Source organism: Bombina bombina, chromosome 12 (genome assembly GCF_027579735.1).
Source record: "Bombina bombina isolate aBomBom1 chromosome 12, aBomBom1.pri, whole genome shotgun sequence".
NCBI lineage: Eukaryota > Metazoa > Chordata > Amphibia > Anura > Bombinatoridae > Bombina > Bombina bombina.
The window spans coordinates 130,122,664-130,194,752 of NC_069510.1; the positions used below are offsets into that span (position 1 = coordinate 130,122,664).

A 72,089-nucleotide genomic window follows, 5' to 3' on the forward strand; every position below is an offset into this window, starting at 1 on the left:
TTTCCAGTTGGGGAGCCGTTTGGGGTGCCAAGAAGGCACAAGGTCTGTGGACTCAGGAGGAGTCCCTTCCGATCAATCTTTTGGAACTACGGGCAATCTTCAATGCCTTGAAGGCTTGGCCCCTTCTGGGTTCGTCCCAGTTTATCAGATTCCAATCAGACAACATAATCTCTGTTGCCTACATCAACCATCAAGGGGGAACAAGAAGTTCCTTAGCGATGAGAGAAGTATCTCAGATACTAGAGTGGGCAGAAACTCACAGATGTACACTTTCAGCGATTCACATTCTGGGTGTGGACAACTGGGAAGCAGACTTCCTCAGCAGGCAATCCTTTGCCCCAGGGGAATGGTCTCTCCACCCGAGGTATTTGCAGAGATATGCAGCGAGTGGGGGATACCGGACATAGATCTCATGGCGTCCCGCCTTAAAACCAAGCTGCCCAGGTCAGGTACGGGTCGAGATTGAGGGATCCTCGGGCAGAATTGATAGATGCCCTATCAGTACCATGGAGGTTCAAACTCGTATATCTTTTTCCTCTATTACCACTTCTCCCTCGTGTGGTGGCTTGCATCAAGCAGTAGCGAGCATCAGTGATTCTGATTGCTCAATCGTGGCCGCGAAGGACGTGGTTTGTGGATCTGGTGGGGATGTCCTCATCTCCTCAGCGGAGGTTACCTTGTCGCAGAGATCTGCTGATACAGGGTCCTTTTGTTCATCAAAATCTAGATTCTCTGAGGCTGACTTAATGGAGATTAAACACTTATTCTTAACGAAAAGAGGTTTTTCTGAGAGTGTTATCAACACTCTGGTTCAAGCTCGTAAGCCAGTTACTTGTCGTATCTACCATAAAGTGGGGAGGACTTACTTGTACTGGTGTGAAGAGCATGGCTTTTCCTGGCATAAGGTTAAAGGGACACTGAACCCAAATTTTTTCTTTTGTGATTCATGCAATTTTAAGCAACTTTCTAATTTACTTCTATTATCAAATTGTATTCATTCTCTTGGTATCTTTATTTGAAAAGCAAGAATGTAAGTTTAGATGCCGGCCCATTTTTGGTGAACAACCTGGGTTGTTGTTGCTGATTGGTGGATAAATTCACCCACTAATAAAAAAGTGCTGTCCAGGATCTGAACCGAAAATTGTCTGGCTCCTTAGCTTAGATGCCTTTTTTCAAATAAAGATAGCAAGAGAACGAAGAAAAATTAATAATAGGAGTAAATTAGAAAGTTGCTTAAAATTGCAAACTCTATCTGAATCATTAAAGAAAAAATTTTGGTTCAGTGTCCCATTAAGGTTGCCAGAATTGTATCTTTTCTCCAGGATGGACTGGAGAAGGGCTTATCTGCTAGTTCCTTGAAGGGACAGATATCGGCCCTGTCGGTGTTACGGTGCAGTCCTTTGTTAAGACTCTGACTAGGATCAGACCGGTGTTTAGATCTGGGGCTCCGCCTTGGAGCCTCAATCTTGTTCTTAGTGTTTTGCAGCAGACTCCGTTTGAGCCTATGCATACTGTTGACATTAAATTGTTATCTTGGAAGGTTCTTTTTTGCTGGCTATTGCCTCTGCGCGCAGAGTTTCTGAGATTTCTGCTTTACAATGTGACTCCCCTTATCTTGTTTTCCATGCTGATAAGGTGGTTTTACATACTAAATTAGGGTTCCTTCCTAAGGTGGTGTCAGACCGTAACATTTAAAGGGCAAGTCAACCTAAAAATTATTATTACATATTTAGATAATGTATTTAACGATGTTGACAGCAAACTGTAAGCCAATTAGTCTCTAAATATAGTTTGCAAGTAAAACCACTTACTATTTCACCTCGGGCTGTTTTGAAATGGCAGTCTGACCCCTCCTGTCCTGACGTCACCTTCCAGCTTCCACTGAGTGTTCCAAGTCGATCCTGTGCGTTCCTCTATTTCGCGCATGTGCAATGCGCTGGTTTTGTAAAGGGGGCATTTGGAATCAGGAAGAAAACAAACTGCTCCGTACCATAGCGGTTGTTCTATGTGGCGCACCAGTGTCCCACAGCAGTTGGAGTGGTAATCAAAGTCATCAGAAGTACAACGGTCACACAGCAGTTTTTACAACTCCAACTGCTCTGGGACCGCTGTGCTTCTGATGACTTTAATTACCACATTGTTGCTGACAGCCGCATAGGTTATTGGAACTGTAACTGAGGATAGTGCAAATAAAGATCCTGGATTTGTCTCAGGTCGTGCCAAAGCTACATTGTATTTCCCAGGGGATTAGATCAATTGGTGGGTAATAGTAGCAGCAGGAAATCTGAATATCCGTAGTAAGCGTGCATGGTAATAATGAGGGATCTTTATTTACACTATCTTCAGTTACACTTCCTGTTCTAATAACCTATGCGGATGTTAGCAGCAATGTGGTAATTGAAGTCATCAGAAGCACAGCGGTCCCGCAGCAGTGTAACTGAGGATAGTGTAAATAAAGATCCTGGATTTGTCTCAGGTTCTGCCAAAGCTCATGGTGCATCAGACACCATCATGTGTTAACGAGACACAGCTGCTGGTGGGGAGAGGGTTAACGGCACTAATTCCTCATGCACGCTTGCTACCGATATTCAGATTTCCTTCTGCCACTATCACCAACCAATTGTTCTACTCCCCCGGGCAATACAATGTAGCTTTGGCACGACCTGAGACAAATCCAGGATCTTTATTTATCCTATCCTCAGTTACAGTTCCAATAACCTATGTGGCTGTCGGCAGCAATGTGGTAATTGAAGTCATCAGAAGCACAACAGTCCCACAGCAGTTGGAGTTGTAAAAACTGCTGTAGGACCAATGTACTTCTGATGACGTCAATTACCACTCCAACTGCTGTGGGATACTGAGCGGTTTGTTTTCTTCTTGACTCCAAATGCCCCCTTGACAAAACCGGCGCATTGTGCATGCGCAAAACAGAGGAATGCACAGGATCGACTTGGAATACTCAGTGGAAGCTGGAGGGTGACGGTAGGAGACAAGGGGTCAGGCAGCTATTTCAAAATGATCTGAGGTGAAACTGTATGTGGTTTTACTTGCAATAATAATAATAATTTAATTTTTAATGAGCGGCTCCGTTTTTTTTTTTTTATATATTCTTCTGGCACCTTTATACCCTGATGTTTCTCCTACTTTTCCTTGTTCCCTCAGCAGAATGACTGGGGGATAGGGGAAGTGGGAGGGATATTTAAGCCTTTGGCTGCAGTGACTTTGCCTCCTCCTGATGGCTAGGTGGTGTATTTCCCAACAGTAAGGAATGAAGTTGTGGACTCTCCCGTCCAGGAAGGAAAGGAATTTATCTGGTAAGCATAAATTATGTTTTTACAGTTAGCTCTTTTGATGCCCTAATCCACATATATGTTTCCCTTTTATTACACACGTTACTGTTTTATGTTTTTAATGTCTTGTATTGGAATCGGTTGTTAGCTCATAGCTACAAAAGATTCTGCCACGTTCAGAGGAAAAAAAGAGTATAGTTGCTTATTTAAAATGTATACATCTCCTTACCTCTCAGGCACACAGAAAAGACATTGTACCTCAGAGCTATAAAACCATTCAGGAGCTACTAGAATTAGACCATATGAACATCCTTTCAGGCTAAGAATTAAAGGTTTGTGTGAATGAGGTAAGCATTTAGAATATCGTTATATGCTTATTTATAGTCGTACCTTTGGTTAAGGAATACATTGACTAGATCTGTTTTTGTGTGTGCTGACAATACGATGTACGTTTCATAAAGAATTTTATTGTTGCACTGAACAGAGATGTTTACAGATAGACGTGCACAAATACCACAGGGTACAAAGCGGACAACGCTATTCCGTATTGATCTTGCAGCGGTTGACTTTGTAAGCTAGGTGTGAGGATACTAAAAATGAGCAGCTAACGCACAGCATTTTCTCCAACAGCTTAATCAGCCCTCAAAATCCATACTTTCCTGAGATCTTCTGATTGTTCTTGGCAATCTCTGGCCTCATTGAGGGGGCGAAGGGGGGGATGAGAAGATAGACACTTGGTATAATTATATTAACCCTTTCTCTCTGGATATACATGCGAGGTCAAGACTTGTCATTTCGCATCTTCAGCACACGATTTTAAAAAGTCTTTTGCAGCTCATTGACTCTCTCAAGGGTATACGTCTGAGATGTGAGAGGGTAAAGTACCTCTTAATACAAAGGGAGTCTCTTCTGCCAGTTCTTTAATCTCCTTGCAGATTATGAATGTGGGATGCGGTGTGTTCAATAAAACGGATTCTTGCAACTAGTCTAGAAAAAAAAATCGTTCATTCTATTACAGTTCAAGCAGACATGATATATTCAAACCAAAAATATCAGGCATGTCCAAAAACATTTTTGTATTATTTGAATAATAAATTACAAATTTAAGCTAAATTTGTCAAATATTTGTTCATTACTTAAGATTCAATTTTGTTCATTAAAGGCACAGCAAGCCCAATACCAAAAGAAGCCTGCAACTTGTGAATGAAACTGCCGAATGCACACCTATTTAATGTGCCTTTAAATCGACAGTCTACACCAGAATGTTTGTTGTTTAAAAAGATAGATAATCCCTTTGTTACCCATTCCCCAGTTTTGCATAACCAACACAGTTATAATAATACACGTTTTACCTTATTTCAGTTCTTTTGACAGACTTGCATTTTAGCCAATCAGTGCTCACTCCTAGGTCACTTCACATGCATGAGCTCTATGTTATCTATATGAAACGCATGAACAAATGCCCTCTAGTGGTCAAAATGCATTTAGATTAGAGGCTGTCTTCAAGGTCTAAGAAATTAGCATATGAACCTTCTAGGTTTAGCTTTCAACTAAGAATACCAAGAGAACAAAGCAAAATTGGTGATAAAAGTAAATTGGGAAGTTGTTTAAAATTACTTGCCCTATTTAAATCATGAAAGTTTTTTTTGGACTTGACTGTCCCTTTAATTAACAAAATTGGTTTAAGTAATGAACAAATATCTGACAAATTTAGTTTAAATATGTTATTTATTATTAATAGGACATTTGAATGGAGAAGTTATTTGCTCTAATTCTTTAGAACCTTGTTTGTGAACCTGTGGGGCATGTATCCCTGGGAGTTACTTGGAGCATTGTTAACACCATACTCCAGCAATTGTCCTTTCATTATTTTCTGCCGTAATGCAGCTAATGTTAAAGGGACAGTCTACACCAGAATTTTTATTGTTTTAAAAGATAATCCCTTTATTACCCATTTCCCAGTTTTGCATAACTAACACAGTTATAATAATATACTTTTAACCTCTGTGATTATCTTGTATCTAAGCCTCTGCAAACTGCCCCTTTTTTCAGTTCTTTTGACAGACTTGCAGTCTAGCCAATCAGTGCCTGCTCCCAGATTACTTCACGTGCACGAGCACAATGTTATCTATATGAAATATGTGAACTAACACCCTCTAGTGGTGAAAAACTGTTAAAATGCAATCTGAAAGAGGTGGGCTTCAAGGTCTAAGAAATTAGCATATGAACCTCCTAGGTTAAGCTTTCAACTAAGAATACCAAGAGAACAAAGCAAAATTGGTGATAAAAGTAAATTGGAAAATTGTTTAAAATTACATGCTCTATCTGAATCATGAAAGTTTATTTTGGCCTAGACTGTCCCTTTAACGTCCAATCTATTACATAAACCAGTGTTTCTCAATTCTACCCTCATACATCCCTAACAGGCCAGATTTGTTTTTCCTGTCTGGTCTGGTCAGCTGCTTCGTAACGTGTACATGCTGGCTGGTTATAGATATTTGAGTGCTGGAGTTGATAAACGCTGATATAAATCACAGTGAAATGGTGTCATGGACCCATTTGCCAAATATAAGGATAATATGCTATGGTGGCATGTGCCAGATTTAACAAGGATAATAGGATACAGTGACATGTGCCAGATATAACAGGGATAGTATGCTACAGTGACACGTGTCAGATATAACCAGGATAGTCTGCTACGGTGACACGTGCATATATAACAAGGATAGTATGCTACAGTGACACATACCAGATATAACCAGGATAGTCTGCTATGGTGACATGTGCAGATATAACAAGGATAGTATGCTAAAGTGACACGTGCCAGATATAGCAAGGATAGTATGCTACGGTGACACATGCCAGATATAACAAGGATAGTATGCTACAGTGACACGTACCAGATATAACAAGGATAGTATACTAAAGTGACATGTGCCTGATATAAAGGATATTATGCTACAGTGACACGTAACAGATTTAACAAGGCTAGTATGCTACATTGACATGTGCCAGATATAACAAGGATAGTCTGCTACGGTGATATGTGCCAGATAGAACAAGAATAGTATGCTACGGTGATACGAGCTAGATATAACAAGGATAGTATGCTATGGTGACACGTGCCAGATATAACAAGGATAATATGTTACGATGACATGTGCCAGATAGAAAAAGGATAGTAGGCTACTTTAACATGTACCAGATATAACAAGGATAGTATACTACGGTAACATGTGCCTGATATAAAGGATATTATGCTACTCTCTCCTCTATCCACCTGCACCACCCCCTTCATCTGCCTTTAGTGCTCAAGACCTGGCAGACTACTTTTTCAACAAAACACTTACCATCCGAAGTAATATCCCAACACAAGACTGCAACCTTCCATCTCCGCCCCCGGCGACCACTCCCAGCACCTCCCCCCCAACCACTGAGAATGAAGTGAGTTCCCTATTGTCTTCATCACACCTTACTACCTGCCCACTTGTCCCTATCCCTTCACATCTAATACCTTCTCTGTCTTCTACCCTCACTCCATCTCTTACATATTCAACATATCCCTTACTACTGGTTCATTCCCATCTTCCTTCAAAAATGCAAAGGTCACCCCATCCTCAAAAAACTCTTCCTCAACCCCAATTCTCCTGCAAACTACCGCCCCATATCACTGCTTCCGCCAGCTTCAAAAATCCTGGAAAAAATAGTTTTCGATCGCCTAACCCAATTCTTGTCCTCCAACTCATTGCTTGACCCCTTGCAATCTGTCTTCCGCCCCAACACTCAACTGAGACTGCCCTCACCAAGGTTAATAATGATCTTCTTTCTGCTAAAAACAATGGCCACTACTCAATACTTATCTTACTTTACCTATCTGCTGCCTTTGACACCGTTGACCATCCCCTTCTTCTATGGACTCTCAGCTCCATTGGGCTCTCTGACACTGCCCTCTCCTGGATCCACTCTTATCTGTCTAATAGGTCAATCTCTGTCTCCTTTGCTTGTGGCGACTCCTCTCCATTGCCTCTGTCTGTTGGAGTACCTCAAGGCTCTATTCTGGGTCCTCTACTCTTCTCTATTTATACTTCCTCACTGGGTAAACTTATCAGTAGCTATGGCTTCAACTATCACCTCTATGCTGATGATACCTATCCACCCCTGCACTCTCCGTCTGTCCTTTCTCACATCAGTGTCTGCTTATCTGGCATTTCTTCTTGGATGGCCTCTCATTACCTAAAAAAATGTCTAAGACTGAGCTCCTCCTAATCCCCCTCTTTCTTCATCCTGTCGCAACCACCTTCACAATATCTCCAAAATGTGTCCGTTTCTGAGTGCTGAAACTACAAAACAGCAAATCCACTCCCTGGTAATTTCCTGACTTGATTACTGTAATAACCTACTAACTGGCCTCCCTCTCTTCCTCTCTCCTCCTCTCCAGCTAATCCACCTCTCCCGACTCTCTGTATCTGCTGCACCTCTCTGTGAGTGCCTTCACTTCTTACCCTGAAGTACAAAGCCGTTACCAACGCAACCCCCTCCTACCTGTCCTCACTCATCAGCAAATATACTCTGGCCCGCCCCCTAAAATCCAACAATGACCTGCTCCTTAGCCTCCTTGAATCTTCTACCATCACCTCCTCCCATGCTAGACTGCAGGACTTCTCTCGTGTGGCACCAACCATCTGGAACGCACTTCCTCAAGCTGTCAGACTTTCCCCTAACCTTTTCTCCTTTAAACGCTCCATAAAGACCTTTTTGTTCAGGGAAGCCTATCTCCAAATCAGTAACAAATGAATTCCACTTGCCTTATAGCTGCCCTCATCTAACTCCACACTAACATCATTCCCACCTTTGCAGTCCCCACCTCCTGTTTCCCATCCTCCTACCCATCTAGATTGTAAGTTCCCATGGGAACAGGGCCCTCGATTCCCCCTGTATTTGTTTGTTTGTTAAACTTTGTCTGTTGTCTCATATTGTACTGTCCTTTTATCTTTGTACCCATGGACAGCGCTGTGGAATGTGCAGGCGCTTTATAAGTAAAGAATAATAATAATACAGTGACACGTACCAGATATAATAAGGATAGTATGCTACAGTGACACGTGCCAGATATAACAGGGATAGAATGCTACAGTGACACGTGCCAGATATAACAGGGATAGTATGCTACAGTGACACGTGCCAGATATAACAAGGCTAGTATGCTACATTGATATATGACAGCTATAACAAGGATAATATGCTACAGTGACACATGCCAGATATAACAGGAATAGTATGCTACAGTGACACGTGCCAGATATAACAAGGATAGTATGCTACAGTGACACGTGCCAGATATAACAGGGATAGTATGCTACAGTGACACGTGCCAGATATAACAAGGATAGTATGCTACATTGATATATGACAGCTATAACAAGGATAATATGCTACAGTGACACGTGCCAGATATAACAGGGATAGTATGCTACAGTGACACGTGCCAGATATAACAAGGATAGTATGCTACATTGATATATGACAGATATAACAAGGATAGTCTGCTACGGTATTATGTGCCAGATATAACAAGGATAGTCTGCTATGGTGACACGTGCCAGGTATAACAAGGATAGTCTGCTACGGTGATATGTGCCAGATATAACAAGGATATTATGCTATGGTGATATGTGCCAGATATAACAAGAATACTATGCTATGGTAACACGTACCAGATACAACAAGGATAGTATGCTATGGTGACACGTGCCAGATATAACAAGGATATTATGCTACAGTGAAAAGTGCCAGATATAACAAGGATAGTATGCTACATTGATATGTGCCAGATATAACAAGGATATTATGCTACGGTGACAGATGCCAGATATAACAAGGATATTATGCTACGGTGACACATGCCAGATATAACAAGGATATTATGCTACAGTGACACGTGCCAGATATAACAAGGATAGTCTGCTATGGTGACACGTGCAAGATATAAGAAGGATAGTATGCTACGGTGATCTGTGCCAGATAAAACAAGAATAGTATGCTACGGTAACACGTGCCAGATCTAAAAAGGATAGTCTGCTATGGTGATATGTGCCAGATAAAACAAGAATAGTATGCTACAGTGATACAAGCTAGATATAACAAGGTTAGTATGCTATGGTTACATGTGCCAGATATTACAAGGCTAGTATGTTACGGTGACGTGCCAGATAGAAAAGGGATAGTATGCTACAGTGACATGTACCAGATATAAGAAGGATATTATGCAACGGTGACACATGCCAGATATAACAAGGATAGTATGCTACGGTGACAGATGCCAGATATAACAAGGATATTATGCTACGGTGACACATGCCAGATATAACAAGGATATTATGCTACAGTGACACGTGCCAGATATAACAAGGATAGTCTGCTATGGTGACACGTGCAAGATATAAGAAGGATAGTATGCTACGGTGATCTGTGCCAGATAAAACAAGAATAGTATGCTACGGTAACACGTGCCAGATCTAAAAAGGATAGTATGCTACGGTGATATGTGCCAGATAAAACAAGAATAGTATGCTACAGTGATACAAGCTAGATATAACAAGGTTAGTATGCTATGGTTACATGTGCCAGATATTACAAGGCTAGTATGTTATGGTGACGTGCCAGATAGAAAAGGGATAGTATGCTACAGTGACATGTACCAGATATAAGAAGGATATTATGCAACGGTGACACGTGCCAGATCTAACAAGGATAGTATGCTACGGTGACAGATGCCAGATATAACAAGGATATTATGCTACGGTGACACATGCCAGATATAACAAGGATATTATGCTACATTGATATGTGCCAGATATAACAAGGATAGTATGCTACATTGATATGTGCCAGATATAACAAGGTTAGTATGCTACGGTGACACGTGCCAGATATAACAAGGATATTATGCTACGGTGATATGTGCCAGATATAACAATATTACTATGCTATGGTGACACGTGCCAGATATAACAGGGATAATATGCTATGGTGACACGTGCCAGATATAACATGGTGACACGTGCCAGATATAACAGGGATAGTATGCTATGGTGACACGTGCCAGATATAACAAGGATAGTATGCTACGGTGACGTGCCAGATATAACAAGAATAGTAGGCTACGGTGATGTGCCAGATATAACAAGGATATTATGCTACAGTGAAAAGTGCCAGATATAACAAGGATAGTATGCTACATTGATATGTGCCAGATATAACAAGGATATTATGCTACGGTGCCACATGCCAGATATATCAAGGATATTATGCTACAGTGACACATGCCAGATATAACAAGGATATTTTTAGGTGACGTGCCAGATCTAACAAGGATAGTATGCTACGGTGATCTGTGCCAGATAAAACAAGAATAGTATGCTATAGTGACACGTGCCAGATATAAAAAGGATAGTATGCTACGGTGACACGTGCAAGATTTAACAAGGATAGTCTGCTATGGTGATATGTGCCAGAAAAAACAAGAATAGTATGCTACATTGATATATGCCAGATATAACAAGGATAATATGCTACGGTATTATGTGGCAGATATAACAAGGCTAGTCTTCTACGGTGATATGGGCCAGATAAAACAAGAATAGTATGCTACAGTGAAATGTGCTAGATATAGCAAGGCTAGTATGCTACGGTGATATGAGCCAGATATAACAAGGATAGTATGCTACAGTAACACATGCCAGATATAACAAGGATAGTATGCTACATTGACATGTGCCAGATATAACAACGATAATATTCTACGGTAACATGTGCCAGATATAACAAGGATAGTCTGCTACGGTGATACGAGCTAGATATAACAAGGATAGTATGCTACAGTGACACGTGCTAGATATCACAAGGATAGTATGCTACAGTGATACGAGCTAGATATAACAAGGATAGTATGCTACAGTGACACGTGCCAGATATAACAAGGATAGTATGCTACAGTGACACGTGCCAGATATAACAAGGATAGTATGCTACAGTAACACATGCCAGATATAACAAGGATAGTATGCTACATTGACATGTGCCAGATATAACAACGATAATATTCTACGGTAACATGTGCCAGATATAACAAGGATAGTCTGCTACGGTTATACGAGCTAGATATAACAAGGATAGTATGCTACAGTGACACGTGCTAGATATAACAAGGATAGTATGCTACGGTGATACGAGCTAGATATAACAAGGATAATATGCTATGGTGACACGTGCCAGATATAACAAGGATAGTTTGCTATGGTGACACATGCAAGATATAAGAAGGATAGTCTGCTACGGTGAGATGTGCCAGATAAAGCAAGAATAGTATGCTACAGTGATACAAGCATTAGTATGCTAAGGTGACACATGCCAGATATAACAAGGATAGTATATTACGGTGACGTGCCAGATAGAAAAGGGATAGTATGCTATATTGATATGTGCCAGATATAACAAGGATAGTATGCTACAGTGACATGTACCAGATATAACAAGGATAGTCTGCTACGGTGACATGTACTAGATATACAAGGATAGTATGCTACGGTGACATGTACCAGATATACAAGGATAGAATGCTACGGTGACATGTACCAGATATACAAGGATAGTATGCTACAGTGACATGTACCAGATATAACAAGGATAGTCTGCTACGGTGATATGTCCCAGATATAACAAGGATAATATGCTACGGTGACACGTGCCAGATATAACAAGGATAGTATGCTACGGTGACACGTGCCAGATATAACAAGGATAGTATGCTACGGTGACACGTGCGAGATATAACAAGGATAATCTGCTATGGTGATATGTGCCAGATATAACAATATGCTAGGCTGACATGTGCCAGATATAACGAGGATAGTATGCTATGGTGACGTGCCAGATATAACAAGGATATTATGCTACGGTGACACATGCCAGATATAACAAGGATATTATGCTACGGTGACACATGCCAGATATAACAAGAATATTATGCTACAGTAACACATGCCAGATATAACAAGGATATTATGCTACAGTGACACGTGCCAGATATAACAAGGATAGTATGCTATGGTGACACGTGCTAGATATAACAAGGATAGTATGCTATGGTGACAAGTGCCCGATATAACAAGGATAGTATGCTATGGTGACGTGCCAGATATAACAAGGATTTCTTTCATGTAATTGGCAAGAGTCCATGAGCTAGTGACATATGGGATATGCAATCCTACCAGGAGGGGCAAAGTTTCCCAAACCTCAAAATGCCTATAAATACACCCCTCACCACACCCACAACTCAGTTTTACAAACTTTGCCTCCTATGGAGGTGGTAAAGTAAGTTTGTGCTAAGATTTCTACGTTGATATGCGCTTCTCAGCATTGTTGAAGCCCGATTCCTCTCTGAGTACAGCGAATGTCAGAGGGACGTGAAGGGAGTATCACTTATTTGAATATGATGATTTCCCTAATTTCATAGGTTCTCTGTTATCGGTCGTAGAGATTCATCTCCTACCTCCCTTTTCAGATCAACGATATACTCTCAATTTACCATTACCTCTACTAATAACTGTTTTAGTACTGGTTTGGCTATCTGCTATATGTGGATGGGTGTCTTTTGGTAAGTATGTTTTTATTACTTAAGACACTCTCAGCTATGGTTTGGCACTTTATGCAATTATATAAAGTTATAAATATATGTATTGTACTTATATTTGCCATGAGTCAGGTTCATATATTTCCTTCTGCAGACTGTCAGTTTCATATTTGGGAATGTAAACACTTTAAGAAATGTATTTCTTACCTGGGGTTTAGTCTTTTTTCAATTTGACTACTTTTTGCAGTTGCGGGTGTTAGGCACGCGGGTGCGTCAAATGCTGGACTTTATTGCGTCATTTTTGGCGCGAACTTTTTTGCAGCGAAAATATACGTTTATGACGCAACTTTGTCATTTCCGGCGTCATACGTGACGACAAGACCTTTCACACGGCGGCGTCATTAGTGACGCAAGTGTGTCATTTCCGGTCATTTTTGGCGCCAAAAAAGTTTGTTACGTTGTGCGTCATAATTGGCGCCAAATTTTTTTCATTATTTCAATACCCCATTGATGTTTGCCTCCTGCTTTCTTCTCTATCAGAGGCCTATGTTTTGCATTTTTTCCCATTCCTGAAACTGTCATTTAAGGAAATAGATAATTTTGCTTTATATGTTGTTTTTTCTCTTACATTGAGCAAGATGTCCCAATCTGATCCTGTCTCTGAAGTTTCTGCTGCAACATTGCTGCCTGACATCGGTTCTACCAAAGCTAAGTGCATTTGTTGTAAAATTGTAGAAATTATTCCCCCGAATGTCATTTGTAATAGTTGCCATGATAAACTTTTACATGCAGATAGTGTTTCTATCAGTAATAGTACATTGCCAGTTGCAGTTCCTTCAACTTCTAATGTGCATGATATACCTGTAAATTTTAAAGAATTTGTTTCTAATTCTATTATGAAGGCTTTGTCTGCATTTCCACCTTCTAATAAACGTAAAAGGTCTTTTAAAACTTCTCATTTAGCTGATGAAATTTCAAATGACCAACAACATAATAATTCATCCTCTTCTGATGAGGATCTATCTGTAACAGAAGATCCTTCCTCAGATATTGACACTGACAAATCTACTTATTTATTTAAAATAGAGTATATGCGTTCTTTATTAAAAGAAGTGTTAATTACTTTGGATATTGAGGTAACCAGTCCTATTGACGTTCAGTCTAATAAACGTTTAAATGCTGTTTTTAAACCTCCTGTGGTTTCCCTAGGTGTTTTTCCCATTCCTGAGGCTATTTCTGATATGATTTCTAGGGAATGGAATAAGCCAGGTACTACCTTTATTCATTCTTTAAGGTTTAAGAGATTGTATCCTTTACCAGCAAAATCTATAGAGTTTTGGGAAAAGATCCCCAAAGTTGATGGGGCTATTTCTACTCTTGCTAAACGTACCACTATTCCTATGGAAGATAGCACTTCCTTTAAGGATCCTTTAGATAGGAAGCTTGAATCTTATCTAAGGAAGGCCTATTTATATTCAGGTCAGCTTCTCAGACCTGCTATTTCTTTGGGTGATGTTGCGGCTGCATCAACTTTCTGGTTGGAAAATTTAGCGCAACATGAATTGGATTCTGACATATCTAGCATTGTTCGCTTATTGCAACATGCTAATCATTTTATTTGTGATGCCATTTTTGATATTATCAAAATTGATGTTAGATCCATGTCTTTAGCTCTATTAGCTAGAAGAGCTTTGTGGCTTAAATCTTGGAATGCTGATATGACATCTAAATCTAGATTACTATCTCTTTCTTTCCAAGGTAATAATTTATTTGGTTCTCAGTTGGATTCTATTATTTCAACTATCACTGGAAAAAGGAAGGAGTTTTTTTGCCTCAGGATAAAAAACCTAAGGGTAAATCTAAGGCTTCTAACCGTTTTCGTTCCTTTCGTCAGAATAAGGAACAAAAACTCAATCCTCCTCCCAAGGAATCTGCCCCTAAGTCCGCATGAAGGTGCGGCCCTCATTCCAGCTCAGCTGGTAGGGGGCAGATTAAGGTTTTTCAAGGATTTTTGGATAAAATCTGTCCAAAATCATTGGATTCAGAGCATTGTCTCTCAAGGGTATCGAACAGGATTCAAAGTAAGACCTCCTGTGAGAAGATTTTTTCTCTCACACATTCCTGTAAATCCAGTAAAAGCTCAGGCTTTTCTGAAGTGTGTTTCAGACCTGGAGTCTTCAGGGGTAATCATGCCAGTTCCTCCTCAGGAACAAGGTTTGGGGTTTTATTCAAACCTATTCATTGTACCAAAGAAAGAAAATTTGTTCAGACCAGTTCTGGATCTGAAAATTTTGAATCGTTATGTAAGAGTACCAACTTTCAAGATGGTGACTATAAGGACTATTCTGCCTTTTGTTCAGCAAGGACATTATATGTCCACAATAGACTTGCAGGATGCATACCTTCATATTCCGATTCATCCAGAACACTATCAGTTTCTGAGATTCTCTTTTCTAGACAAGCATTACCAATTTGTTGCTCTTCCATTTCGCCTAGCAACAGCTCCAAGAATATTTTCAAAGGTTCTGGGTGCCCTACTATCTGTAATCAGAGAACAGGGTATTGCGGTGTTTCCTTATTTGGACGATATCTTGGTACTAGCTCAGTCTTTACATACTGCAGAATCTCACACGAATCAACTAGTGTTGTTTCTTCGGAAACATGGTTGGAGGATCAATTTACCAAAAAGTTTCTTGATTCCTCAGACAAGGGTCACCTTTTTAGGCTTCCAGATAGATTCAGTGTCCATGACTCTGTCTCTAACAGACAAGAGACGTTTAAAATTGGTTGCAGCATGTCGGCTCCTTCAGTCTCAGTCATTCCCTTCAGTGGCTATGTGCATGGAAGTTTTAGGTCTCATGACTGCAGCATCGGACGCGATCCCCTTTGCTCGTTTTCACATGAGACCTCTACAGCTTTGTATGCTGAATCAATGGTGCAGGGATTATAGAAAGATATCACAATTAATATCCTTGAATCCCAATGTACAACACTCTCTGACATGGTGGATAGATCACCATCGTTTGGTTCAAGGGGCTTCTTTTGTTCGCCCAACCTGGACTGTGATCACAACAGATGCAAGTCTTTCAGGTTGAGGAGCTGTTTGGGGGTCTCTGACAGCACAAGGGGTTTGGAAATCTCAAGAGGCGAGATTACCAATAAATATTTTAGAACTCCGTGCAATTCTCAGGGCTCTTCAGTACTGGCCTCTACTAAAGAGAGAACCGTTCATTTGTTTTCAGACAGACAATATCACAACTGTGGCTTATGTCAATCATCAGGGTGGGACTCACAGTCCCCAAGCTATGAAAGAAGTATCTCGGATACTTGCTTGGGCGGAATCCAGCTCCTGTCTAATCTCTGCGGTGCATATCCCAGGTGTAGACAATTGGGAGGCGGATTATCTCAGCCGCCAGACTTTACATCCAGGGGAGTGGTCTCTCCATCCAGATGTGTTTTCTCAGATTGTTCAGATGTGGGGGCTTCCAGAGATATATCTCATGGCCTCTCATCTAAACAAGAAACTTCCCAGATACCTGTCCAGGTCCAGGGATATTCAGGCGGAAGCAGTGGATGCGCTGACACTTCCTTGGTGTTATCAACCTGCTTACATCTTCCCGCCTCTGGTTCTCCTTCCAAGAGTGATCTCCAAAATCATCATGGAACAGTCTTTTGTGTTGCTGGTGGCTCCAGCATGGCCACACAGGTTTTGGTATGCGGATCTGGTTCGGATGTCCAGTTGCCCGCCTTGGCCACTTCCGTTATGGCCGGACCTACTGTCTCAAGGTCCGTTTTTCCATCAGGATCTCAAATCATTAAATTTGAAGGTATGGAAATTGAACGCTTAGTTCTAAGTCATAGAGGTTTCTCTGTTTCAGTGATTAATACTATGTTACAAGCTCGTAAATCTGTCTCTAGAAAGATTTATTATAGAGTTTGGAAGACTTACATTTCATGGTGTTCTTCTCATAAATTCTCCTGGCATTCTTTTAGAATTCCTAGAATTTTGCAGTTTCTTCAGGATGGTTTGGATAAGGGTTTGTCTGCAAGTTCCTTGAAAGGACAAATCTCTGTTCTTTGTTTTATTTCACAGAAAGATTGCTATACTTCCTGATATACACTGTTTTGTACAGGCTTTAGTTTGTATTAAGCCTGTCATTAAGTCAATTTCTCCTCCTTGGAGTCTTAATTTGGTTCTGAGGGCTTTATAGGCTCCTCCATTTGAACCTATGCATTCTTTGGACATTAAACTACTTTCTTGGAAAGTGTTGTTCCTTTTGGCTATCTCTTCTGCTAGAAGGGTTTCTGAGCTATCTGCTCTTTCTTGTGAGTCTCCTTTTCTGATTTTCCATCAGGATAAGGCAGTTTTGCGGACTTCTTTTCAATTTTTACCTAAGGTTGTGAATTTTAACAACATTAGTAGAGAAATTGTTGTCCCTTCTTTATGTCCTAATCCTAAGAATCCTTTGGAGAGATCCTTACATTCTTTGGATGTGGTAAGAGCTTTGAAATATTATGTGGAAGCTACTAAAAATTTCAGGAAGACTTCCAGTCTATTTGTTTTATTTTCTGGTCCTAGGAAAGGTCAGAAAGCTTCTTCTATTTCCTTGGCTTCTTGGTTGAAACTTTTGATTCATCAAGCTTATTTGGAGTCGGGTCAAACCCCTCCTCAGAGAATTACAGCTCATTCTACTAGATCAGTCTCCACTTCATGGGCTTTTAAGAATGAAGCTTCAGTTGATCAGATTTGCAAAGCAGCAACTTGGTCCTCTTTGCATACATTTACTAAATTCTACCATTTTGATGTATTTGCTTCTTCGGAAGCCGTCTTTGGTAGAAAAGTTCTTCAGGCAGCTGTTTCAGTTTGATTCTTCTGCTTTTGATTTAAGTTTTTTCTTTCAAAAGTGAAAATACACTTATTTTTTGGGTTGTGGATTATTTTTTCAGCAGAATATGGCTGTTTTTATTTTATTCCCTCCCTCTCTAGTGACTCGTGAGTGGAAGACTCTACATCTTGGGTATTGATATCCCATATGTCACTAGCTCATGGACTCTTGCCAATTACATGAAAGAAAACATAATTTATGTAAGAACTTACCTGATAAATTCATTTCTTTCATATTGGCAAGAGTCCATGAGGCCCACCCTTTTTATGGTGGTTATGATTTTTTTGTATAAAGCACAATTATTTCCAAATTTCCTTTGTTGATGCTTTCTACTCCTTTCTTTATCACCCCACTGCTTGGCTATTCGTTAAACTGAGTTGTGGGTGTGGTGAGGGGTGTATTTATAGGCATTTTGAGGTTTGGGAAACTTTGCCCCTCCTGGTAGGATTGTATATCCCATATGTCACTAGCTCATGGACTCTTGCCAATATGAAAGAAATGAATTTATCAGGTAAGTTCTTACATAAATTATGTTATTATACTACAGTGACACATGCCAGATATAACAAGGATATTATGCTACAGTGACACGTGCCAGATATAACAAGGATAGTATGCTACGGTGACACGTGCCAGATATAAAAAGGATAGTATGATACAGTGACACGTGCCAGATATAACAAGGATAGTCTACTATGGTGACACGTGCAAGATATAAGAAGGATAGTATGCTACGGTGATCTGTGCCAGATAAAACAAGGATAGTATGCTACAGTGACACGTGCCAGATATAACAAGGATAGTCTAATATGGTGACACGTGCAAGATATAAGAAGGATAGTCTGCTACGGTGACACGTGCAAGATATAAGAAGGGTAGTATGATACGGTGACACGTGCAAGATATAAGAAGGATAGTATGCTACGGTGATTTGTGCCAGATAAAACACATGCCAGATCTAAAAAGGATAGTATGCTACAGTGACGCATGCCAGATATAACAAGGATAGTCTGCTATGGTGATATGTGCCAGCTAAAACAAGAATAGTATGGTAGGGTGATACAAGCTAGATATAACAAGGATATTATGCTACAGTGACATGTGCCAGATATATTATAGGGATAGTCTGCTACAGTGACACGTACCAGATATATTTTAGCAATAGTCTGCTACGGTGACACATACCAGATATAACAGGGGTAGTTTGCTACGGTGACACATACCAGATATAACAGGGATAGTTTGCTACGGTGACACATATCAGATATATTATAGGGATAGTCTGCTACGGTGACACGTACCAGATATATTTTAGCAATAGTCTGCTACAGGGACACATACCAGATATAACATGGATAGTTTGCTACGGTGACACATACCAGATATATTATAGCGATAGTCTGCTACGGTGACACGTACCAGATATAACAGGGATAGTTTGCTACGGTGACACATACCAGATATATTATAGCGATAGTCTGCTACGGTGACACGTACCAGATATATTATAGCGATAGTCTGCTACGGTGACACGTACCAGATATATTATAGGGATAGTCTGCTACAGTGACACGTACCAGATATATTTTAGCAATAGTCTGCTACGGTGACACATACCAGATATAACAGGGGTAGTTTGCTACGGTGACACATATCAGATATATTATAGGGATAGTCTGCTACGGTGACACATACCAGATATAGCAGGGGTAGTTTGCTACGGTGACACATACCAGATATAACAGGGATAGTTTGCTACGGTGACACATATCAGATATATTATAGGGATAGTCTGCTACGGTGACACGTACCAGATATATTTTAACAATAGTCTGCTACAGGGACACATACCAGATATAACATGGATAGTTTACTTCGGTGACACATACCAGATATATTATAGCGATAGTCTGCTACGGTGACACGTACCAGATATAACAGGGATAGTTTGCTACTGTGACACATACCAGATATATTATAGCGATAGTCTGCTACGGTGACACGTACCAGATATATTATAGCGATAGTCTGCTACGGTGACACGTACCAGATATATTATAGGGATAGTCTGCTACGGTGACACGTACCAGATATAAAAGGGATAGTTTGCTACGGTGACACATACCAGATATATTATATCGATAGTCTGCTACGGTGACACGTACCAGATATATTATAGGGATAGTCTGCTACGGTGACACGTACCAGATATAAAAGGGATAGTTTGCTACGGTGACACATACCAGATATATTATATCGATAGTCTGCTACGGTGACACGTACCAGATATATTATAGCGATAGTCTGCTACGGTGACACGTACCAGATATATTATATCGATAGTCTGCTACGGTGACACGTACCAGATATATTATATCGATAGTCTGCTACGGTGACACGTACCAGATATATTATAGCGATAGTCTGCTACGGTGACTCGTACCAGATATATTATAGGGATAGTCTGCTACAGTGACACGTACCAGATATATTATAGGGATAGTCTGCTACGGTGGCACGTACCAGATATAAAAGGGATAGTTTGCTACAGTGACACGTACCAGATATATTATAGAGATAGTATGCTACGGTGACACATACCAGATATATTATAGGGATAGTCCGCTACGGTGACACGTACCAGGTAAGGTGTTCTGTACCTAAGTGCAATGAAATGAACCTGATAAGCTGTAGAAATGTGTTAATATGAATATTCCTTACTGCATAATGTGTGTTTTTTTATTTGTAATGTGCATCAGATATTTAAGAACTATGTGTTGTTTGTTCTCTTTATTATTTGTTGCTGTGCTATTTACAAATATATTTCCATTTTCATCCAGTAAAACCATATTATATAATAAATTCCTTAAATTAGAAAACTACACCTGATACTGGTGTATGACATTCTGGGGTATGCTTCAATTGTGTTACTTGGGGCAAAACTGTAACACTGTAGGGGTACTAGCCACAATAATGCTGAGAAAAACAAATTTACGTCTTTCTTTTTTATTGACTTCGCAAAAGGGTTAAACACATAGGTAAAATCCCACTAGGGACCACAACAAGTACAGCTCATGAGCAGAACATGGCCAGTGAGCCAATCAGGAACAGCAGTAAATAACCACCAATCACAAACTGTTTCCTGATTATGGATAGAGATGCTTGGGATTTCTGTTTAGTCAGTTGGCATAATTATTAAACTTTAGATGTAGTATTATTCAGCTGCAGAAATGTATCTCTTTGCACTATTCCCAGATCCCACCGAGGAAGTTTGCAATCTCGTGCAGGGTACATCATGTACTGCATACTGTGGTAAGTGTCCTGATTGGCTGGGTGATCTGTTACTCATTTGTAGAACTGAAGGAGTGCAGAACTGATTTTAATGTTTAAACAAATAGGTATTTTCATGTTGCTTTTCGTGTTCATGTTTTACAATATAAATTTAATACACATGTAAAGCTTTTATCATTTTGTTAATGGCATATGAATCTGTTTTTCCCCCCTCTTTGCCAGCTAGTTATTTTAAATACATATTCCATTAGTTTTATAAAGCATTTTATTTGTATGAATTTATATATTTATAAAAAAAACACTTCTTAGTTTTGCGGTAATGGAGGTGTGTATTTTCCTCGTTACAATGACAACTGGAATTGACGCATATTACAAAGCACAATACAGTTTATTTTTTAATGACACTAAAATGGGAGCTTCTGACACTTCTTTCTTTGCAAAGAAACATTGAAAAGCACAGCAGCAGTCCACTTGTAAAGTACTTATGTTATGTTCACATGAAAAAGACGACTTGTGAATAAGTGTACTTCTCAGTCCATACATCAGTGTCGTTACCAGCCCTCTGCAATTAATAATCACTTAAGTTATCCCTCTTAGGCCGGCAGAGAAGGTTTTGAGTGGGTCAAGAAGGTACAAAATGCACAAGGACTTAAAGCGGTACTAAGATCAGGTCTTCCTGAAATCACAGGGTTTGTGGGGGGTTTTTTTTTTTTTTTTGGGAGGTAAAGGAAATAAAGAGCATCATGCCAGCCATAATACAGAGATAATTAAATAGACATGGCTGCTCTATGAACGGAGACTAAAAAAAAACCTGAAAGAAGGAAAACGTCAAGGGCACTTTCTTCCTCCGCAGAAACAGCCATTGTAGAACGGAAGCCAAATTGTTGTAACCTGGATTACAAAGGGCATCTTTAATCCGATAAAAAGTGCATTTCTATGTAGGGGGTAAAATTTATTTGACCAAAGGTTTTTTAACCTCCTCCATCAAAAAAATACATATAACTAGATTTTGTTTACATATTTGTTAGTTTAAAAGGAAAAAAAACTAAACACTATTTTAAACACTTATTTACTTGTTTATCAATAAGAAGTTGATAAATGACTCTTATACCACTGCTTTGGAAGTTATGTTGCTGAGATTTCTTGCTCTCTGACAACAGAAAATAAAAATAGGTGAAATAATATATTTTGGAGTATACAGAACACTTCTTGTATTACAGTCTATCTTCTTCCAAATCTGAAGCTAAATCCTCCTTTCTTCCTGTTGTAACCATTAAGTTCCTCAGCTAAGGATCCTAGTGGGTTGCCACTGCGCTTCTCTTCTTGTGGCTCTAAGTCTTCCACCTCATTATTACCCTCTCCTCTTCCAAACCTGAATCTAAAACCAGCCCTCTCTTTTCCAAATCCTTGGAGCTCTTTAGCTACACTAAACAAGGAAGCAGGGTCTGCATTTTTTTTGTTTCTCAGGCTTTCAAGGTAGAGGAGAGCACTTGCTCCTCCATCTTCCTCTGCATTGGACAACATCTTCCACAAACTGTTTATTTCCAAGAGATCCTTTTGTTCGTGGTTTTCTGGCAATGGAAAACTGGAAACACAAGCAAGGAGAACCAGCATTGACAGGCCATAGGCTCCCTTCATCTAAAAAAGAAAAAAAAATCTCTTTTAAACTGACAATTTTAGCAATGGAAGTATAACATTTATATTTTCTATTGTAGAATAACATTCTGTTTTGAGCTTCAAACCCTCAATTAAAAAAAGCCTGGATACTTTGCATGTTTTCTTTATTGGTAGAAGCTCATCTGCCAGTCCTAGTGCATGCCTGGCATGGTGTATTATTCAATGTGTTTTAGTAACTATAAATCATTCTGAAGTTAAATCTGTTAAAATCTGACATCTTACACAAGACACCCATATTGATATTTTGACTCTTACAGTGTCATCTTCATTCTTTTCTACACATTAACTAACTGGGTTTAGCTACTCATCTCTCGCACCCACTGGCTACTTTGAGCAATTATTTTACAAATGCCAGCCTCCGAATTGTGGTTTCTGAAGTCTACATGCACCACTTGGATCTCACTTTTTACTGCTCTTGGTGTTCATGAAACACCAACTTAATCTCCCCTGTAAAACCTCACATCACAAGCCCATTTTCTGACCCTTTTTTTGGACATATAGCTCTCTCTATAATGTTGACCAATAGCAAGTTTCAAACTCCATACACCACAGAGTTTCTCTGAAAGAAAACACATTTTGAACCAGACTTCACTTTCATTCCTTTCAATTGTACAACTTTTCTCTGCACCTCTGTAAACCATCATTAACATCTCCATTGCATTGCAACCCCAGCATCTTTTCTCTGCTTGCAACTCCCTCCACTTTCTTCCTACATCTTGGTCAGCTTTTATACTTATAGCCACAGACCTTGATGACTACTTAATAACTAAACGTTGTCGGAAACAACATATATTCTTAGGTCTCCAGCATAAACCATGTAAAAGAAGCCTTCTGTAACTTTTACAAGACCACTCTTGGACCTGTTACTCAAAATATACAAATGAAGATCATCAGAATTCCTATTGGAAATAGGAAAAATGTAAAGGAAGCCTTCTGCCTCTAATGTGAGGTCACTCAATATACACATATTAACATTATCAGAAGACAAATTGAAAAAAAGGAACCATGTAATGGAAGCCATTCGTGGACCTCTTATACAAATGAACATCATCAGAAGGCCTACTGGAAAAAAGGAACCAATTTATGGTACAAATGATAAAAAGAAAATGTTAAATAGCACTAACAAAGTAAATGTTGTATATACATGCAAAAACAATTATTATCATGTAGAACTGATCAATTTTAAAAGCTGAGTAATTTTTGTGAAAAGAGAAACAATGCACCTGATAAGAGCAGAAAGCCTTTCATATCCATGTTGAAGACTGTTCTTGTAATTCAGGATTCAATAGCAAGCAAAAAAAAGTAAATGGCCATTTTGGACTTCATATCTTTAGAGCTCTGAGGCATTGAGTGGCAAAAATATGTGACTAAACAGCATGGTAGTAAAACTGTCTGAGTGTCATAACGTGAGACACTGGTGTAGTCAGCTCTATTCTTTTCTTTCAAGAAGTTATACATATGTCTCTTGAGAAACGGTTTCCTTTACATTTACTGGTAGTAAATGAAGGCAGCCCATTAACTAAGTATAGTTAATAATAATAATAATAATAAGGACACCATAGCAATACACCTACTTGGACATCACCTACCCCCCCCCCATTTAATAAAATATATTTTATGTAAAAAGCAAGAGATATGGGCCGAGTCCCAAAAAATAAGTGAGAATTTTTGCTCTTGCTTATAGGGGAAGAGCAACGCTTGTTCCCCACTTACCTCATTTAAGGAGGTGTTAGGGCCACCATAGAGTTAGCTGACAAAATTATCATGAAGACAAGGTTTTACAAAGTGGTAAATTACTTTTTTAACCCTGTTGCAATGTCTGTACGATACATTGTATTGATGATAATGGGACGTCAAAGCTCACTCCTGACTTTTCTTTCTATTGGCATGGAGAGTCCACAAATCCATTCTACTTACTAGTGGGAATTCAACTTCTGGCCACCAGGAGGAGGCAAAGAACACCCCAGCAAAAGCTTTAAGTATCCATCCTTTCCAGTAGAGGTATATTCTTGATATCTTTATAAGCGTTATCTTGCTTATTTTATCTGTTTTATATTGTACATATTATCATGTACTTTTAGGGATTGTTGCATTTACATCCCTATCTTTTTTCAGTAGAAGTATATTAAAATATACATGTGTTATCCCTCACTTTCTATAGTTCTTGATAATTGGATATATGAAATATGTTAAGCATTGTTCTGCTTATCCTCTATCTGTTCTGTACTTTTCAACTCAGTAGTACACACACATATATATATATATATATATATATATATATATATATATATATATATATATATATATATATATATATATATATATATATATATAATTTTTTTCCCTTATGGGGATAATCAAGTTCTTTCAGTAGTGGGCAGTTTCTCTGCTGATATTGTCCTCTTGGTTCTTATTGCTGGACAATAATACATGCTTTAGTTTATATTTCTCTGTCCCAATCAGATTTTATTGTGTTAATTCTCTGCTCTCACGGGTGGATGGTGAATATGGACAAGAGTTCCTTGGTGCCAATCACCGGGGTATGTTTTTTGGGGACGGTCAGAGACTAGATGAAGATTTTCTTACTAGATGCAGAAATCCAGACTTCTTTCTGCCTGTCATTCTCTCTGTCTTCTGTCCAAACCTCGGTGGCACAGTATATGGAATTATCTATTTATTCCTTTTGCTTGTCTCCATCTGAGACCTCTAGAGTTATGCTGCTCGGACAATGGAATGGAGATTTCTCTGACCTTTCTGAGGATAGCCTAGACATCCTGATGAGAGACTCTCTGTCCTGGTGGATCTCTCAGGACTATTTGTTCCAAGACACATGCTTCTTGAAACTACCCTGGCAGATTGTGTCTACAGATGCCAGCCTTTCCGGCAAGGGAGCAGTTTAGGGTCCCATAAGAGTCAGGGAACCCGGACTCAGGGAATCTGCTCTTCCAATATATATCGTAGAATAAGAGCAATTTTCTATGCCCTGATAGCTTGGCCTCAACTGTGTATGGCTTGGTTTTTCAGAGGGCTTTTGGATAACATACCTTCAGTGACTTAAATCAACCATCACGGAGGAACTACGAGTTCCTTAGCGATGCAGGAAATGTTTTACATCCTTCAGTGAGCGTAATCTTCCACCTGTCTCAGTTCCGCATTTCGCACTCCAGGTGTGGACATCTGGGAAGTGGATTACCTGAGCAGACAGACGTTTCGCCCAGGGGAGTGGGCTCTTCATCCGGAGGTTTTCTCTATGATAACCCTTAGGTGGGGGGTTACAGAGTTGGACTTACTGGCATCTCGTTTGACCAGTTTGACCATCAAGCTTACAGATTCAGGTCTGGAACCCGCAGGCAGTTCTTGTGGACGCTCTTGCGGTTCCATGGGATTTCAGTCTGATTTTCCTGTTCCCTCTGTTTCCCCTCCTTTCTCAGGTTAGAGACTGGCTCTATCTGGAGCTGTTTTCTGTGATTTTTTTGGCTCCATCTTGGACTTGCAGAATTTGGTTTGCGGACCTAGTGGGGATGTCATTCTCTCCTTCATGGGGACTAACGTTGAGGAAGGACCTTCTCTTTCAGAGTCTTTTTCTTCATCCTAGACCTAGCTTCTCAGAAGCTGACTGCTTGGAGATTGAGCATCTAGTCTTGTCTAGACAAGGTTTTCTGATAAGGTTTTTGTCAGTCTGTTCCCTGGTGGGTCAGACTTTGGTTTTATTGCTTTATCATTTGGTTGCCTTACCGGATGTTCAGTCTTTTGTTTAGGCTTTGGTCAGGACCAGGCCTACATTCAAGTATTATGTTCCTTCTTGGAGCCTTAATCTTGTTCTTCGCGGTTTGCAGCAGACTCCGTTTGAGCCTGTGCATTCTATTGTTGTTGATCTTTAGTTTTGGAAGGTTTTGTTTGATTAGCTATTTCTTCTGCTCGTAGAGTCTCAGAACTTTTGGCTCTGCAGTGGGATCTCCCTTATCTTAGTTTCTTGTCCATGCGGATAAGGTGGTCCTTCGTCTCAAATTTGGATTCCTTCCTACAGTGTTTTAGGTTTACAAGTTTAATCAAGAATTGTTGCTCCTTTATGTGTCAGATTCCTTCTTCTCAGAGGAAGTGTCTGTTTCTCAACCCAGATGTGGTTTGTGTTCTAAAAAATCTATCAATGGTATCGTAAGGGTTTAAAGGCCACGTTAGCTACTCTTCCTTTTAGTTGAGGTGTGTCTTTCGGTTGGCTTATGTGTCAGCAGGTCGACAGGCTTCTGAGAGGATTATGGCTCTTTCCTCTAAGGCGTTTTCTTTTTTCTGGGCCTTTAACATCGAAGTTTCTGTAGCACAAATTGGTAATGCGGCCACTTGCTCCTCGTTACCTACCTTTTCGTTCTTTTATCATATTGAGGTTTTTGCCTCTACTGAGGCATCCTTTGGGAGAAAGGTTTTTCAAGTGGTGGTGCCTTCAGTTTAGGTCCGCCTGTCTTTTTTTCTCCCGCCCTTTCCATTCTGTGTTCTCTAACTTGGGTATTGGTTCCCACTAGTAATTAGAATGTATTTGTGGACTCTCCATGCCATTGAAAAGAAAACAAAATTTATGCTTACCTGATAAATTATTTTCTTTCCTGGCATTGAGAGTCCATGACCCACCATTGCCTAAATTCAAGATGGCTTATTATTTTTGTTTTCTAAACTTCAGGCACCTCTATACCCTTGTGTTCCTCTTCTCTTTCCGTATAATCCCTGGCTGAATGACTGGGGATTATGGGAAGTGGGAGGGATACTTAAAGCTTTTGCTGGGGTGGTCTTTGCCTCCTCCTGGTGGCCAGAAGTTGAATTCCCACTAGTAGTTAGAATGGATTTGTGGACTCCATGCCAGGAAAGAAAATAATTTATCAGGTAAGCATATTTTTTTTTCCTTAAAGGGACATGAAATCCCAAAAAATATTTTGTGATTCAGATAGAGAATACAATTTTAAACAACTTTCCGATTTACTTCTGTTATTTAATTTGCTTCCTTCTCCTGTTATCCTTTGCTAAAAGGTTTATCTAGGCAATCTCAGGAGCAGCAGAGAACCTAGGTTCTAGCTGTTGATTGGTAGCTGCAAATATATATCTATTGTGTTTGACTCACCCATAAGTTCATTTAGAAACCATTAGTGCATTGCTGCTCCTTCAACAAATAATACCAAGAGAATGATACAAATTAGATAATAGAAGGAAATTACACAGTTGTTTAAAATTATATTTTGTATCTTAATCATAAAAGAAAAAATTGGGTTTCATGTTCCTTTAAGACGTAAAAGTGCAAAAATAAAATGCTCTAATGTATTAGTGCATATTATCAATGCACTATTGCTTGTACATAACTTTGTGTTTAGTGCCTGCAAGAGAATTAATTCACCTCCAGAGGAGCAATGCACTAGGAGCTTGCTGAGTGAGCACATCTGGTGAGCCAATAACAAGAGGCATATGTAGCCACCAATCAGCAGCTAGCTCCCACTAGTGCACTGCTGCTCCTGAGCCTACCTAGATATGGTTTACAACACAGGATGCCAAGAAAACTAAGTTAATTTGATAATATACGTAAAATGAATAGTCCCTTAAAAATACATGTTCTATCTCCTACTTCTGTTGTCAGATGTGCCCATTCTTTTGGTATCCTTTGATGAAGAGTAAACCAAAGTAGGCTCAGGAGAGTGCACTATTTACTATAATGTATAACATTCCTACAGAGTACAAAGACGTGCACGCTCCTGAGTTCAGCCTACTCAGGTTTACTTTCAACAATGGATACCAAGAGAATGGAGAAAATGTGATAATTGATGTAAAATAGAAAGTTAGTTTTTTTTTTTAAATTGAGATGCTCTATCTGAATCATGTTAATGTTATTGTGACTTAACTGCCACTTTAAGGCCAGAATATGACACCACCTAGTGGAACATTTTATATTTGCTTATATGAGTGTATAGTGTCAGTAATGTAATCTGAGTATTGTTAGGTTGATTAAGTTACTAAACGACCCGCAGTGAGAGCCAAAATAAAGGGACATACAGTTCACATTACTGTGATAATGAACAGGTATACACACTTTTAAAGGGTTATGAAAAACAAAATCTAACTTCCTTGATTCTGCTAGTGTGTGTAATTATATTTACTGTTATCATATTTACTTTTCTTTCATGTAATTGGCAAGAGTCCATGAGCTAGTGACGTATGGGATATACATTCCTACCAGGAGGGGCAAAGTTTCCCAAACGTCAAAATGTCTATAAATACACCCCTCACCACACCCACAATTCAGTTTTACAAACTTTGCTTCCTATGGAGGTGGTGAAGTAAGTTTGTGCTAAGATTTCTACGTTGATATGAGCTTCTCAGCATTTTGAAGCCCGATTCCTCTCTGAGTACAGCGAATGTCAGAGGGACGTGAAGGGAGTATCACTTATTGAATACGATGATTTCCCTAACGGGGGTCTATTTCATAGGTTCTCTGTTATCGGTCGTAGAGATTCATCTCCTACCTCCCTTTTCAGATCGATGATATACTCTCATTTACCATTACCTCTACTGATAACCGTTTCAGTACTGGTTTGGCTATTTGCTATATGTGGATGGGTGTCTTTTGGTAAGTATGTTTTCATTACTTAAAGCGACACTGAACCCAATTTTTTTCTTTCGTGATTCAGATAGAGCATGCAATTTTAAGCAAATTTCTAATTCACTCCTATTATCAATTTTTCTTCGTTCTCTTGCTCTATTAATTTGAAAAAGAAGGCATCTAAGCTTTTTTGGGGGGTTCAGAACTCTGGACAGCACTTTTTTATTGGTGGATGAATTTATCCACCAATTGGCAAGGACAACCCAGGTTGTTCACCAAAAATGGGCCGTCATCTAAACTTAAATTCTTGCATTTCAAATAAAGATACCAAGAGAATGAAGAAAATTTGATAATAGGAGTTAATTAGAAAGCTGCTTAAAATTTCATGCTCTATCTGAATTGCGGAAGAAAAAATTTGTGTTCAGTGTCCCTTTAAGACACTCTCAGCTATGGTTTGGCACTTTATGTATTTATATAAAGTTCTAAATATATGTATTGTACTTATATTTGCCATGATTCAGGTTTCAGTATATTTCCTTTTGCAGACTGTCGGTTTCATATCTGGGAAATGCTTTTTTTAGGAAAATGTATTTCTTACCTGGGGTATAGCCTTTTTTCAATTGACTGTCATTTTAAATTTGCGGGCAGAATTAGGCTCGCGAGGGCGCAAAATGCCAAACTATATTGCGTCATTTTTGGCGCAAGATTTTTTGGCGCAAAGTTACGTTCGATGACCAAATTCGTCATTTCCAGCGTCTTTGTCAATGCTGAGTCCTTTCACAAGGTTGCGTCTTCAATGACGCGAGTGTGTCATTTCCGGATGTTGTTAGCGCCAAAGAATTTTCTCTGTTTGTGCGTCATACTTGGCGCCAAATATTTTCATTATTTTAAACCCCATTCCTATGTGCCTCTTGCCTTTTTTCTCTATCAGAGGGCTATGCTGTTTGCATTTTCTTCCCATTCCTGAAACTGCCATATAAGGAAATTGATAATTTTGCTTTATATGTTGTTTTTTCTCTTACATTTGCAAGATGTTTCAATCTGATGCTGCCTCAGAAACCACTGTTGGAACCCTGCTGACTGATAACAGTTCTACCAAAGCTAAGTACATTTGTTGTAATCTTGTGGAGATTATATCTCCAGCTGTGTTTTGTAATAAATTGTCATGATAAACTTTTACATGCAGAGAATATGTCCATCAGTAATAGTACATTGCCTGTTGCTGTTCTTTTAACATCTAATGTACAAGATATACCTGTGAATTTAAAATAATTTATTGCTGATTCTATTCAGAAGGCTTTGTCTGCCATCCCGCCTTCTAATAAATGTAAAGGTCTTTTAAAACTTCTCATAAAGTTGATGAACTTTCGAATGACATACTGAATCATCCTCCTCTGATGAGAATCTATCTGATTCAGAAGATCCTTCCTCAGAGATTGAAACTGACAAATCTATTTATTTATTTAAAATGGAGTACATTCCTTCTTTGTTGAAGAAGTGTTGATTATATTGGATATTGAGGAGACTAGTCCTCTTGATATTAAAACTAGTAAACGTTTAAATTCTGTTCATAATCCTCCTGTGGTTATTCCAGAGGTTTTTCCAGTTCCTGATGCTATTTCTGATATGATTTCTAAGGAATGGAATAGGCCTGGTACTTCTTTTATTCCTTCTTTAAGGTTTAAAAATTGTATCCTTTGCCAGCAGTTAGATTGGAGTTTTGGGAAAAGATCCCCAAAGTTGATGGGGCTATCTCTACTCTTGCTAAACGTACTACTATTCCTACGGAAAATAATACTTCTTTTAAAGATCCTTTAGATAGGAAACTTGAATCTTATCTAAGGAAAGCTTATTTATTTTAAGGTCTTCTTCTTAGGCCTGCAATTTCTTTGGCTGATGTTGCAGCTGCTTCAACTTTTTGGTTGGAAACTTTAGCGCAACAGGTATCGGATCATGATTTGTCTAGCATTGTTAACATGCTAATAATTTCATTTGTGATGCCATTTTTTGATATCATCAAAATTGATGTTAAATCTATGTGTTTAGCTATTTTAGCTAGATGAGCTTTGTGGCTTAAATCTTGGAATGCTGATATGACTTCTAAGTCCATATTGCTATCTCTTTCTTTCCAAGGTAATAAATTATTTGGTTCACAGTTGGATTCAATAGTTTCAACTGTCACTGGGGGAAGAGAGTTTTTTTGACTCAGGATAAAGATTTAAGGGTAAATCTAAAGCTTCTAACCGTTTTCATTCTTAAATAAGGAACAGAAATCTAATTCTTCCCCCAAGGAATCTGTTTCCAATTGGAATCCTTCTTCAAATTGGAATAAATCCAAGCCATTTAAGAGATCAAAGTCAGCCCCCAAGTCCGCATGAAGGTGCGGCCCTTATTCCAGCTCAGCTGGTAGGGAGTAGATTAAGATTTTTCAAAAATGTTTGGATCAATTTGGTCCAAAATCATTGGATTCAGAATATTGTCTCTCAGGGGTACAGAATAGGATTCAGAGTAAGACTGCCTGTGTAAAGATTTTTTTCTCTCACGCATTCCAGCAAACCCATTAAAGGCTCAGGCTTTCCTGAAGTGTGTTTCAGATCTGGAGTTATCTGGGGTAATCATGCCAGTTCCGTTTCAGGAACAGGGTCTGGGATTTTATTCAAATCTATTCATTGTCCCAAAGAAAGAAAATTAATTCAGACCAGTTTTGGATCTAAAAATTTTGAATCGATATGTATGAGTACCAACTTTTAAAATGGTGACTATAAGCTCTATTCTGCCTTTTGTTCTATCAGTTCCTGAGATTCTCTTTTCTAGACAAGCATTACCAATTTGTTGCTTTTCCTTTTTGGCCTAAAGGTTCTCGGTGTCCAGCTCTCTGTTATCAGAGAGCGGGGTGTTACAGTGTTTCCTTATTTGGACGATATCTTGGTACTTGCTCAGTCTTTACGTTCTGCAGAATCTCACATGAATCAACTCCTGTTGTTTCTTCGAAGACATGGTTGGAGGATCAATTTACCAAAAAGTTATTTGATTCCTCAGACAAAGGTAACCTTTTTAGGTTTCCAGATAGACAAGAGACGTTTGAAATTGGTTGCAGCCTGTCGGAACCTTCAGTCTCAGTCATTCCCTTCAGTAGCTGTGTGCATGGAAGTTTTAGGTCTCATGACTGCAGCAGCGGACGCAATCCCCTTTGCTCGTTTTCATATGAGACCTCTCCAGCTTTGTATGCTGAACCAATGGTTCAGGGATTATACAAGGATATCACAATTAATATCCTTAAATCTCAATGTTTGACTTTCTCTGACTTGGTGGTTAGATCGCCATCGTATAATTCTAGGGGCCTCTTTCGTTCATCCAACCTGGACTGTGATCACAACAGATGTGAGTCTTTCAGGTTGGGGAGCTGTTTGGGGATCTCTGACAGCATAAGGGGTTTGGAAATCTCAAGAGGCGAGATTACCAGTAAATATTTTGGAACTCTGTGCGATTCTCAGGGCTCTTCAGTTTTGGCCTTTGTTGAAGAGAGAACCGTTCATTTGTTTTCAGACAGACAATATCACAACTGTGACATATGTCAATCATCAGGGTGGGACTCACAGTCCTCAAGCTATGAAAGAAGTATCTTGGAATCCAGCTCCTGTCTAATTTCTGCGGTTCATATCCCAGATATAGACAATTGGGAAGCGGATTAACTCAGTCGTCAGACTTTACATCCGGGAGAATGGTCTTTCCACCCAGATGTGTTTTTTCAAGTTGTTCAGATGTGGGGGCTTCCAGAAATAGATCTGATGGCATCTCATCTAAACAAGAAACTTCCCAGGTACCTGTCCAGGTCCATGGATCCTCAGGCGGAAGCAGTGGATGTGTTGACACTTCCTTGGTGTTATCAACCGGCTTATATTTTCCCGCCTCTAGTTCTTCTTCCAAGAGTGATCTCCAAAATCATCATGGAGCAATCGTTTGTGCTGCTGGTGGCTCCAGCATGGCCTCACAGGTTCTGGTATGCAGATCTTGTTCGGATGTCCAGTTGCCAACCTTGGCCACTTCCATTAAGGCCAGACTTTCTATATGAAGGTCCGATTTTCCATCAGGATCTTTTTTTTATTATCGAGTTTGGAAGACTTACATTTCATGGTATTCTTCTCATAAATTCTCTTGGCATTCTTTTAGAATTCCTAGAATTTTACAGTTTCTTCAGGATGGTTTGGATAAAGGTTTGACTGCAAGTTCCTTGAAAGGACAAATCTCTGCTCTTACTGTTTTATTTCACAGAAAGATTGCTAACCTTCCTGATTCTTCATTGTTTTGTGCAGGCTTTGGTTCTTATCAAGCCTGTCATTAAATCAATCTCTCCTCCTTGGAGTCTTAATTTGGTTTTGAAGGCTTTACAGGCTCCTCCGTTTGAGCCTATGTATTCGTTTGACATTAAACTACTTTCTTTGAAAGTGTTGTTTTTTTGGCCATCTCTTCTGCTAGAAGAGTTTCTGAATTATCCGCTCTCTCTTGTGATTCTCCTTTTCTGATTTTTCTTCAGGATAAGGCGATTTTGCTGACTTCATTTAAATTCTTACCTAAGGTTGTGAATTGTAACAACATTAATAGAGAAATTGTTGTTCCTTCCTTGTGTCCTAATCCTAAGAATTCTTTGGAGAGATCTTTACATTCTTTGGATGTGGTGAGAGCTCTGAAATATTATGTTGAAGCTACTAAAGCAGTGCTTTCCAAACTGTGTGTCGGGACACACTAGTGTGTCGGCAGCAGTGTGTAGGTGTGTCCCTGCTTCAGCACAATTTTTTTTAAATTGAAATGATTATTTTTTTAAATAGTTTTTTGGTTTCTGACTTTCCGCCTGCCTGCTACGCATATCACATGGTTGACACGTGATTGATACCTAGTGGGTCACAGATCATCTTAACCAATTGGCACAGCTCAATGGGAACTGAAACTATTACCATTGGCAGATTTGGCGGCACATTGGCTCCTGATTGCACGTGTAGTCTCCTTAATTGGCTCCTCACTGCAAGTGTAGCCAGTGAGTGGGACAGCCGTGTGTTTGCAGCGCGGGCAGTAGTCAGTCGGACTCACAGAGCTCTGAGAGTGGCAGCTTAAATGCTGAGCTGAAGTCAGTGGGATTTTTTTGCAACTAGCTCCCAGTAGTGCCTTGCTTCTCCTGCTCTTGATATATGGATAGGAAGTGGAAGTTTAAAAATGCTTGATGATGAAATATGAGTGTCTTTATCTAATATTACACCAAATATTCCGAAACTGTGTTCATCCCATCAACCTCATACATCCCATTAAAATAGTAAGTAGCTATTGGTGTTATTAAACTTTTTTTAATTCTTGCACATACATACTGTTACTTGTAAATGCATTTTGTTATTATATAATTTATGTATGTGTCCGTATCTTTTAAAACAAGTTAGTTTAACCTCCTTTTTGCTAGTACAACTGAATTACTGTGTCACGAAATAATGTAGGTCTACAAAGTGTGTCACCAACATGAAAAGTTTGGAAAGCTCTGTACTAAAGATTTTAGGAAGACTTCTAGTCTATTTGTTATCTTTTCTGCTTCTAGGAAAGGTCAGAAGGTTTCTGCCGTTTCTTTGGTTTCGTGGTTAAAGCTTTTGATTCATCAAACCTATTTGGAGTCGGGTCAAGCCCCGCCTCAGCGAATTACAGCTCATTCTTATAGATCAGTTTCCACTTCCTGGGCTTTTAAGAATGAAGCTTCAGTTGATCAGATTTGCAAAGCTGCTACTTGGTCTTCTTTGCATACATTTACTAAATTTTACCATGTTGATGTTTTTTCTTCTTCTGAAGCAGTTTTTGGTAGAAAAGTTCTTCAAGCAGCTGTTTCAGTTTGATTCTTCTGCTTTTGATTTAATTTTTTTCCTTTCATTTATGAGAATAAACTTATATTTTTGGGGTTGTGGATTAATTTTTTCAGCGGAAAATGGCTGTTTTTATTTGCATCCCTCCCTCTCTAGTGACTCTTGCGTGGAGTTCCACATCTTGGGTATTGCTATCCCATACGTCACTAGCTCATGGACTCTTGCCAATTACATGAAAGAAAACATAATTTATGTAAGAACTTACCTGATGAATTCATTTCTTTCATATTGGCGAGAGTCCTTAAGGCCCACCCTTTTTTATGGTGGTTATGATGTTTTTGTATAAAGCACAATTATTTCCAAATTCCTTTGTTGATGCTTTTTACTCCTTTCTTTATCACCCCTCTGCTTGGCTATTCGTTAAACTGAATTGTGGGTGTGGTGAGGGGTGTATTTATAGGCATTTTGAGGTTTGGGAAACTATGCCCCTCCTGGTAGGATTGTATATCCCATATGTCACTAGCTCATGGACTCTTGCTAATATGAAAGAAATTAATTTATCAGGTAAGTTCTTACATAAATTATGTTATTTCTCGTGGCCTGTTTTGTTGAACCTTACCATGAGCATATACATACATATAAACACACACACACATATATATATATATATATATATATATATATATATATATATATATATACACTTGAGCCCTTCCTAGTCAAATACCTTGAAATATGCAACATCATTTTAAATCAATTTTAAAGTTTTTATTTTCTTTTAATAGAAATACTTGAAATACCTATGTTCTTCACTTAGAGGAAAATGTTCTTTTTATTTGTAAATATATATATTCTAAGTGAAGAACATAGGAATTGGAAGTATTCCTAACGCACCTTCCACTTTAGTGCAGTTGGTCTAGCGCACCTTCCACTTTAGTGCAGTTGGTTTAGCGCACCTTCCACTTTAGTGCAGTTGGTCTAGCGCACCTTCCACTTTAGTGCAGTTGGTCTAGCGCACCTTCGAGTTAGCGTGCAAGTGATAAAAACAAAACGCTTTCTTTAGTGTGCCCCATAGAAGTCTATAGGGAAAGAGTGTTAGTGTTGTTGTGATATCTGAACTCCAACATGTAATACCAGCATAGCATAACATAGGAGCGCTATTGATTTATCTTGAGTGCAGCTAGGGCTCCACATGTAATTTAGCTCTATCTGTGTTGTGAAATTAAGCATTTAAAGGGACATTAAACACTAAATAAATGCTAGGCAGAATGATGCATTCAAAGAAAAGATTAGTCTGAGAATAACATAGATGTATTTTTTAATGTTTCATTAGCTGTTTAAATATTCACAACATAAGTATAAAGTTTAGTGTCTATAAAACAGTGGGAGCTGCCATGTTGTAACTTAGGTTACCTTCTCTGCTGTGACCAATTAGGGACAGTTATACATAGGTCATTAGAGTGTGCAGCCAATGGCGGTGTGGTATATAACAGTGTTCTGCACTTCCATTTCTAACAGAAACTGAAAAGCTCCCAATTTCAGAATGAAATTACAGGAAAAAGGGACAAAATAAATAATGAAAATATATTGCAGAGTTATATATATATGATTTATCATTTTATTTTTCCATCTCAAAGTGTTGAATGTCCTTTTAATATGGGTCATGTCTCCTTTCAGCTGTTACTTATCATTGTTAAAAAAAAATATGGAGATTATCTAAACTACTAGACACAAAGCCGATCAGTGGTAATTTTATAAATGAATAGAGCTGCCCAGTTATAGATTATATTTCCTCCTCTTATTTTACTCTCCATAATTCAGCTTGAGGTGGCTAAAGTTCTAAATGTCTTAGAGTATTAATTTTTCAGTCTACTGCCCTGAACCAATAGAAATTAAATGCATTATTTATGCACTTGGTGCCATCGCATTGCACTCCACTGTGCAGTAGGCTGGGGTATGGCATTTTCAATAAACAGTGACAAACTGTGCGGTTCAGAACCACATGGTTTAACTTATATTTGTTCAGCTCTTATCATATTTTTTTTCCTGAATTGTAATAAAGCAGCGGTACATTAAAAAAAAACAGAAGAGCGAGATTATTTGTGTAATATTGAAAATATAGAACTTCCGTGGAGATCTTTGGCGGCTGCTTCATATTCTGTGGATTTCCTTGATGTCCGTCAATATAGAAAAGTTCATATCTAATAATGTTTGTGCCAGAGAGTCCAGTAACTCGCTGTAAAATGTAGCGGCATACCAGTTGGGATATCTGTCATTTACTAGAGCTCTTCTTTAATATGAGTAATCCATATGTTTGTAGAGAAAGGATAAGAGAACTCTTTCATGTGTTTTTTGTTTTTTTTACAGTCCAGAGATCAAAGGTTGTAGTGTTGTAGCCAATAGTGTGAGAGATAAGTACAATTAGGCAGAGTTTCAGTGGTTGTTAGCGTCCGCTTCAGATCACAGTAAAGTGATCAAGTGTGACGGAGGGGGAAATGAAGGTTGAGAAAGCTATCTGGGAGTCAGTGGGAATTGGGCCAACCTACTGTAAATGATGGGGTAACATAAAAATGAATGGGGTGAAAAAAAAAACAGCCCAATTTTATTGCAAGGTGGGTACTGGCCAAGATGGTGGCAATTAGGTAGAGGGGGGAGGGTTAGATAGCTGTTTCGGGGGGATCAGGGAGGTTAGCGGCCAAAATAAAGCCTTTTATTTTCTGCCAGTACTTTTCTGACTATTGTGAGATGGGGGAGGGCAGAGACCTGTTTGAGGGGGGTCAGGGAGGGATCAGGGGTGGGATGTGTCAGGTGGGAGGCTAATCTCTACGCTAAGGCTAAAATGAACCCTACAAGCTACCTAATTAACCCCTTCACTGCTGGGCATAATACAAGTGCGGCCTTCTAATTACCAAAAAGCAATGCCAAAGCCATATATGTCTGCTATTTCTGAACAAAGGGGATCCCAGAGAAACATTTACAACCATTTGTGCTATAATTGCACAAGCTGTTTGTAAATAATTTCAGTGAGAAACCTAAAGTTAGTGAAAAAGTTAACGATTTGTTTTATTTGATCGCATTTGGCGGTGAAATGGTGGCATGAAATATACCAAAATGGGCCTAGATCAATACTTTGGGTTGTCTACTAAAATATATATACATGTAAAGGGATATTCAGAGATTCCTGACAGATTTCAGTGTTACAATGTAACTATCGCTAATTTTGAGAAAAAAAGAATGGTTTGGAAATAGCAAAGTGCTACTTGTACTTATTGCCCTATAACTTGCAAAGAACATGTAAACATTGGGTATTTCTAAACTCAGGACAAAATTTAGAAACTATTTAGCATGGGTGTTTTTGGTGGTTGTATTGTGTAACAGATTCTGGGGGTCAAAGTTAGAAAAAGTGTTGTTTTTTTTCAATTTTTTAATCATATTTAATCATTTTTTAATAGTAAATTATAAGATATGATGAAAATAATGGTATCTTTAGAAAGTCCATTTAATGGCGGGAAAAACGGTATATAATATGTGTGGGTACAGTAAATAAGTAAGAGGAAAATTACAGCTAAACACAAACACCGCAGAAATGTAAAAATAGCCCTGGTCCTTAAAGGGACACTGTACCCAAAATTTTTCTTTCGTGATTCAGATTGAGCATGACATTTTAAGCAACTTTCTAATTTACTCCTATTATCAAATTTTCTTCATTCTCTTGGTATCTTTATTTGAAATGCAAAAATGTAAGTTTAGATGCCGGCCCATTTTTGGTGAACAACCTGGGTTGTCCTTGCTGATTGGTGGATAAATTCATCCACCAATAAAAAAGTGCTGTCCAGAGTACTGAAACCAAAAAAAAGCTTAGATGCTTTCTTTGTCAAATAATGATAGCAAGAGAACGAAGAAAATTTGATAATAGGCGTAAATTAGAAAGTTGCTTAAATTTGCATGCTCCTTCTGAATTACAAAAGAAAAAATTTGGGTTCAGTGTCCCTTTAAGGTTAAGAATTTGAAAAATGTTCTGGTCACTAAGGGGTTAATCCCTTAGAGCTGTTACACTGCTCCACTGTACAACAACGTGCATGTATTCATTTTTTCATTTATAACTGCACTTCTGTATATAAAAATAGAAGTGACAGTACTTACTATACAGTTTCCAGCCCATTATTATATTGAATTTACCATTGAGATAATTGAAGAATTTGTTGAGCATGCCTCAGTGATTGGAGGCTAAATCTATTGCTTGAACAGTAAAACACACAAATAATTGGGATGCAAACAGCTATAAATAAGGAGCAATAAAACCTCGGCTTGTCTTTGTACCTGGAAGAGTTAACAGCACAAGCAAACCGTCAGCTGCATAAAAAAATTAAATTGATCGCAATAATAGATGCTATAAAACCAAGGTGTGGAACACTGCTTCTATTAAGCCTGACTCATGGTAATGCAATAATCTAATTTGCTTTTCGATGACTGACAATCACAAACAAACGCAGCCTGCTGTAACAGTAATTGATACAGCACCAACCGCTTTGAGGCAACAGTACAGTTTTATGTCAAAGACATCTTGGCAGCCACATAACAAGTAGAATCATTGCCCAGCAGTGCCTACATCCAAGTGATATGAAAGGTCTAATGTCTTTCTAATGATTATCTGTGTCATCTCCTGGCCAGCAGTACAAACATAATGGCTTATGAGATCTGTTATTATGGTACAGGTTTTATAGTTTTGTTTATGGATAAGTAAGGGGTTAAAGTCAGCATGCAGTTCCAGGGGGCCACCTGGGTTATGATGTTTTGCAATCAAATCTGATGTCCAATTCTGATATCTCTGGTGTTGAGATATTCCCTCCCCTATTGGATAGTTGAATGACAGCTGCTGAGGAGAGTGCCAAGAATGAATATTTCAGGTTACCTGGAATCTAATTCCCTTAAAGCTGCAGGCACTGTGTGATAATTCAGCCTCTGTATGCTGTGCTTTTGCAGCATGAGGTGCGAACACAAAACAAACAGGAGGGATCTGTGTCAGCCGTATGTTTTTGTGCTGAGTTAGGCAGCACTTTTTGGAGATGACACACACTTACTCTGATACTCTTGCAGCCAAATAGCCCCATGTGCATTCTGTAACAGCACCAGTGGTCATTACCTAGTAATGGTGGCTATATACACCCCCCCCCCCATTTGTTTGAGTCTGTTCACTTTCTATTAAGTTTGAGAAATCTACGCGTAGCTGGAGCTCTGTTATGCCGGCAGTGGATGAAAAAGGATCTATTAATGCATGGAACAATTAAATACAGTTTTCCCTGGCGATTCCCTAGAGGAACTGTAGACTGTTTGCGGGTCACTCACTCCCCACTTGGTGCCAACATGCATTGTGTTTCTAGTCTAGTTCTGTTCTAGAATACACCTTAGGAATTGCATTGCAGATCTCACTTATTTATGATAACTGTGGTGACAATGAGTTTTTATGCATATATGCCTCCATTTTTTTCTTTTTGCCAGTCTTTAGCCTGTTGTTTTGTTCTTTGATGAATACTATTTAGATGCAGTGTACTAATCTTTGTACAGGATTGTCTGTGTAGTATTTATTAGCAGTTTTACTACCTGTATTATGGCTCCCAGGACCTACAGGGAGACAGGTATTGTGAGACGTTAGACATTATCTATGTGGTGTTTGTTAGATGCGTGTAACTTTATTTTAGTTTACAGCATGGTGTTTGCAGATGACTGCACCAAAGCTTAGAGCTCAGTTATCCATATCCCCACCCCTGTTTGTTTTAGTGTTTTCTTACCTTTGGTTGGAAGAGGGTCTGGTATGTTTGTTATCCCTGCAGATGATGTTAAAGGGATGGGGAAGTTAAAATGAAGCTTGCATGAGTCAAGTAGAGTATGTCATTTTAAGATACTTTTAAATTCACTTCTATTTACAAATGTGCTTCGTTCTCTTGGTATCCCTTGTTGAAATAGAATACGCATATATCCTACACTTGTGGAAGCTGCTGCTGATTGGTGCCTGCACACACTTGTCTCTTGTGATTGGCTAACTAGATGTATTCAGCTAGCTGCCAGTAGTGCTGTGCTGTTCCTTCCAGAAAGGATAACAAGATAATGAAGCAAATTTGATAATAGAAGTACATTGGAAAGTTGTTTAAAATTGGATGTTCTATCTTAATCATGAAAGAAAGTTTTTGGATTTCCTGTCCCTTTAACAAGTTTTCTACAGAGATGTTGTACATTCTGTAAAGCTGCATTTGTTACAGACAAAGCTGTGTTATGCATAGACTGTTGATTTTTGTTTTTCCCAGAGGAGACCTCTTATAATAATCTTCCAGATCTCCTGACTTGCTTAGGGTCCTAAGTGGTGTCTCTTGGAGATAATTCTGTATTTATATCACTTCTGCAATCAACCTTACAACAATACTGCCCAGATTTATTAATTAGAGAACTGATAGGTTCATATATTATGTGTCTAGGAGTCCTCCCACAAAGCATATATTGAAATAGAAAAATAAACATGGTGGCTTATACAACATCTAAATACAGAACTTCCTATAATTCCTCACACTCAGAATAACTCTCAGTCGGGGGCTATTAGGGTTACAAGAAATAGGGACCTTTGGTAAGCAGGAAATAGTTTGAAGTAGTTTTATTCCATTTAAAACACAAAGAAGCCATACTGACCTGTGTTAAAGGGGCGGTAAAGTAATAATTAGGCATGCATGATTCAGATAGAGAATACAATTTTAAACAACTTTCCAAATTACTTCTATTATTTAATTTTCTTCCTTATCTCGTTATCCTTTTGCTGAAAGGTTTATCTAGGAAAGCTCAGGAGCAGCAAATAACCTAGGTTCTAGCTGCCAATATATATTGATTGTCATTGGCTCACCCATGTATTCAGTTAGAAGCCAGTAGTGCATTACTGCTCCTTTAACAAATCATGCCAAGAGAATGAAGCAAATTTGATAATAGAATTAAACTGGAAAGTTGTTTAAAATTGTACGTTCTACCTAAATCATGAAAGAAAGATTTTGGGTTTCATGTCCCTTTAAGTAGACTGTTTTATGTTACATCTAGGCTAAAAGAGTTTCTCTAATTCCATAATTTGTTTCTGTCCTGATCTCAAATGATTTTTTTCTGGTTTGATTCTATGTAGTCAACTTGAAGAAATGTACCTGGGTAGACTTGTTTTAAAGGGACAGTCTAGTCAAAATGAAAATCATGATTCAGATAGGGCATTCACTTTTAAACAACTTTAATTTACTTTTATCATCAAAATGTCTTTGTTCTCTTTTTATATTTTGTTGAAAGCTAAACCTAGGAAGGCTCATATGCTAATTTCTAAGCCCTTGAAGGCCGCCTGTTATCTCAGGGCATTTTGACAGTTTTTCTCAGCTAGAGGGTGTTAGTTAACGTGTGCCATATAAATAACATTGTGCTCATGCACGGGGAGTTACCTAGGAGTTAGCACTGATTGGCTAAAATACAAGTCTGTCAAAATAACTACAATAAGGGGGCGGTCTGCAGAGGATTAGATACAAGGTAAAAATATATTAATATAACTCAGTTATGCAAAACTGGGGAATTGGTAGTAAAGGGATTATCTATATTTTTAAACAATAACAATTCTGGAGTAGACTGTCCCTTTAACTTACATACAACTAGACATTGTCTTTAACACAGGCTATAAGAGGGAATCTCCGTTTATACTACTCAGATTGGCATTTGAATATTAACCAGATCAGTTATGATAGCTTTTAATGTGTTAGCGCTATTGCTTGCAGATACAGTATCTCACAAAAGTGAATACACCTCTCACATTTGTGTAAATATTTCTTTCATGTAATTAGCAAGAGTCCATGAGCTAGTGACGTATGGGATATACATTCCTACCAGGAGGGGCAAAGTTTCCCAAACCTTAAAATGCCTATAAATACACCCCTCACCACACCCACAATTCAGTTTTTACAAACTTTGCCTCCGATGGAGGTGGTGAAGTAAGTTTGTGCTAGATTCTACGTTGATATGCGCTCCGCAGCAAGTTGGAGCCCGGTTTTCCTCTCAGCGTGCAGTGAATGTCAGAGGGATGTGAGGAGAGTATTGCCTATTTGAATGCAGTGATCTCCTTCTACGGGGTCTATTTCATAGGTTCTCTGTTATCGGTCGTAGAGATTCATCTCTTACCTCCCTTTTCAGATCGACGATATACTCTTATATATACCATTACCTCTGCTGATTCTCGTTTCAGTACTGGTTTGGCTTTCTACAAACATGTAGATGAGTGTCCTGGGGTAAGTAAATCTTATTTTCTGTGACACTCTAAGCTATGGTTGGGCACTTTTATTTATAAAGTTCTAAATATATGTATTCAAACATTTATTTGCCTTGACTCAGAATGTTCAACATTCCTTATTTTTCAGACAGTCAGTTTCATATTTGGGATAAATGCATTTGTTTCAATCATTTTTTCTTACCTTAAAAAATTTGACTTTTTCCCTGTGGGCTGTTAGGCTCGCGGGGGCAGAAAATGCTTCATTTTATTGCGTCATTCTTGGCGCAGACTTTTTTGGCGAATTTTTTTTTTCTGTTTACGGCGTCATACGTGTCGCCGGAAGTTGCGTCATTTTTTGACGTTTTTTTGCGTCAAAAATGTCGGCGTTCCGGATGTGGCGTCATTTTTGGCGCCAAAAGCATTTAGGCGCCAAATAATGTGGGCGTCTTTTTTGGCGCTAAAAAATATGGGCGTCATTTTTGTCTCCACATTATTTAAGTCTCATTATTTATTGCTTCTGGTTGCTAGAAGCTTGTTCACTGGCATTTTTTTCCCATTCCTGAAACTGTCATTTAAGGAATTTGATCAATTTTGCTTTATATGTTGTTTTTTTTTCTTTTACATATTGCAAGATGTTCCACGTTGCAACTGAGTCAGAAGATACTTCAGGAAAATCACTGCACAGTGCTGGAGCTACCAAGCTAAGTGTATCTGCTATAAACTTTTGGTATCTGTTTCTCCAGCTGTTATTTGTATTGCATGTCATGTCAAACTTATTAATGCAGATAAAATTTCCTTTAGTACTGTTACATTACCTGTTGCTGTTCCGTCAACATCTAATTTTCAGAGTGTTCCTGATAACATAAGAGATTTTATTTTTTAAATCCATTAAGAAGGCTATGTCTGTTATTTCTCCTTCTAGTATACATAAAAGTCTTTTAAAACTTCTCTTTTTTCAGATGAATTTTTAAATGAACATCATCGTTCTGATACTGATAATGGTTCTCCTGGTTCAGAGGTTTCTGTCTCAGAGGTTGATGCTGATAAATCTTTGTATTTGTTCAAGATGGAATTTATTCGTTCTTTACTTAAAGAAGTGTTATTTGCATTAGAAATAGAGGATTCTGGTCCTCTTGATACTAAATGTAAACGTTTAAATAAGGTTTTTGAATCTCCTGTAGTTATTCCAGAAGTGTTTTATCTCCCTGATGCTATTTCTGAAGTAATTTCCAGGGAATGGAATAATTTGGGTAATTTATTTACTCCTTCTAGACGTTTAAGCAAATTATATCCTGTGCCATCTGACAGATTAGAGTTTTTTGGGACAAAAATCCCTAAGGTTATGGGGCTGTCTCTACTCCTGCTAATGTACTACTATTCCTACGGCAGATAGTACTTCATTTAAGGATCCTTTAGATAGGAAAATTGAATCCTTTCTAAGAAAAGCTTTCTTATGTTCAGGTAATCTTCTTAGACCTGCTATATTTTTAGCGGTTGTTGCTGCAGCTTCAACTTTTTGGTTAGAAGCTTTAGCGCAACAAGTAACAGATCATAATTTTATAGCATTATTATTATTCTATAACATGCTAATAATTTTATTGGTGATACCATCTTTTGATATCATTAGAGTTGATGTCAGGTATATGTCTCTAGCTATTTTAGCTAGAAAAGCTTTATAGATTAAACTTGGAATGCTGACATGTTTTCTAAGTCAACTTTGCTTTCCCTTTCTTTCCAGGGTAAATAATAATTTTTCGTTCCTTTCCTCACAACAAGGAACAAAAGCCTGATCCTTCATCCTCAGGAGCGGTATCAGTTTGGAAACTATTTCCAGTTTGGAATATATCCAAGCCTTATAGAAACCTATAGCCAGCTCCTAAGTACCTATGAAGGTGCGGCCCTTATTCCAGCTCAGCTGGTATGGGGCAGATTACGTTTTCTTCAAAGAAATTTGGATCAATTCCGTTCTTAATCTCTGGTTTCAGAAACATTGTTTCAGAAAGGTACAGAATTGGCTTCAAGTTAAGGCCTCCTGCTAAGAGATTCTTTTCTTTCCCGTGTCCCAGTTAACACAGCAAAGGCTCAGCATTTCTGAAATGTGTTTCAGATCTAGAGTTGGCTGGAGTATTTATGCCAGTTCCAGTTCTGGAACAGGGGCTGGGGTTTTATTTTATCTCTTCATTGTACCAAAGAAGGTCAATTCCTTCAGACCAGTTCCGGATCTATCATTATTGAATCGTTATGTTAGGATACCAACATTCAAGATGGTTACTGTAGGACTATCCTGCCTTTTGTTTAGCAAGGGCATTATATGTCTACAATAGATTTACAGGATGTGTATCTGCATATTCCGATTCATCCAGATCACTTTTAGTGTCTGAGATTCTCTTTTTAGACAAGCATTACCAGTTTTGTGGCTCTACCGTTTGGCCTAGCCTCAGTTCCAAGAATTTTTTTCAAAGGTTCTCGGTGCCCTTCTTTCTGTAATCAGAGAATAGGGTTTTGGTATTTCCTTATTTGGACGATATCTTGGTACTTGCTCAGTCTTCTCATTTTCGAAGAATCTCATACGAATCGACTTGTGTTGTTTCTTCAAGTTCATGGTTGGAGGATCAATTTACCAATCAGTTCATTGATTCCTCAGACAAGGGTAACCTTTTTAGGTTTCTAGATAAATTCAGTGTCTATGACTCTGTCCTTGTCAGACAAGAGAAGTTTAACATTGATATCAGCTTGTCAAAACCTTCAGTCACAATCATTCCCTTTGGTAGCCTTATGCATGGAAATGTTGGGTCTTAGGACTGCCGCATCAGATGCGATCTCCTTTGCTCGTTTTCACATGCGACCTCTTCAGCTCTGTATGCTGAACCATTGGTGCAGGGATTACTCAAAGATATCTCAATTAATATCTTTAAACCGATTTTACGACACTCTCTGATATGGTGGACAGATCACCATCGTTTAGTTCAGGGGGCTTCTTTGTTCTTCCGACCTGGACTATAATCTCAACAGATGCAAGTCTTACAGGTTGGGGAGCTGTGTGGGGGTATCTGACGGCACAAGGGGTTTGGGAATCTCAGGAGGTGAGATTTCCGATCAATATTTTGGAACTCCGTGCAATTTTCAGAGCTCTTCAGTCTTGGCCTCTTCTGAAGAGAGAGTTGTTCATTTGTTTTCAGATAGACAATGTCACAACTGTGGCATACATCAATCATCAAGGAGGGACTCACAGTCCTCTGGCTATGAAAGAAGTATCTCGAATTTTGGTTTGGGCGGAATCCAGCTCCTGTCTAATCTCTGCGGTTCATATCCCAGGTATGGACAATTGGAAAGCGGATTATCTCAGTCGCCAAACGTTGCATCCGGGCGAATGGTCTCTTCACCCAGAGGTATTTCTTCAGATTGTTCAAATGTGGGAACTTCCAGAAATAGATCTGATGGCTTCTCATCTAAACAAGAAACTTCCCAGGTATCTGTCCAGATCCCGGGATCCTCAGGCGGAGGCAGTGGATGCATTATCACTTCCTTGGAAGTATCATCCTGCCTATATCTTTCCGCCTCTAGTTCTTCTTCCAAGAGTAATCTCCAAGATTCTGAAGGAATGCTCGTTTGTTCTGCTGGTAGCTCCGGCATGGCCTCACAGGTTTTGGTATGCGGATCTTGTCCGGATGGCCTCTTGCCAACCGTGGACTCTTCCGTTAAGACCAGACCTTTTGTCTCAAGGTCCTTTTTTTCCATCAGGTTCTGAAATCCTTAAATTTAAAGGTATGGAGATTGAACGCTTGATTCTTGGTCAAAGAGGTTTCTCTGACTCTGTGATTAATACTATGTTACAGGCTCGTAAATCTGTATCCAGAGAGATATATTATAGAGTCTGGAAGACTTATATTTCTTGGTGTCTTTCTCATCATTTTTCTTGGCATTCTTTTAGAATACCGAGAATATTACAGTTTCTTCAGGATGGTTTAGATAAGGGTTTGTCCGCAAGTTCCTTGAAAGGTCAAATCTCTGCTCTTTCTGTTCTTTTTCACAGAAAGATTGCTATTCTTCCTGATATTCATTGTTTTGTACAAGCTTTGGTTCGTATAAAGCCTGTCATTAAGTCAATTTCTCCTCCTTGGAGTTTGAATTTGGTTCTGGGGGCTCTTCAAGCTCCTCCATTTGAACCTATGCATTCATTGGATATTAAATTACTTTCTTGGAAAGTTTTGTTCCTTTTGGCCATCTCTTCTGCCAGAAGAGTTTCTGAATTATCTGCTCTTTCTTGTGAGTCTCCTTTTCTGATTTTTCATCAGGATAAGGCGGTGTTGCGAACTTCTTTTGAATTTTTACCTAAAGTTGTGAATTCCAACAACATTAGTAGAGACATTGTGGTTCCTTCATTATGTCCTAATCCTAAGAATTCTAAGGAGAAATCGTTGCATTCTTTGGATGTTGTTAGAGCTTTGAAATATTATGTTGAAGCTACTAAGTCTTTCCGAAAGACTTCTAGTTTATTTGTTATCTTTTCCGGTTTTAGAAAGGCCAGAAAACTTCTGCCATTTCTTTGGCATCTTGGTTGAAATCTTTAATTCATCTTGCCTATGTTGAGTCGGGTAAGACTCCGCCTCATAAGATTACAGCTCATTCTACTAGGTCAGTTTCTACTTCCTGGACATTTAAGAATGAAGCTTCGGTTGATCAGATTTGCAAAGCGGCAACTTGGTCCTCTTTGCATACTTTTACCAAATTCTACCATTTTGTTGTATTTTCTTCTTCTGAAGCAGTTTTTGGTAGAAAAGTACTTCAGGCAGCGGTTTCAGTTTGAATCTTCTGCTTATGTTTTTTCATTAAACTTTATTTTGGGTGTGGATTATTTTCAGCAGGAATTGGCTGTCTTTATTTTATCCCTCCCTCTCTAGTGACTCTTGTGTGGAAAGATCCACATCTTGGGTAGTCATTATCCCATACGTCACTAGCTCATGGACTCTTGCTAATTACATGAAAGAAAACATAATTTATGTAAGAACTTACCTGATAAATTCATTTCTTTCATATTAGCAAGAGTCCATGAGGCCCGCCCTTTTTTGTGGTGGTTATGATTTTTTTGTATAAAGCACAATTATTCCAATTCCTTATTTTATATGCTTTCGCACTTTTTTCTTATCACCCCACTTCTTGGCTATTCGTTAAACTGAATTGTGGGTGTGGTGAGGGGTGTATTTATAGGCATTTTAAGGTTTGGGAAACTTTGCCCCTCCTGGTAGGAATGTATATCCCATACGTCACTAGCTCATGGACTCTTGCTAATATGAAAGAAATGAATTTATCAGGTAAGTTCTTACATAAATTATGTTTTTATTATATCTTTTCATGTGACAACACTGAAGAAATGACACTTTGCTACAATGTAAAGTAGTGAGCGTACAGCCTGTATAACAGTGTGAATTTGCTGTCCTCTCAAAATAACTCAACACACAGTCATTAATGTCTAAACCATTGGAAACAAAAGTGAGTACACCCCTAAGTGGAAATGTCCAAATTGGGCCCAATTAGCCATTTTCCCTCCCCGGTGTCATGTGACTCGTTAGTGTTACAAGGTCTCAGGTGTGAATGGGGAGCAGGTGTGTTAAATTTGGTGTTAACACTCTCACACTCTCTCATACTGGTCACTGGAAGTTCAACTTGGCACCTCATGGCAAAGAACTCTCTGAGGATCTGAGAAAAAGAATTGTTGCTCTACATAAAGATGGCCTAGGCTATAAGAAGATTGCCAAGACCCTGAAACTGTGCGGCAGCACAGTGGGCAAGACCATACAGCGGTTTCACAGTACAGGTTCCACTCAGAACATGTCTCGCCATGGTCGACCAAAGAAGTTGAGTGCACATGCTCAGCGTCATATCCAGAGGTTGTCTTTGGGAAATAGACGTATGAGTGCTGCCAACATTGCTGCAGAGGTTGGAGGGGTGGGGGTGTCAGCCTGTCAGCGCTCAGACCATACGCCGCAAACTGCATCAAATTGGTCTGCATGGCTGTCCCAGAAGGAAGCCTCTTCTAAAGATGATGCACAAGAAAGCCTGCAAACAGTTTGCTGAAGACAAGCAGACTAAGGACATGTATTACTGGAACCATGTCCTGTGGTCCGACGAGACCAAGATAAACTTATTTGGTTCCGATGGTGTCAAGCATGTGTGGAGGCAACCAGGTGAGAAGTACAAAGACAAGTGTGTCTTGTCTACATTCAAGCATGGTAGTGGGACTGTCATGGTCTGGTCCTGCATGAGTGCTGCCGGCACTGGGGAGCTACAATTCATTGAGGGAACCATGAATGCCAACATGTACTTTGACATATTGAAGCAGAGCATGATCCCCTCCCTTTGGAGACTGGGCCGCAGGGCATTATTCCAACATGATAATGACCCCAAACACATCTCCAAGACGACCACTGCCTTGCTAAAGAAGCTGAGGGTAAAGGTGATGGACTGGCCAAGCATGTCTCGAGACCTAAACCCTATTAAGCATTTGTGGGGCATCTTCAAATGGAAGGTGGGGGAGCGATCCGTGATGTCGTCATGGAAGAGTGGAAGAGGACGCCAGTGGCAACCTGTGAAGCTCTGGTGAACTCCATGCCCAAGAGGGTTAAGTCAGTGCTGGAAAATAATGGTGGCCACACAAAATATTGACACTTTGGGCCCAATTTGGACATTTCCACTTAGGGGTGTACTCACTTTTGTTGCCAACAGTTTAGACATTAATGGCTGTGTATTGAGTTATTTTGAGGGGACAACAAACTTACACTGTTATACAGGCTGTACACTCACTACTTTACATTGTAGCAAAGTGTCATTTCTTCAGTGTTATTACATGAAAAGATATAATAAAATATTTACACTGTTATACAGGCTGTACACTCACTACTTTACAATGTAGCAAAGTGTCATTTCTTCAGTGTTGTCACATGAAAAGATATAATAAAATATTTACAAAAATGTGAGGGGTGTACTCACTTTTGTGAGATACTGTATATCTATGAACAAAGTGCCTAAACATTTCAAGCAACAATGCACTACTGGGAGCTAGCTGGACACATCTGATGCACCAATGTCAAGAGGCATATGTGTGTAGCCACTAGGCATCTGCATATATTCGGCATTCGTTATTTGTGAGGAAAACAAATGCTTAATGTTGCTGAGGCATTAGGCACTTTCTGCCGACCATATTTATTATGAGAGAACTCTAATACACAAATATCTGTGCAAACCTGGATATTTGTATTCCAACCATAGGAAACAGTATAATAATGATAGTTCGTGTACAAGGCAGGTTGTTTTAGGGCCATAAATAATTCAGTGATGTCTGATCTGAGGCATTACCGTAATGTTTCTAGGATAGACACTATAGGCTGGTTGTCTGTGAAGAACAAAGAGAATCAGATAAAACTGAGTATGCTGAGATACAGGTGTGCCAAGCAGAAGGTTTAGCCAGGACTGCTGCAGTCCAGTTATAAAAAACTAGTCTGATTTCATGAGATTAATCAATTACTGCCATTAAAATAATCTAGTGATCAAGGTTAAACTGTAAAATCCATAAGTCTATGAGTCTGTTAATCAGTAGACCCTTAGGGGCCAATTTACTAACTCCTGAATGCTGCTATATGCAGCTGTTTCCGGAAACAGGAGTTAAGAAGCAGCGGTCTTAAGAGTGATGCGGGGCGGACATGACTCGCTATAGCGAATCATGTACGCCCGGGTATGATAAATCTACTCCATAGGGTGAAAAGGTCAGCAGCAAGTTCTGAGATTATAAAACGGAAGAGTCCGAAATGACCCAACACCTTAATAATAAGTTTATAAATTGCTGCAATAAATACACAAAAATCTGTCATAAGTTACACAATAACAGGAGACCGATCAGTGTGTAGATGTAATTATAGTCCTCACTGAAGTCCGGTTTTGCAAAACCACCTCTCATTAGACCCTCTGAATCAGTGACATTGTAAGATGGTTATCATATCCCTCGATTTCTTACTCAGAATGCGTTTAATGTAAGGCAGCCAACTGGCTCTATCAGTATCTGAATCCATCTGGAAGGTATTTGTAACCAGAGCAGGAAATAGGTTGTCAACTTGGTACAAGTTGCTCTTGTGAGACAGATTCTGGGATTTGTGCCACACAGAGATATGCCCTTATGTTCCTATAAGGAAGTGAGGTGAGTAAGGCTGATCTCAGCGTATAGCTGTGTATTGTGTCACCTTACAAAGCTGACGAGAGTATCCTTCAGCACCTCGGTGCTTGTAGCAAGATATTGTCTGCTTTAAGTGGTTTAACTGAACCATACTGCTTAGAGGTAGTGAAAAGAATTCTGGAAAATGAGCCACTGAGTATATTGAATACAATTTTTATCATCTACTGAAGTCCAATAGCTCTGTTCAAGTATTAAAGAATGTGTTTATACTAACATGTGCCTAGAGGAAATAGTACTGTAATACTAGAGTCTACCCCGACTTGTGCATGCTCTTCTACTGCGCCCTGTAATTTGTAGTCTTTATTGCTCCCCCAAATGGAGTAAATGGCAAAAAGAACATATTCTGATGTGTAATAACATTGTATTATTGGTCTGTTGTTGGCATATAAGAATGTTTTTAACCCCTGCAAAGCAATACAGTACTGGGAGCTAGATGAACTAATCTGGTTAACCAATGACAAGAGGCATATGAGTGTAGCCACCAATCATAAACTATCACCACTGCTGCTCCTGAGCTTTTAAACAAACAATAGCAAGAGAAAAATATAAATTTGACAATAGAAGTAAATTGTAAAGTTACTTAAAATTGCTTTCTCTGTCTGAACCATGAAGGTTTTGAGTTTCGTATCCCTTTACCTAGTCCTGTAGTAGCTGTGTGCAGCTTCTCTAAGTAACGTTACGTTGTACAGAATCTTCCATTCGTTTCTCATTTGATTTTAATTCTAAGCGTTTGTCATATTGTTGTTTTTCTGTAACATACGCACATATCCTGTGAGAGTCCATGCACCAGTATTCATACACTATGCTTGGTCACAGAGTTGACTGTGCTGTGCATTGTTACTGAAGATGTCATTTGTGTCACACAAGTTACAGCTGACCCCCTGAGAAGGTGTGGTGTGTAACTACTGGTGCACGGCCCTCACAGGATATGTGCGTATGCCTCAGAAAAACAGTAATAACTTTACTAGAATCATTTTTGCTAATGGAATTATATTGTAAAACTGCTTCTATTTCACATTGAGATGCACCTGCGCGCGTTTCTATTCCTTTAACTTGCACACATTAGTTCCTCATGACTGTGGTTTCTGGTTATCAGCCTTATACTTTTCCTCATCTGCTGAATGATCAAGACCTCTAGACGAGGTATGTTTGTGGGGATGACAGATGGAAGATACAGGTCTGATGTATAAAACCTGATGGGATTCTCAGCAGGAATATTACACAAGCTGTTATGTCACTGTCATTTGTATTAACTGATCATGAATCTTGTCATCCTGAGCCTATAGCAAAACCTACACAGCCTGCTTTAACTCTTAAATGATTTAAAGGGATAGAAAAAAACAAAAATGTATTTTGTGATTCAAACAGAACGTATTTTTATTTTTTTTTCCAATTTTACTTTTTTTATTTTTTTTTAAATTGCTTTGTTCCCTTAATATTCTGTGTTTAAGAGATACCTAGGTAGACATCTGGGGGACTACATGGCAGACAATAGTGCTGCCATCTAATGCTCTTGCAAATAGATAATATTCTTGCAAAACTGCTGCCATATAGTGCGCCAGAAATTGTCCGGCTCCTAAGCATACATCCCTGCTTTCTAACAAACTAGATAATAGAAGTAAATTAGAAAGTTGTTTCAAATCGCGGCTCTCTCTGAATTATGAAAGAAACAAATGTTGGATTTCATCTCTCTCTTTGTTATTGGCTGGAGGTGATAAAGCAAATGAAAGATTGTATCCCACAAGCTGCTGCTGTTGTCGTCAGCTTTTAATAAAGTTTTTAAGCGTACAATGCAGGGGAAAAAGAATTTACCATAAGGTGATAACATTTAGAATCATTTGAAATGTAAGTGATATTGTGCAGGGGTGCACTCACTTCTGTTGTATACTGTATAAATACAGTGTGTGTGTGTGTATATATATATATATATATATACTGTATAAAGTAAAATAATTTAATAATAATACTATTATTTAAATTTCATTTTAGTTTTTGGTATATTTTTACTTTTTAGGAACAAGATTTAGTTTAACCCCTTAATGACCATAACAGACCCTATAAGTGTTTTTCGGACTGTAATAGCGTGGGTCGTGCGCTATTATGACTCCGCCCCCCCCCCCCCCCCCAGTAGGCCTCCTGGAATAGCACGGTCAAGCTCCATAGAAAGACCAGCGACGTACAGGGCTCTTCGCTGGTCCGTAAGGGGTAAAGAGATATTAACATCCGGCTGAAGACAGTAACTACAAGTTTTTCAGTTTACAATACTCTGTGTTTTTAAAAAAGAGACATCCTTTTTAACATTGTATGTATTTAGCTGCTACAATCCTGTAGCTTTACTGAATGTGTTTACTTCTAATATCATGGTCGCACTGTACCAGGCGTCTTATTAAATGAGTGTGACTACGATATTACAAGCTAAACTGTTCAATATAGTGGAATAACAATGAGGAAAAACGTATGTTCTAAGCAATACACACTAGCGTAGGTGAACATTTTCACGTCTCGCCCAGTAGCAAACCTACTTAACAGAGGGCCCTGGTGCCCCCCAAAAGGTAACTCAGTAATAACCAATAGTAATCATATAATGCTTCATTTAATAGTGCCTGTGAACAAATACTGCTCATAAAGGTGAAGACTGTGGCTGGAGTCTTGGAAAACACAAAGCAGATCCAAAACCAGCAAAATGAGTTAGAGAGCTGAGATTTAAATCAGCGACGTACAGGAACACGTTCAATTACTCAGTAAAACAGAATGTGTAACACGGTGCAGTTAATGGCTAAAACCAAGATCCCATCATAAGGAGGCAACAAACCCAAAGATCCTGAAGTCTAAGTCATTGTCCTGCTGATTGCCAAGTACGGATCAGGAGCACACACAGCTGTTAACAAGCACACGGATGGGGACCCCATGTCACCAACGGCCTATTCTAAATGCATGATATTGATTTAAAGATTGACCTGCTCATTCTGCGCTTAGAATCAGAATCTCTGCTTGTATTCGCATTAAGTTCCTGTTGCAGATGGCAGAGCCCTGATCATCTATGAACTGGAGGACTAGAATTAAAAGAGGGGACTAATGTGAGCCAAGTCTGCTTACCCAGCATGCACAGCGCCTGCTTATTCCTCCTGTTGTTATTTAGCCTTCCTGGGCTGGAGCAGCAGCGCGGTTAAACTACTTATTATTTGTAAAATAAACATAAATAGTAACTATTATTTGTATAGAAATATCAGCCGCTCTCTAAACACACCTGGATGCTGCTAAATCTAACTTGTTCATACAAGCGCATCTGGATTCATGTCTTATTCATGCAGTTACACCTGAATCAAAATCATTTTCATACAAATACACGAAGACCCAACCGTTTTTTCTTTTTTGCTTAAAGTAATCACAAATTTTATCATTATAAAAAGTCCCAGGGTAAAGAGCTAAACCAAACTGCATTATTCATATATATACACACACATATATACCGTACATACAATTAATTACAAGTTTCATTGTTTATTTAGAGAGCTGGCTGCTTGAAAGTTTATTGTGGAAATTCCCCTTATAATGCACATTATGGGACAGTTCTTTACGCTCAAATCCATATTACAAGTTGCGTGATGTTTAAATTACAGCCAATTAGTTTGCGCAAACTCGCAGTAATTTGGGGCGGCGTTGAGTGGCAATGTCCGTTCCTATATACAAGTTGAAAGTAAATGTGATCGCTCGACCACAATCGCATTTAATGCTCAAACTTTTTAAAGAGTTTGGCCTGAGGAAACAATTGCACTAAACTACTCTAATAACTGTTAAACCGCTACACCCCCACATCGCAAACTACCCCTCTACACTATTAACCCGTAAAGCACCACAAACCCATGGTAAACTATGCCTTGACACTATTAACCCCTAAACCACCACACCCCCACATCGCAACTACCCCTCTACACTATTGACCCCTGAACCACCACAAGCCCATGGTAAACTATGCCTTGACACTATTAACCCCTAAACCGCCACACCCCCACAGGGCAAACTACTCTTCTACACTATTAACCCCTAAATCACTACAACCCCACTGGAAAATACCCCATTACACTATTAACCCCTAAACCACCACATCGCAAAATACCCCACTACTCTATTAACCTCATAAACTGCTACAACCCCCACTGCAAAATACTCACTAACAACTAAACACTAATCCCCTAAGTTACCCCCAAAATAATACTTACCTGGAAACAAAAAACTAAAAGTACCTTTAAAAGAAAAGAATTGCTACCCAAAAAAAAAAAAAGTTTTTTTTCTGTACGGTTAGGTTATTTAATTTTTCAGTTACGGTTATGTTTTTTTATTTTTAAAGTAAGGTTAGTTGTTTTTGTTTTTTTTTCAGATAAATGTAGTTTCTTTTTTTGTGGTACTATTAGTGTTTTTGGTTTAACTCAGGGAGGTGTTAGGTTAAGGGGTTAGCTGGTTAGGGGGTTTAGATGTTAGTGGGTATTTTGTGGTGGGGGTTGTGTCTTAGGGGTTGATAGAGTAATGGGATATTTTGTGATGTGGGGGTAGGGTGGTTTAGGGGTTAATAGGGTAGTGGCTTACTTTGTGGTGGGGGTTGTGGTGTTTTAGGGGTTAATAGTGGAGTGGGTTACTTTGTGGTGGGCTATGCGGCAGGTTAGGAGTTATAAGAATAAGGGACTTATGGGATTCGGGTTAGCACGCAAGTATGGGTGCTTTCAAACATCAACATTCTATTGTAAAACACGTACTGTTATCAAGTTCCCTAACTATAACTTGTAAAGAGGGATTCAGAATCAATTTTTTTTCAGTGACGTAAAAGAAATCTCCTTTGGAAGAAAATGCGCACGTGTGAATACTGAAGAATTCTAGGTAATCAGAGCACATGAGCAACAATGTCAGGGTTTCTTCTATTTATGCGAGCCCTGTGGCTAGCAAGGCCATTGGCTGAGAGGTAAAAATCTTACTTCAAGAAAAAAAAAGAGAGGATCGAGATGAGGAAGGTGGGGGGGTTAAAAAGAAATATATATATACATCAGAAGGAATAACAGTCTTTTGTGCATATACTATATGGATTTCTCTTGACAGATACATATGTACATATATATATATATATATATATACATATACAGTATATATAAAGATACAGAATTTATTGTGCTACTATCTTATGTTTACCATCACTTTAAAGGGACAGTTAACACCTTGCAAGTGAGTTCTGTTGTGTTTATTTTTCAAATAAGCATTCTTTTTTACTTCAGATGTTTTTCAGTAGCAAAACGACCCACCATTTGCCTTATTTGGAGCCAATTGGGGCTTTAAAAAGCAGACAACAAGGCTAGTCACTGTCATAATGTCAATATAAAATGCATTGTTTAGCAGTTGTTATCTGATAAAGCCAGATAGGGACATATATGTAGCAGGATTAGCCTTAAGAATTGAGCAGGGTGCATTTTCCCTTCTGGGGAATTCTGGGAATTAGAAACAATTTTCAGTGCTAAATTACATGAAAAGGGGAAAAATAAATTATGAAAGTGTCTTGCAAAGTTGTTTCATTACTGGTAGCTAAACATTTTATATAAAAATCCCAAGGCAAGTACTGTCCCTTTAATAGCAACATCCAGTTCTTTCTTTCATTAACAGAAAACAGCTGTGGATCTATGGGAATATAAATAAGTTTTTACATTTAGAAATATGTATAATTGTGCTGCAACACATGAAGGTGAAAATGACATTTTAATGGCCGTTTTAGAAGACTTTTCAATTTGCCTCTGTTATTAAATGTATTCTGTTATTGAAAGCATACCTAGGTAGGCTTAGGTTTACAATATAGCTAAATGCTGGAACACATTTTAAAATCCCCTTTCTTAGATGCAACAAAAGGATTCTGTGCAAAGTATTTATTACATGTGTTAACTAAAATAGTGTATAGAATCCACTAAAAAGGAAAGCTATATACAGCACTCTGGGTATTTCAAGTGCTGTATATATGTTTCCTTTATACTGGATTCTATCCACTATTTTAGTTAAGTCCTAATACATAGGGCTCGATTTATCAAGCTACTGCGGACAGGGGCGTACATTTGCGCCCCTGTCCGCTGCAACTCGCCTCTGGCGGGCAGAATTCCCGCTGACATTGCACGCAAGCGCAGCAGGAGCTGTCAATCTCCCCAGTCGGACGAGACCAGGGAGATTGAATTTCGCCAATAGGTGGAGAAGAGGGCAGGAAGTCTGATGACCCCTGCTTGATAAATACTGACTGAATATCTTTACTGGGTGCATCACAGTGAGAGGGTTTTTAAATGTGTTATGATTGACGCACTGTGCGCTATTTATAGCTCCAAGTTGTCTTCAAAGGAAAAACAATTATTTCTATAATTATATTTATTACCAGTTGTGTGCTACCATAAATCTTATATATTGTATTGTTTCTTCTTCACCCTTTATTTACAATAATAAAGTCACAAAATATGCATGCTTACAGCAGTAGCAAGTACCTCTATGGTTGGTGCCGAAATCCTATTGTATCATATAAATATATTCCAATATTTGCCCCTAATTCAGGGCTAGATTACCAGTAGAGCACAAGTTAGCGCACCCACTTGCTCATTACATTTGATAGAAGTCAGCTTTTTGTGCGTGTGTTAGGTAGGTCGTATATTACAAGTTGAAAGTAAAACGTTTTTGCACAAGTGCTAATTTGACCCGCACATAAAGCCGAACTTCGAATATTGTGACCACGTTAACGGATCACCCCATATACCTCAATGGAGCTCAAAAAGTGGGTAAAAAATGAATACCCTGCTCAAGCGCAAATCTGATCACGTTTACTCAAGTGGGCTGACCTGACATGACATATATATTTTACATTCCAATATTCTTCACATAGCAGAATATTTTCTTTTTATTTATTTTTATAAATGTTTATATATATAAAAAGTTTTTTTGGTGATAATTTTATAAAGGTGTAGATATACATATATATATATATATATATATATATATATATATATATATATATATATATATATATATATATATATATAGAGGAATATATGTTTAAAAATACCTAGAACATGCAGAACATTGGAATGTATGACATTTACAGTAAATACATAGTTAAACACTTTACTAAATATGAATATTGCATAAATATGATTTTCCATGTAGTCAGATACTTGACTTCACATGGCTCCAATACACTTATATATATATATGTCTATATATGTGTACATATGCATTTATATGTTTATATGTGTGTATATATACTGTATGTCTGTACACACATATAAACAAGTATATATATATATATATATATATATTTTAAAGCCCTTTGCAGCCTTTTTTTTCTTCTGACACCTAAGACCACATATCTTTGAGCCTTTATAACTTTTTAATGCATTCTTTTTTAAATAGCTTTTATCAGATAGTGTTATTATGAGTGTAACTGTACAGGGTATTTTTGATGTGTTTTGTGCAACTTTTTTATCTTGCCTAACATTAACCACAGCTCCGAAGTTGCTCTCTCTCAGTGTGCGTTAAATTCAATTGTGCTCAAGAGAACACGTTTACTTTCAACTTGCAATACACGCACTACTTCCAATGCACGCAAAGAGTCGCAATAAACCCATTATCGCTTGTGCGCAACCATTAGAGTGCCACTCGTAATCAAGCTCATAATTTGTATCTTGTTGATTAAAATAATGACTTCATATCCAGATATGCCAATGTTTAGGAATCTACAGCTTTAACAAGACTGTCAGCAAGAAGGGAAATAGGAAGAAAACGTCTTTATAGTAAAGGTAGGTACAGTGCCAACCCAAACAGTAAACCTGTCCTGGACCAATGCTGAGGTCCTTGTATATGTGAATGTGTCTGCTTCTTGCTGTATTTTCTCCTGATATAGCACTTTTTGTGTGTAATCATATAATGTTTACTATATAACCAGTGTCATATCGGCATAAAAAGCCATAAATGCTGAAAATGGTCATTTAAAAACCTCATTATTCCTTGACATTTTAATGCTGTGTATATGACTGTATTGATTTGTTTAGCTACAAGATATTGTTTTGTGCGTAGTGTAAAGTGTTACATAGTGATTGCTTATTTTATGGAATATCGTTTGTTTTTTGTTTGTGTTATATCTGTAAACTGTAGGGTTCAAATGCAGATGTTTGCAAGCCGTTATTTACCTCCAATATCTTCCTCTGGTTGTCTTATTGATTCTTAGCGCTCTCAATATGTCTTCTAAGCTTTATGGTGTCACAAATTAGTATTTAACCATTTGTCTTATTACACACAGATCATCTTATTCGCAGACGTTGTCGTCTTTCAGATGAATGCAGCTCTATTAGGTTCATCTTAAAGGGACACTGTATTGTATATTTTCCCTTAATGTGTTTCCAATAACTGGCCCCAGTCGCAGAGTATTACATGTATTGAAAATTGCTGGTTTAGGTTTATTCTTACAATTGAAATAGCTGGCTTTGGGGATTAAAACTACGACCCATAATGACAATTTCAGTAACTAAGTAGTGGCCTTTGTGTAAAGAGAGAAAGATAAGATATGCAGGTCTTCCCTTCCTGGAGGCCTAGTCCATTTCAATGGTCATGTTCTTGTGAACAATGGGTTGTGGTTTCAATTAGCTATTTCATATACAAAAATATACATGAACATTTTCTATATATTTAAACCCAACATTTTTCTTTCATGATTCAGATAGTACAATTTTAGACAACATTTCATGTTACGTCTATTATTAAATTTGCTTTAATCTCTTGGTTTTTGTTTGTTGAAGGAGCAACAATACACTTCTGGGTGCTAGGTGAGCCAGTGACAAAGTGAGCTAGGTGAGCCAATGACAAGAGGTTTATATGTACAGCCACCAATCAGAAGCTAGCTCCCAGTAGTACACTGCTCCTGAGCCTTCCTAGGTATGCTTTCCAACAAAGGATACCAAGAGAAGAAAGCAAATTAGATAATGGAAGGAAACTGGAAAGTTGTTTGAAATTGTATCTTCTATGACTTAACTGTCCCTTTAATGCTTCACAGCTGGTATAACAAATCATAGGGGAGACAAATTTTACAGCACAAAATGCCTTTAATCCAATAGAGTTTATGGCTCTCCCCATTGACCCAACGTGCAAGTTATACTTTTAAGGATGGAAATAGTGGTTATTTAAACCAGGCCACCAAGCACTCATGGGTCACATGTGGCCCTCTGTACTAGTTTTTGTGGCCCCAGGGAAAAAGCAGAACTAACAGTGCTGTGGTTTCCGTGACCCCTGGAACATTGCAGAACTAAAAATAATTGTTTTGGGACTTCTGGGGCGCGATCAGAGAGTTCGTGTAAGTTTCACCGCAACTACTGAAAACCACGTCGCCCGTAAGTTCACATTGGGTGAATCACATAACACACGGTGCCATATAATATACTGGCGTAAGTACACATTTCTGATGTCGCCAGTAGTTTATGCCAGTATATTGCACGCGTAATTGGAGATTAAAGAGTAGCAGTGTTTTTTTGTTGACTTCACATGTAAAAATGTAAACCGAAACCAATTAATAAACCGACATAAAAACGCCATGCAAGGTTTAACTGTTTGATATGTGCGCCTGAAATCTATGTGAGTGCGCATGCGTTAGGTGTTTGTTAAGCCTTCCAGGGACTTACGCTGCTTTTTTACTGTGCGCAAGGGTATGTGTGGCGAGCTGAAACTGGCGTAAAATATATCCATTCTGTGTGCGTAAGTCCATTTGTTGCCTTTGTGATACCGACTGCCGATGCCAGTTCTATGTTAGTCTATGGGAGTACAAACTCTGCACGCCGTGTAAAATCTACGTGCGTAACATTTGTGATTGCCCATTGCCTGAAAAAAATAGCGACAATGGTTTTTACACACATTGCCAAGTATGTGATCAAGGTCCTGGTCGGTAAAACAAAGTGTCTGTCTGGGGCAAAAACAGCAGACAGTACCCTGCAACGATACATAAAGCTGCGTGTTTAATAGCCTTACATGTATATGCAGCACTTAAAGGGACATTCCAGTCAAAATATAAATGCACATAGATAAATTACATCTGGATAGAAACACATTTGCTATATACATGTATTGGCCAAACATGCTTCTAGTAAAAGGTATAGCTAGATATTCTCAGTGCACCAGCAATTTAAATACTGCAGCTGCTCACGGCACCAGTGGGGCTTGTATTATGTCATTGCCATTACACCTTAGGTTCTCTGAGCAAGTGCTGTGTTTAAAATGCTGGTTTTGGTGTTTGCTTATCATGTATAGTAGAGTTCCCCTATGAGCCGTTGTGAAATTCTGGTTAACACTTGGTTCTGACCGGGGTGAGTGATTTAACACAAAGCGGCAGCCTGAATTTACAACTTTAGCACCAGATTACTTAGCAACCAAGAGGAGCTTTTACTAAATATATATCCTGTTTAACATAAGGCCGGGCGTGACCCACCGGAGTATCACTGTGATCATCCGTTAACATTGGTTTAGCAGAGTATTTGCACCAAGCCCCCTGTCTCAGGAATGGACGCTCCCATACGTGGACTGATGCACAACACTCTGTTGCCAATGCTATTATATTCTAATGCTAATCTAACAATATAGTGATTTTTAGATTGCTTTTTTATAGGCAATTATAATAATATTTTGTGATGAATTATATTGTGATTTTATTTTTAATACCTATCATTTGGTGTTTTTCCTTTGAGTCTGGAAGAGCGCGGTGGTTTTCAGCTCACCTTTAGAGCACTGGTTTTCAAACCTGTTTTCAGACCTCCCTAACAGGCCAGGTTTTCAGGATTACTTTGGGTGAGAGCAGGTTAATAACGGTTTACTAATCAGCTGACTATTTCACCTGTGCTCTAGTTCAGAGATCTCTAAATCTGTCCGTAGAGCGTCTGGTGTTTGCTCAGTTTTATCTAGCACTGTGATAGGGACTGGTGCTTCTATACCACTGCTTAAAGAGATATGAAACCCAAAAATCTTCTTTTGTGATTCAGACGGAACATACAATTTTCAAAAGGTCTCCAATTTACTTCTATTTTAAAATGTGCTTCATTCACATGATATTCTTTGTTGAAGAGATACCTAGGTAGGAAATAGTGCTGCCATCTAGTGCTCTTGCAAATGGATAAGATTCTTGCAAAACTGCTGAAATATAGTGCTCCAGAAATGGGCCGGCTCCTAAGCTTACATCCCTGCTTTCAACAAACAATACCAAGAGAACAAAGAAAAACTGATAATAGAAGTAAACTAGAAAGTTGTTTAAAATCGCTGCTCTGTCTGAATCATCATAGAAAATGTTTGGGTTTCATATCCCTTTAAGGATCTTTTGACTTTTTAGCGCATTTACCATTTTTTCTTTGCAGAGAAGCTGCAAACCACTGCTTCTTAACCTACTACACCAACTCTAAAGTGATGTTTCTCAATTCCCCTGGACTGGGGTGATTGACAGCTGAACAGGGAACGGCATTGCACAAGCAGCGTATTGTTTAGTGATATATGCAGGCAGCGTATAGTGCAATGATATATGCAGGCAGCGTATTGTTTAGTGATATATGCAGGCAGCGTATAGTGCAATGATATATGCAGGCAGCGTATTGTTTAGTGATATATGCAGGCAGCGTATAGTGCAATGATATATGCAGGCAGCGTATTGTTTAGTGATATATGCAGGCAGCGTATAGTGCAATGATATATGCAGGCAGCGTATTGTTCAGTGATATATGCAGGCAGCGTATTGTACAATGATATATGCAGGCAGCGTATTGTTCAGTGATATATGCAAGCAGCGTATTGTACAATGATATATGCAGGCAGCGTATTGTTCAGTGATATATGCAGGCAGCGTATTGTGCAGTGATATATGCAGGCACCGTATTGTTCAGTGATATATGCAGGCAGCGTATTGTTCAGTGATATATGCAGGCAGCGTATTATGCAATGATATATGCAGGCAGCGTATTGTGCAATGATATATGCAGGCAGCGTATTGTTTAGTGATATATGCAGGCAGTGTATTGTGCAATGATATATACAGGCACCGTATTGTTCAGTGATATATGCAGGCAGCGTATTGTTCAGTGATATATACAGGCACCGTATTGTTCAGTGATATATGCAGGCAGCATATTGTTCAGTGATATATGCAGGCAGCGTATTGTTCAGTGATATATGCAGGCAGTGTATTGTACAATGATATATGCAGGCAGTGTATTGTGCAATGATATATGCAGGCACCGTATTGTACAATGATATATGCAGGCAGTGTATTGTGCAATGATATATGCAGGCAGCGTATTGTACAATGATATATGCAGGCAGCGTATTGTGCAATGATATATGCAGGCAGTGTATTGTGCAATGATATATGCAGGCAGCGTATTGTACAATGATATATGCAGGCACCGTATTGTTCAGTGATATATGCAGGCAGTGTATTGTTTAGTGATATATGCAGGCAGTGTATTGTGCAATGATATATGCAGGCAGCGTATTGTACAATGATATATGCAGGCAGCGTATTGTACAATGATATATGCAGGCAGCGTATTGTGCAATGATATATGCAGGCAGCGTATAGTGCAATGATATATGCAGGCAGCGTATTGTTCAGTGATATATGCAGGCAGCGTATTGTACAATGATATATGCAGGCAGCGTATTGTACAATGATATATGCAGGCAGCGTATTGTGCAATGATATATGCAGGCAGCGTATAGTGCAATGATATATGCAGGCAGCGTATTGTGCAATGATATATGCAGGCAGCGTATAGTGCAATGATATATGCAGGCAGCGTATAGTGCAATGATATATGCAGGCAGCGTATAGTGCAATGATATATGCAGGCAGCGTATTGTGCAATGATATATGCAGGCAGCGTATAGTGCAATGATATATGCAGGCAACGTATTGTTTAGTGATATATGCAGGCAGCGTATAGTGCAATGATATATGCAGGCAGCGTATAGTGCAATGATATATGCAGGCAGCGTATTGTTTAGTGATATATGCAGGCAGCGTATAGTGCAATGATATATGCAGGCAGCGTATTGTTTAGTGATATATGCAGGCACCGTATTGTGCAATGATATATGCAGGCAGCTTATTGTGCAATGATATATGCAGGCAGCGTATTGTTTAGTGATATATGCAGGCAGCGTATTGTGCAGTGATATATGCAGGCAGTGTATTGTGCAATGATATATGCAGGCAGTGTATTGTGCAATGATATATGCAGGCAGCGTATTGTACAATGATATATGCAGGCAGTGTATTGTGCAATGATATATGCAGGCAGCGTATTGTGCAATGATATATGCAGGCAGCGTATTGTGCAATGATATATGCAGGCAGCGTATTGTGCAATGATATATGCAGGCAGCGTATTGTGCAATGATATATGCAGGCAGCGTATTGTGCAATGATATATGCAGGCAGCGTATTGTGCAATGATATATGCAGGCAGCGTATTGTGCAATGATATATGCAGGCAACGTATTGTTTAGTGATATATGCAGGCAGCGTATAGTGCAATGATATATGCAGGCAGCGTATTGTGCAATGATATATGCAGGCAGCGTATTGTGCAATGATATATGCTGGCAGCGTATTGTGCAATGATATATGCAGGCAGCGTATTGTTTAGTGATATATGCAGGCAGCGTATAGTGCAATGATATATGCAGGCAGCGTATAGTGCAATGATATATGCAGGCTGCGTATTGTTTAGTGATATATGCAGGCAGCGTATTGTGCAATGATATATGCAGGCAACGTATTGTTTAGTGATATATGCAGGCAGCGTATAGTGCAATGATATATGCAGGCAGCGTATAGTGCAATGATATATGCAGGCAACGTATTGTTCAGTGATATATGCAGGCAGTGTATTGTTTAGTGATATATGCAGGCAGTGTATTGTGCAATGATATATGCAGGCAGCGTATTGTACAATGATATATGCAGGCAGCGTATTGTACAATGATATATGCAGGCAGCGTATTGTGCAATGATATATGCAGGCAGCGTATAGTGCAATGATATATGCAGGCAGCGTATTGTTCAGTGATATATGCAGGCAGCGTATTGTACAATGATATATGCAGGCAGCGTATTGTACAATGATATATGCAGGCAGCGTATTGTGCAATGATATATGCAGGCAGCGTATTGTTCAGTGATATATGCAGGCAGCGTATTGTTCAGTGATATATGCAGGCAGCGTATTGTTCAGTGATATATGCAGGCAGCGTATTGTTCAGTGATATATGCAGGCAGCGTATTGTGCAATGATATATGCAGGCACCGTATTGTTCAGTGATATATGCAGGCACTGTATTGTTCAGTGATATATGCAGGCAGCGTATTGTGCAATGATATATGCAGGCAGAGTATTGTGCAATGATATATGCAGGCACCGTATTGTTCAGTGATATATGCAGGCAGCGTATTGTTCAGTGATATATACAGGCAGCGTATTGTTCAGTGATATATGCAGGCAGCGTATTGTTCAGTGATATATACAGGCAGCGTATTGTTCAGTGATATATACAGGCAGCGTATTGTACAATGATATATGCAGACACCGTATTGTGCAATGATATATGCAGGCAGCGTATTGTGCAATGATATATACAGGAATTCTCTTTCCGGTTAAAAGTATAAACACAATCCTTTATATAATCCTCATGATCCCTTTGTAATTTCCTATTTTTATTGGTAACAATCAGCCACTATAGATCACAGAGTGAATATAACATTACACATGATGATAACGACCATCGCAACATGCCACGACATGTGAGGCGACCCACCTCAGATCCACCAACAAATCACATATGGACTCAGAATGATAGTCCACGTACACCAAATATCAATTTTGAACAATATGAACACGCCAACAGATACAGTCCACTCACAATAGTGGATAATGCTGAAAGTCCTAGCACTAGTCACCTCCCTCCACCACCTTTTTTAGGGATAGGCCCCAACACAAGAACAGAAAATTTTCCAACAAGGTCGGCCAAAAGACCACATATAGCAGAAAACGAGGCAGCAGGGGCAGAGGCCTTGCCGCCAAGAAAGCGGAATAATCCCGATTAGATCAGGGTTTGTTCAACTTATCTCACACATTATCTATTGAGGAGAAAAGAGTACTCAAAAAAGGTCTTTCTTTTTGTCCACCCAACCCCCCAAATATTTTTAATTTATTCGTGGATGTGAATAATTTCACACGAAAATTATCTTTACAAAAATACTTTGTAAATAAAAAACTAAAAAAAGACCCTTACAACAACATAGATTCCCAGGTGATAGTAACTGACAACATGACACCCAACAGACTAATTCCATGTATAACGGCAAATGATAATGTTGATGTTTTAACTGACCATTTATTTGAAGAATACATACACACAACAGTCAAAAATAAATCTAATTTTAACCCTACGAATATCAACAATAAATATATAGAACTATACAAAAACATGGTCTTAGAAGATTGTGAGAAATTGCTTAAATCAAGTGCCAAAAAGAAAAATCACTCTTTTTATAGACACAAAAAAGCATTATATAGCCTACAGAACAATTCTAATATTGTTATTCGCGATGCGGATAAGGGTGGTGGGATTATCATCCAAGATTACAAAGATTATACTATAGAAGCAGAAAGAATCCTAGGGGACCATAATTATTATAAAATTCTATCACAAGATCCCACTCCATTGTTCTTACAGACCTATCGAAAACTAATAGGACAGGGTTTTATACAAGGAATACTGAATAAAGATGAAAGGGAATTTTTGAGAGTAGACAATCCAAGCATTGCACATTATTCCCACCTTCCCAAAATCCACAAGGATAAAAATAACCCGCCTGGGCGTCCCATCATAGCAGGAATTGGGAATTTAACATATAATTTATCATTTTATATAGATCAATTCTTACAGAAATTTGTAATAACACTTCCTTCTTACATTAGAGATAGCACTCATCTCTTACAATTGTTACAAGACCTCACTCTCACAAACACCACCAAACTTTGGATTACATGTGACGTCAGTTCTCTTTATTCAAATATCACCCATGATTTGGGGCTGTCGTCAGTATCTCATTTTCTAGAGCAAGACCTGTATTTACCTAAGGAACAAAAAGCTTATATTCTAGAATGCATCAAGTACATATTACAACATAACTATTTTTTATACTTAGATCGTTTTTATTTACAGACCAGGGGAACGGCCATGGGTACCAGGTTCGCCCCAAGTTTCGCCAATCTCTTTATGGGACTCTTCGAGGAGGTGTATATTCACCAAGCGGACCTTGGGGCGAGCCTGGTATTCTATGGCCGTTACATAGACGACCTGTTGTTCATATGGAATGGCAGTCTAGAATCAGCAGAATCTTTTATTTCACATCTCAATAACAATGATATGGGAATCACTTTCACAGCTAACATACAAACTGTTTCAATAGAATATTTAGATTTAGTACTCAGTTGGGGACCCAATCTAACGATAACATCTAAAACGCACTTTAAGGATGTGGACAGCAACAGCTATCTAGAATACCACAGTAACCATCATAGAAGCTGGATCAACAATGTCCCATATAGCCAGTTTAGACGCATTAGGAAAAATTGTTCAGAGTATCAAACTTTTCTCGACCAAAGCCAAATTTTATACAACAGATTCATGGAAAAAAGTTATCCAGCCCATATTTTAGATCAGGCGCTAACGAGAACAAAACTATTAGATAGAAATGCAATATTATTTAAGAACAAAAATATTAACCAGACAAGGGATAAAACAACTGAACAAAGTAGCACTATGTTCATCACACAATACAATAATAGCTTTTACAAAATACAACAGATAATTTGCAAACACTGGCATGTCATCCAAAGGGACCCCATACTGAAAAATATAGTACAAGACAAACCACGAATAGTTTATAGGAGAGCTCCTACATTGAGAAGTAGACTAGCACCGAGTAAAATAGTTAAACACATACAATTTCCATGCACATTGGCTTTATGCAATAATGATTCCTTCACTTTATCCTTTTATCGACACTATATGATCGATATGGTTACTACAATACTATATATTTTTAAAAAATGGTTTTCATAGATGCATACCACATCCCATTTTTACATCAGCTAGAATTCCCTATTAGCAATTATATTCTGACATCACACATCAACTTTCACAATATTTATACACTATCTCAGACATGCACTCCAATGTTCACTTAAGACTAGGATTGCATACATCATCATTAAATTATATAAGAACTTCATAACACAGGTCCATATAGAGTCTATCTTAATAAGTTCAAACAGCGGTCACATAGGACAATATCAACATTTGTTTACACACATTGGAACATACATAGGGTTTTTATCAGATCAAATCAAAAGTCCGTAGGCACCATAATTTTATCTAATTTTATTTATCATGTCTAAGTATCATAGGAATTCCATAGCAATCTATTAAAATTACGTCACTAACATCCTTTTTTTCAAAGAGGAATTCCTACCAAATCCACCCTTTCCTCACACATTCTGCAAATTTTTAGATTAGAATATTTTTTATATAATTAAAAAATTAATACATTATACATTCCTTAAAAAATTGGCATTACATTATGTGGCGCATTCTTCCGTTTTCGGCTAGGGCCGGGAAATCCCACCGCTCTGTAATTTACACACCTTTAGCAATAGATACTCTATACATTCATTATCAACAAAATATCTCTCTAGGTTCTCTTCAATAAATCTTTACAGACTCAAACCGAAAACAACAAAATTTGTTTTCCATTTTAATCAGCATTATTGTCTTTTTTATTTTATCGCTTTTCAGTAGTTTTTATTCTAACATATATATACGATCTATATGGATAATAAAATACCATGTTTTCTTTTTTTGATGTCAGATAAAACAGTCATATTTATACTATAATACAAGATATGACTAATATGGATAACAAAACATCGTTTTTTTCTTCCTTTTTTTTTTTTTTTTTTGTTTTGAGGTCAGATAAAACAGTCTAATCAAACCTTTTTACCAGTCTGTTTTGGGTTAACTCACAGTTGAATCTTTAATCAGGGATAATTATACTCACCGTATCAACTAAGCTATCATTGGTTACTCTAGGTGCTTTGACAACTTCCGTTTTTAAAACATACCTGCATATAAGGCTTTTACTTTGTAACAATTGTATCCATTATTTCATGCCTGAGGAAACGACCAGTTACGGTCGAGAAACGCGTAGCGGTACTTTGTATGGAATAAATATCTTTTAACTTTTACGGAGGTTGTCCTTTTGCTTTTATCGTCAATTTGCAAGGATCAAGGTCTCACACATTATTTGCAGTGTGAATCTAATACAGCAATATCACGTTGGTTAAGAAAGTGATCGACCCAACACAGAGTCAGACAGAATCACTCGACCTGCATCCAGACGCAGTATACCACAGACATCAGTGTACTAACCACTGTGAGTGTTAGCCGGCTTGTTAGCACCGGTCACAGTACGGTGCATTTTCATTTGGTAAGCATTTTTGATTCATTTTACCTTGAATTTGTTTCAAACTTTATTACGCTATGTGGCGCCCTCTTTTTCAACTTTAACTGAAATGATATATGCAGGCAGTGTATTGTGCAATGATATATGCAGGCAGCGTATTGTGCAATGATATATGCAGGCAGCGTATTGTGAAATGATATATGCAGGCAGTGTATTGTGCAATGATATATGCAGGCAGCGTATTGTGCAATGATATATGCAGGCAGCGTATTGTGAAATGATATATGCAGGCAGCGTATTGTACAATGATATATGCAGGCAGTTAATTGTGCAATGATATATGCAGGCAGCGTATTGTGCAATGATATATGCAGGCACCGTATTGTACAATGATATATGCAGGCAGCGTATTGTTCAGTGATATATGCAGGCACCGTATTGTACAATGATATATGCAGGCAGCGTATTGTTCAGTGATATATGCAGGCACCGTATTGTTCAGTGATATATGCAGGCACCGTATTGTTCAGTGATATATGCAGGCACCGTATTGTTCAGTGATATATGCAGGCAGAGTATTGTGCAATGATATATGCAGTGTATTGTTCGGTGATATATGCAGGCAGCGTTTTGTGCAATGATATATGCAGACAGCGTATTGTAGCTTGCTAGCCGCAATGGCGGTTGAAAACAGGCAGAGATGTCCACCCTTGTTCCGTCCGGTCATTGTTAAATTGAGCTTATTATGTAATTCTTCTGCACGTATGATACGTACAATATGGCATGAAATTGATATGCACATCTAACAGCAGAATAACTTTGCTCAGAAACTCATATAACATTAAAGGCAGTCCCCGGGTTACAGACATCCGACTTACGTACAACTCATACTTACAAACGGAGAAAATAGAGCTTTATCGACAATCTTTCTTTCCAGGATAACCGAAAATACTCAAAATCCAATTTCCACACGGACAGAACGTTATGTGAAATTGTCTGAAAAGGGGCACAGATAGCAAAACAAACTTTTCCCTTTGCTATCTAAAACTAAAAAAATGTGTTTGGCTAGAGTTTCACCTAAAAAAAGTGCCTGTTCCAACTTACATACAAATGCAACTTAAGAACAAACCTACAGAACCAATCTTGTTTATAACCTGGGGACTGCCTGTATTGGCGTAGGTTGATGTAATCGTATATACTCTGAGGAAACACAGGTTGTGAAATGTGCAAGCATTATTTATTTTACAAACAAGTGATGAATAAATGATATGCTTGTTAGAGCAGAGAAGGTGCTATGTCCTGTTTTTTCCCCCACCTCTGACAACTCCGGATTACTGTGATGCCTCATTGCATCTATTTAAATAATAATCCTATATACAATGAAACGTAGAGACAAATCAACATGAAATATAGGCATTTAACACCTCCCCAGCCCCTAGATTGTTGCAGGAAACAAAAAGGGCTTTCTATTTTTTTACACCGCTACTACCTCCTGTATTACACAGTAATCACTCATCCAAACATCAAAAATCCCCAGTTGTAAGCAACGGTGCAACACACAAAACGTATCTACATTACATTTATGTTATTGATTCTTTATCAACACACCCCAGAACAACAATTAGTTATAATGGTAGCATGAATCGGTGCCACAGTGCGTATTTTTGTTATCTACATTAAATATTTTATATCTGACAACCCTAAATAAATGACAATACAAGTATATGTTTAATTGTCACATAAATATACTAGATTTTACAAGTGTAGCTCTGTTTTATATAAAAGGGAAATAACATATTGGGATTATTTATTGCATTTCTTGTTGAATAAGAATTACAATACACGTATGGCTTGACC

General features: G+C 38.5%; 1 protein-coding gene across 1 annotated transcript; it reads right to left on the reverse strand.

Annotated features, from left to right (window-relative positions):
• Positions 1-22,319: 22,319 nt before the first annotated feature.
• QRFP (pyroglutamylated RFamide peptide) lies at positions 22,320-51,767 on the reverse strand. The gene is made up of 2 exons (XM_053695483.1): positions 51,684-51,767; positions 22,320-22,736 (listed from the first exon to the last, which is right to left on the reverse strand). Exons 1-2 carry the CDS (start codon positions 51,765-51,767, stop codon positions 22,320-22,322), a joined length of 501 nt encoding a protein of 166 aa, XP_053551458.1.
• Positions 51,768-72,089: the final 20,322 nt, after the last annotated feature.

Bases quoted from the DNA above. Each gene is read 5' to 3' on its own strand.
- QRFP (XM_053695483.1), bottom strand. From the start codon at position 51,767: ATGGTTCAGTTAAACCACTTAAAGCAGACAATATCTTGCTACAAGCAC. The intron at 22,737-51,683 runs GTGACACAATAC...TTTCTTTTTTAG, and splicing joins ACTCTCGTCAGCTTTGTAAG to ATGAAGGGAGCCTATGGCCT.